The sequence below is a fragment of the Leptodactylus fuscus genome, chromosome 8, assembly GCF_031893055.1.
Source record: "Leptodactylus fuscus isolate aLepFus1 chromosome 8, aLepFus1.hap2, whole genome shotgun sequence".
Lineage (NCBI taxonomy): Eukaryota > Metazoa > Chordata > Amphibia > Anura > Leptodactylidae > Leptodactylus > Leptodactylus fuscus.
In genome coordinates this window covers 21,089,800-21,159,861 of record NC_134272.1, presented here as the reverse complement: position 1 = coordinate 21,159,861, position 70,062 = coordinate 21,089,800, and the positions used below count along the sequence as shown (strand labels likewise).

Genomic DNA, 70,062 nt, shown 5'->3' with positions numbered 1-70,062 from the left:
GCAGAACGGACTCCCGGGCGCAGATGTGAACGAGCCCTTAGACAGATTTGTTTTGGGTGAGATTTGCTTGATTCGGGCCTCAACTTCATCTCAGTGATCCAAATAACCATTGGTTCAGTTTAGTTAAAAACCAAACACAACTTGAGATGAACCAATTCATCTCTACCCACAATGAAAGATTTAGAAATGTATTGATATACAGTGAAGGTAATAAGTATGTGACCCCTCGCTGACTTTGTAAATTTGCCCACTAACAAAGACATGAACAGTCTATAATGTTAAGGGTATGCTCATTTTAACAGTGAGAGACAGAATATCAGAAGTAAAATCCAGAAAATCACATTGTATACATTTATTTACATTGTTCTGAGAGAAATAAGTATTTGTTCCCTCTGGCAAACAAGACTTCATACTTGATGGCAAAACACTTGTTGGCGTACAAAGAAGTCAGACGTTTTTGTAGTTGATGAGGTTTGCGAATGTCAGGAGGAATTTTGGTCCATTCCTCTTTGCAGACTATCTCTAAATCATTAAGATTTTGAGGCTGTCAAAAAGGCAGAGGGAAGGAGGTTGTCACTCAAATTTTGTCTCATCTGACCACAGCACCTTCTCCGAATCACTCTCGGAATCATCCAGATTGGTCAGATGAGACAAAAATTGAGCTCTTTGGCATTAACTCAACTCGCTGTGTTTGGAGGAAGAGAATTGCTGCCTATGACCAAAGAACTCCATCCCCACTGCCAAGCATGGAGGTGGAAACATTATATTTTGGGGGTATTTCTCTGCTAAGGGCACAGAATGAATGGGAGAATGGATGGAGCCAAGTACCATAAAATCCGAGTGATAACCTCTTCACCTCAACCAGGACATTAAAAATGGATCATGGCTGGGTCTTCCAGCAGGACAATGACCCAACATATACAGCCAAGGCAACAAAGGAGCGGCTCAAGAAGAAGCACATAAAGGTCATGGGCCATTCACCAGACCTTAACCCCAAAGAAAACTTATAAAGGGAGCTGAAGCTCTGAGTTGCCAAGCGACAGCCTCAAAATCTTAGGGTGCATTCACACTACTGATACGCTGCCTGATTCTGAATGTTAAAACACGTTCAGAATCAGCGTGTATAAAGCAGTTCCATTCATTTCTATGGGAGCCGGCCTACGAGCACTCCCCATTGAAATGAATGGGCTGCTTCTTTCACTGCGAGCAGTCCCATTGAAGTGAATGGGAAGTGCCGGCGTATACGGCTAGCTCTGCTCATGCCGAGCCGTACACGCGAGTACTTCCCATTCACTTCAATGGGAGCGCTCGTAGTGAAAAAAGCAGCCCATTCATTTCAATGAGGAGCGCTCATATGCCGGCTCCCATAGAAATGAATGGAAACTGCTTTATACGCACTGATTCTGAACGTGTTTTAACATTCAGAATCAGGCAGCGTATCTGTAGTGTGAATGCACCCTTATTGATTAATAGATGATCTGCAAAGAGGAGTGGACCTCCTGACAAATGAAGATCTGGGATATAGTTTTAAATCCACCTTTGGTAGGCTGAAGTGAGTGTTTTTCTGCACCTCCCATGGCCCGTGATTACTATATTCTTAGGGTGCATTCACACGGAGTAACGTGCCGCGTGACCTGGCACGTATACGCCATATAAGATTTTGAGCACCGTATATGCTCCCATTGATTTCAATGGGAGCTTGGATCGTATACACCGCGTTATTTTGTGGCCATGATTTTGCGGCCACAAAATCACGGCCGCAAAATAACGCGGCATATACGAGATGTAGCTGCTACCCCAATAGTTACGCCCCTGTCGAGTATCTTTAGATCTTACCCTACAGGTATACATTTTTAGAAAATTGGGCATTAACAATTCTGGAATTGTTTTAACTGTATTTACAGCTAGAAATTTGTGGCACATATCTTGCAGGATTCAGAGCACCAGAGGGTGCACCATATATACAAGGGACCCCCAAAGGGGTAAGGGGTCTTGCACGTGACTTATCCTGAAGTAAAGCAATGTACATCATGACTGGGATGTTTCTCTGCTATGTGTCCATGGGAGTGACCATGGTTGTTATGAGACGAGGTAACAGAAAGAAATTCCCAACCAGAGAGAAGAATGGGTGTTTATTCTTCACACAGTTTCACCTGGTATTGTTACATGGTGACCTTTAGAGATAAGCAAACAGTGAAATATTCGAGATTCGATATTCGTTTCGAGTAGAGCCTCAATATTCGACTACTCGATCGAATATCGAATCCCATTATAGTCTATGGGAAAAAATGCTCGTTTCAGGGGAAACCACTATTTGACTAAAGGAGAGTCACCAAGTCCACGAATAGCAGGAGGAGAGTGTTTAGGAGGAGCCATTATAGTCTATGGGGACCGTGCGCTTTAACTGCACAGTGCTTGCAGTTGCGCTGATAAAAAAGTCAGCTCCCTCGTAACAGCAAGCTGCCAGCTCTCCCGACTAGCAAGGACGAGCCTGCTGCAGAACCAGCGTTGATTTGCTGCAGGCTCGTCCTTGCTAGTCAGGAGAGCTGGCAGGTTGCTGTTACGAGGGAGCTTACTTTTTCTCATAGGAATGAATAGACCAGCGTTGATTGGCCAGTGTACAGAATTCGGCCAATCAACGCTGGTTCTGCCGGAGGCTCAACTGTGAGGAGGCGGAGTCTAAGATCGGACCACAGCAGTCTCCATTGTGGTCCGATCTTAGACTCCGCCTCCTCATAGATGAGCCTCCGGCAGGACCAGTATTGATTGGCCGAATGCTGTACACTGGCCAATCAACGCTGGTCTATTCATTTCTATGAGAAAAAGTAAGCTCCCTCGTAACAGCAAGCTGCCAGCTCTCCTGACTAGGAAGGACGAGCCTGCTACACTGTATAGCCTTTGGCCAATCAACGCTGGCTCTGAATCGAATATTTACTGCAAATAGCTAGTAGTATTCGATCGAGTACAAATATTTCGAATACCGTAGTATTTGATCGAATATTACTCACTCATCTCTAGTGACCTTCCTTTGTTCTCTATAATCCTCAGTAGGGATCAGATACCATTGTGCATAGATTCTAAATTTTATTTAATTTTATATTTATATTGATATATTGTGCTTTTTGTCCTCCTCTCTTTGCTACTTGATCATTTTGTTTATTTAGCTATGCTTTAATATTAGGTAATAATTTTTATTATTATTGTGTTATTTTATAGCCCCGACATATTCCACTGCACTTGACAAATCACAGGATATATGAACAGACAATCTCAGACATTATAATGTGACAAAGAATTACGTGTCAAACAATAGTAGTGAGGATCCTGCTTGTGCGAGCTCGTAAGGGGGTATTTATCAAGCCTCTTGAACCTATTTTCTTCAGATTTTAAAGTTCTTTTTTGCTGTGTGCTGTGGTAAGCAGCCTGAAGAAGGGACCTTTTTAGTAGTCCCGAAAGCTCGCAATATGTCATCATTTTTAGTTAGCCATTAAAAAAAGGTATCAACTACTGAAGAAATATAAAAAAAAATTATATTTCAATACAATGGTGAAGCAGTGAGCTGTCTGTGAGGAAACTGGGAGGGCAACATTGGTTGTCATGAGACCAGAGAGAAGATTAGGTGTTCATTCTTCACAGTTTCTTTGCACAATTTTTGTAAGTATATTTCTTCGTTCTTCTCTGACATCTTTTGTTAATTTGTTCCATTATACTGTGGTGGCTCCAGGAAATGGATTTTGCACTGGTGGAGTAACTCGCTGAGAACTTTATCCTATAAGGGCATCTGAAGGAGGACATTACAACGTGGGGGCGATTTGGAGTACTTTATACTGTGGGGGCAACTGGATGGGGACATTAAGCTGTAAGGGCAACTGGATCGGTACTTTATGTTGTAGCCCCAACTGGAGGGGATATTAATCTGTAAGGGCAACTGGAAGGGGACATTAAATTGTGGGGATAACTTGAGGGGTAGTTTATGCTGTGGTGGCAACTGAAGGGGTAGATTAAACTGTGGGGGCGACTGGGTTATAGTTTATGCTGTGGTGGCAACTGGAGGGGTACTTTATTTTTGAGGGGGACACTAAATTGTAGGGGCAATGGGTGGGGTATTTTATACTGTGGCAGAAACTGGAGGGGGATATTAAACTGTGGGGGAAACTGGAAGAGAACATTAAAATGTGGGGCACCAGGAGAGGGACTTTATACTGTGAGGGCAACTGTGGGGGAGCATTATAATGTGGGGGCATACCATGTCAGGGCCACTGTAGAGTAGGGTTGAGCCGATCTTGACTTTTCAGGATCGATTTTCAAATCTGATTTCCGATCATTTTTCATTCGAACTCGATCTCGATCCCAATTCTGATCCCAATGCAAGTCAATGGTATTTTTTTATTAATTGGAGATCGGATTTTAAAAGCAATCCTATTCACTATACAGCATGGAATCTAGCAACTGAACGCTTTAATTGATAGAATCCACGCTGTGTAATGAATCACTAAGTAGCCAGAGGATTTTTTTTTAATCCTCTGGCTACTTAGTCCCCCCTGGTGTCCACTTACCTGCAGAGATGGCTGCTCCAGTGCCCGGTGTTCTTCTTCGCCTCGCTGGTGCTCCACACTGCTCTTCTCGACTCGCTGCCCCCGCCTCCCAGGTTAGGAGAGTGCGGGCGGGTTAGGAGAGTGCGGGCGGGTACTGGGAAGGGAGTCGTCACGTCTCCCCACCCTGTACCCGCCCACACTCTCCTAAGCCACAAACCCCGCCTTCCTAGCTCTTCAAACACTAACCAGGGAGGAGGGGGCAGCGAGGCGAGAAGAGCAGCGTGGAGCGGCAGCGAGGCGAAGAAGAACACCAGACACTGCAGACCAGCCATCTCTGGAGGTAAGTAGCTACTAGAGATGTTAGTTTAGTCTCCTATTAGAATGAATGGAGGCAGCCGGCGCGCAGGGGGTTAAGGCTGTGTGCCGGCTGCTTCCATTCATTCCTATGGAACCGCAGCGGAGCCTTCACACTGAGTATACACTCTGCTGAGAATGAGCGGAGCGTATACTCAATGTGAAGGCTAAGCAAAGCATTGTGGGAAATAGTACCGATCTCGATCCCACCTATAAAGATCGTGTTCGGAATTCCGATCGCGATCGTGAAATTTTCTCGATCGCCGATCGGAATCCGATCTTTTCCAAACACGATCGCTCAACCCTACTGTAGAGGCATCATATTTTGTGAAAGCACAAAGAGAAATTAATGGTAATAGGTGAAGTCAAAGTTGAAATACTGTGTAATTACTGTGCAAGCGGCCATTTTTCTTGTGGCCGCGGGCATGCACAGTTGGCTTTGCCCTAGGTCCGAGGCCTAGAAGTTACGAGCCACTGCCGAAGAAGACGCGGTGAAGACCTCGTTCCAGAAGAAGATGGAGGCGGCGCTCCCCAGTGCTGCGAGAGAACTTATTTACATACCGACAAAAAATGGATTTTCAAGCGAACGCTGGCGCGGAGAAGACAACGAAAGGTAGGAGAAGAATAGCTTTTCTTAAGTGTTATGAGGAAAAAATTGTGATTGAATGATAGGATCCCTTTAATTTTCTCCAGGCCTCACTGTATGTAAAACTTGTCCTGAGCATCAGTAAAGCAAAAACATCTGACACACCTTCTGGATTATTGCATATCATGAGACCTACATTCTTCATGTGTGAATCAAGCCCTACCCACTTCCCTTCTTGGATGTATTCTGTAGTTTTTGTGATCATTGTTTACTGTTCAGCAACTATTTCCAAGAGGTCTCCACATTACAAGAAGGTATCTCGAGCATCTGACCTTACAAGACGCACAGGAACAGGAAACGTGCTAGATCTGCAGAGATGAGAATTTTACTTGCACTTACTGAACTTACAAATAAAATTTACTTTCCGGAGAGGAAACAGGAGGTTAAAAAAAAGTCATGACATCATAGAGTACCAAAGGTACCAGTTAGTATAGTCATTCATTTATGACCGCACTCAGCAGCCACCTGCTTGATACCTACTATATACTGTGTCGGACATGGATCCACTAGATAAAATGAGTTTCAGGCACATCCCTAGGAAATAGACCATAGTACCCTTCAAATGCGGGTGTCTTCTGCTGGATCATTATTTTGTTATGTCAGAGGATCCCCTGGTACTCTGGTGGGGGGGGGGGCAGTCCGATACTGACTACATTTATAATATCTGCCAATATTGTGTTAGCAACTCAATGTACAATAACCCAGCCATGGTCGATAGTGTCAGAAGTTCAGACCACCAGAACTGGGAAAAAGCAGATGGCCGTATGGTGCCAACTGATCAAAGGTGAGGTCATTGGTGCAAATGATTGTAAGTTGTGGATGATGAGTCTCCGATGACTTTGATTTTGAGATCTACAGACCTTATAAAAGGTCATCAATTGAAGATCCATGAGGGTCCAACACCTGGCGTAGACGCACGCTGACCTATCATGACCACTCCGCGATCAATGCATCAGTACCCCCCAACTATGTGACTGGAGTAGACGGAGAGCTGCACACTGGAGAGTAGGGTTGAGCGATCGGAATCGGAAAAGATCGGATTCCGATCGGCGATCGAGTAAACTTCACAATCACAATCGGAATTCCGATCCCGATCTTTTCCAGTGGGCTCAACCCTAAAAGTGACTTTTCTCATAGAGAAGCATTGACTAGGGTTGAGCGATCGGGATCGGAAAAGATCGGATTCCAATCGGCGATCGAGCAAATTTCACGATCGGGATCGGCTGGAAAATGATTGGAAATCGGATTTTAAAATTGATCCTGTAATCTCAAGATCGGCTCAACCCTACTGGAGAGGACATTCTGTAAGAAGAGGTGGCGAGGGAATAAAACAGACATGCTATCTACTGCTGGATAAGATGTGGTGCCAATAATTCACCCCACTCCCCAGACATTGTCATTGAAATGATGGGGATTCAATACAGACAATATCAGGTGGAAAATTCTCTAGAGAGTGATCTACATTCATCCCCAAAGTAAGTGAACCCATAATCCAAACCCCCTCCTTCATGTCAGAGAATATTAGACTCACCTCCTTATACTTATTATGATGATGTGTGTGGCGGCTTATTGGAAATACAACTTTTCATGGGCAATTTATGTTCCTTTTGACCACATATGCAATTGAGTTTTCTATTCACCACTGAGCACATTGTAGCCTTCGTAAGAGAACTAGATGTTGCCTAATGCTGAGATTGGTAAAACGTCTTGATAACAGTTATATGTGTGGTATATCACATCTTCAGGTTTGTCACAGGTCTCCTGTCATCGTATCTGCAGTCTATTACAAGCTAGTCCATAGTTGGGTTGCAGTATGTTGTAGAGGAACTTTTCATAAGGAAGAGTTGTCTGGGATTTGTAACAACCTGTATGGCGGCAGGTGGGTGTAAATGGAAAACGAAAATGCTCACCAGTCCCTGGTGCTCCACCGTCCACTGCCGCTGCCCTTTCTGTTGTCCTCACCAGTGACCACTAAGGCTACTCATTGGTCTGAGAAGTCACATGAGCCTCACAGACTCTGGCAATGCAGAGCCAGAACTCCAATCCTTCTGTCTCTTTGTGTAACCCCAGACAGACTGGATGATGTTGAGATCAGGGCTATATATGTGGGGTCATATCATCACTTCCAGGACTCCTCCTCCATAGGGCAAAGGTCACACCAAATAGTGATGAGATTTACATTTCCAAAAGTAAACCATTAACCCCTCCATTTCTGATTCTTACTGTGTAGCCCTTTTTCTCACCTGCCTAAAACCTTTGCACAGTAAAAAAGCATTGGAAAATATAACAGACTTGTAGCAGTGAATGTGGAGGAGCCACTTGCCTCTTATGAAGAACATAGCGAGGAGCACTGACATTGGGGACGTGTCCCCCTTGCTACGCTTCATTATAGCACCCATCACCCTGATGCACATGGCGAGCCCTCCATGCCCTGCAGAGTACCTTGTAAGAGTAAGAATAGTCAGTAGGTAATGGATTCCTCACCATGGTATCTGCTATATACAGAATATTGGGTGTGCTCCTATTATTCTATGTTGGTAATAAGACTGGAAGTTGGACACAAGGCAGAACCTTCAGGTAGACTTCACCACCTACTTTGAAGACCGATGACTGATACTTGGTTTTACTTTTAGGATACTGGGATTGCAACTAGTTTCATCAAAGATATAAAGGGAAATATCAAAAGGACCAGACATGGGGTCTGTCAAGTCAGAGATATCTACAGTTCGGAGACCAGTGCTACCCTTCTCTAGTGTGCCAAGACGGGTCAAGGTAAAGTCTAAGCATGAATGGATTTTCCCATCTGAGTGCAGAATATAAGCTAAAAAATTTAACCAGAGATTTGGCCACTGATGCCACCAGCCTGGGCTGACTGTATACTGGCATCTCTGCCACAAGGACCAACTATCCAATGGACGAAAATGCTCCCCATGAATGTTCCTCTTCCCCATATGGATCAAAATATTATATACACTTAGTCACACTGGGCAATGGAGTGCTATATAAAGGAGACCTTTCTGGCTATTAGGTGGAGACCCAGCTGGACTCTGTTCTGTTCAGACGTCTGACTCCTCCAAGAAGCAGTTGCCGCCTCCTTGAGAATAAGAGGCTTGGTCTGAGTGTGGTAGGGAGAATCGCCTGTAAGACCAAAGTTGTTGGCTAAGCATGCTGTACGTTGTGTGTGCTTAGTCCTAGCCCAGTGTACCGAGAAAAGTAAAGTCTCACTTTAGGGGGATCTGAATTTCTGGTGGTTCTTTTGAGCCCTACATGACTACACTACACCACCAGTCTGTGTGGAGCACGTCCAGCGGAGTCATAGTTGGCATGAGTGTTACATATCCTTTACTTTATAGGATTTTTATGTGATGTGAAATGTAATCAAGTTTTTTGGCATTTAAATACTGACACAAAATATTAGCACATATTTGGAAAATTATTTGACAATTTACATGACATTCGTTCCTATGGGGGGGGGGGGATTTTAGTTACGGTAGAGTTTGTGTCTACAGTTTCCTTCTTACATATGATAGGCCCCAGACCCCAAGTCATTGCAGTTGGTGTTGCTGTTGGTTGTCCAGAGTGGAGGGAGGTTGACACTTTTTATAAAAGTCATGGTGCAAGTGTCAGATGACGCCTGAGAATTTTCTTCTTACACAAACACCAAAATGTTGGGCAACACCACAACCACGACAGCAAGGCTTAATGGTATTTGGAGTCTACTTCCAGCCGAGGTTGCATCTTGATCAGTCTCCTTCGTGGAGTTGAAGACCTGAGATGTTAAATTTGTTTTCTGTGTTGAGAGCGGGCTCGCATTTACCGGAGTTTTTTCAATTTTCTGCTCCTCGACTTTAGGTTGACCAGTATTTTTGTTTATCCAGTCAATAAAGCTGCAGATTTTGGTGTAGACCCCAGGTCTCATTTCACGGGCGCAACCATAACCCCAACTCATAAGTCCACAGAGTTTAGGTTTACCATCATCTAGTTGGCATACTAATGGTCCCCCCGAATCTCCCTGTAGATTACAATATTTTTGATATTAGATTTTATACCAATTTACAGTTTTCGCTATCTACCTCTAAAAGATGAAGGATGCTCACCTGGCAGCCATCTTTTCCGCCTTCTCTTAAGCCAGCACAGATCATGTCGTCTTTTACAAACACATGGGAAGGCGAGGCCTTAATTTTAGCGTGGAACATTTTATTACATTCAGAATTATTGATGAGAGGAATCTGGACCTGCTGTAACGTTTTGGGCTCTTCCAACCTAACTGTAAACAAGGAAAAGAAGTATTAATGCTTCCCTATGAGATGTACGGAGCACAACCTACAAGGGCACGGCCCTTGGGCATTATTACAGTTTTTCTATCAGGGTTAGGGGGATATCGTCACTCCTTGGGGAGTGTGTGGAGAATTATTAAGCCTTTAGCACTCCACTTTGCAAGGGACCATGGGAAGAATATGCAAATCTGTCTTCCATGATGTAATTAGGTAGTCAGGTGCCTCAGTGTTGCAAACCAATAGAGGGCACTCACTGGAATGTGCAAGCCTGGCTTCCCTGATGTAGTCAGGAAGACAGAATCTCAGTGAAATAACCCAATAAAGGCTGCTCCCTTTAACATCATGCTCGACCTTCCAAGAGGCCTTTGTTTTGCAATGATGCTGGGATTATTACCAGGTATAGTCTCTCAACCGAGGGCAGCTGTTTCAATGTTATTGCATCTCGTCAGCCTGGTGTAGAGAAGACTAACCTGGTAGAGGTGAGAGGCTTAGACAGGGTTAGAGGGATATTGTCACTCCTTGGGGTCACTCCATAATTACATAATGGAAGACAGATTTGCATATTCTTCCCATGGTCACTTTTTCTATCATTCATGGAAAATTCCCTCTAGGTTACGTTACATTAATTAAACATGTCTAAAATCCGTCTACTAGAACGCCACCAATCCCCCAAACGGGTGTCCACTACCTGTTGGACATTAAAAATATCTCAGCGAGATGGTTCCCAAGTGTGGTGGCCTCTACGCAAGGAACTAAACAGGACGCCCACGTATTCCAACAGATTGTAAAGATCGGAACAAAGCGTTACTTTGTACTGGAAATCACTGACTTATTTCTGTTACCTTACATCAGTAGGATCCCAAAATCAAAGGGCAGCATTGGCATAGGGTTTTAGGGTTCTTTTCATGTTTTTTTTGTATTTGACTTCCTATAAAACTATCTGGTGCAACCCATTAAGGAAGGAGATGGGTGTGAATGATGACATTTCACATCTTCCTCAGGATTCCCCACAGGTCTGATCATTTCTGGCCCCTATAAAATTCTGCAATAAGGTTACCAGCTGTAGCATTGACTTGCTGCGTTCACTGGTGTGCTATTTTTCACAGCATAAGCAGTTTCCCTCTATTACACACTATGTAGTTCCTGCCTCTCCATATTGCTATGCACTTCCTTCTGTTGCTGATGTAGCTGGGCATGCCCATAGCATGGGTATGCACTTCCTCCCTCTCCCTACAACTTTCAGGGTAAGGGTGCATTCACAAGGAGTAACATGCCGTGTGACCTGGCACGTATACGCCGTGTGAGATTTTGAGCGCCATATACGCTCCCATTGATTTCAATGGGAGTTAGTCTCGTATACGCCGCGTTATTTTGCGGCCGTGATTTTGCGCGGTGTATACGATCCAGGCTCCCATTGAAATCAATGGGAGCATATATGGCGCTCAAAATCTCACACGGCGTATACGTGCCAGGTCACGCGGCACGTTACTCCGTGTGAATGCACCCTAAGGCCCGGTTCACGTCAGCATTTGCGTTTCTCTTCACGGAGTCCCAAGTCCTGTAAGCAGCACATTTCTCTCCGCATGTTTCGTGCAGAAACCGAGCAGAAACCACACGGATGTCATTATAGTCTATGGGGTCCGTGTGGTTTCTTAGGTAATTGCTTTTTTATGCATATAGGTTTCCATTCGGGGGATCCCCAAGTGGACTCCCTGAATGTAAACACAAATGCTAATGTGAACTGGACCTTAGTGTGCACACCTGCCAGTTCCAGGCAGCCCTCACCTATTTGCATCTTCGCAGTCCTCTGCTCGGTGCCTGAGCAATATAGGTTCTCGGCTTAGCTTGTTCCTGTTGGTTTGCCTTGCATACTGCCCATGTATCAAACTTTAGCCGGCATACTTTTTCTGCTCATCCTCATCTTCCCGAGTCCCGTTAATGACCTTGACTTGCCTTTGACTATTAAACACATGATGTCCACCCTGACCATCAGCCTGTCTATGACTCTAAACCAACCTCCCCATAAGCTTTGCCCATATTTGAATATTCTCTTGCTTGTCCCTTGATGCTACTACTGGTGTGTTGCTACCACCTATACTGGGACCAGTTTATGAGGTAGACACCTGGTAGTCTCCCCACAGAGAAGTACAGCTCCCAGTTGAATACTGGGAAGGCTACTTATACAATGCCCTCAGGAGTGGCCGTGATAGCAGCCCTTCACCACTTCTTGATGATTCAGAACTTCCTACGGATTTACGATATCATCTGAACCCTATTATAATTGTGAATTTAAAAGATTTTTGGAAAATTGTTCTCGTCTTTGGTGTTAATATTATGTTTGTCAGTATTAAATTTGGAATGGAAAACTTAAACCTGAAAGGATTATACAAAAAAGTCTTCTTGTTGTTGAGGAGGGTTGGAGGCCTTGCCCGGGTCCTCACACAAAGATCATGTAGTCTATGCATTGTAACTATTAAACAGTGTAGAACCGGCCCACAAGAGTACCAGAGGGTCCTCAAGCGGGCCCACAATAATGGTGCAGCAGAAGACACTCAAATTTATAGGATACTATGGTCTTTTTCCTAAGGTTTCTTGGAAGGTGGGCCCCCAGAATCGTATTATCTGGTGGACCCAATGAACCCCAACCTGCCGCTCACTGTTAGCACATGCTAATAGCAGTGCGGACTGATCATTGCCTTGATTGTTTTTTCAGATTAATAAAATGACCAATTTGTAAAATTGATTCAGAATATTTTGGGTTCTATTGTTTTCTCACCATCTTCATTGACGTCCCCCCAGCCGGTCAGCCAGCACAATGCCCCTTCTGGGTATTCCTGGTCTTGGAATGGCATTGGGATTAACTGGACATTTTCATTAATGGTTGCTGGTATCTCCAGTAGCATTAGTGCCATGTCTGCGCTGGTTCCGTCTCCTTGGTAGTTCTCATGCAGCACGATAGACTGTACTTTGATGTACTGTTTTGTAGGACTCTCACCAGTGATGTTCAGCACCCCCAACAAAACCTGGAAACGACTATGATTTCTGTTCCTGAGATAAAAGTAGGAAAAAGCCACATCAGTGTGTACTACTAAAAAGAGAAACCACAAGTCAACATGCTGGCCATATCTGGTGAACATCTTATATATCCCTCATGTGAATAGGAGACTGTACTCAAGATAAAACAAGTGGGTTGTTCTGCATGTGGCTTACAAACATGTTTTACGCTAGATTCGCACTAGAGTTGGGTCTTCTGTTCCTCTGGTCAGTTTGGGAACCCGAAAAACAGAAATCCAATCTGATTAAAAAGCGTTTACCTGCAGAAACCTGTAGGCCCCATAGACTATAATGGGATCCAACAGGTTTCTGCCCCCAAAATTGGCGAAGAGTAAAGTCCTGCTTGCCTATTTCAAGTGGAATCGGGATTGAGTCCCCGAATGGTCACCCAACACAAATGTGACGGAAGCCTTACATGTTTTTACAGCACTCCATGTGGTCAGGGGGTGCTACTGCAAGTGTAATTTATCAGAAGCATTCATTCAAGAAACTTCATGCCTTCTTAACTACATGTTGACCACCTAATGGAGTTATTTGAAAAAAAATTAAAATTTTAAACACCCCCTAGACCCCAATAGTTTATTATGACTTCATGGGTAAGGGGCACAATAGCCCTGCTTTACTATTGTGGATATGACTAGACAGTGAGATGAACATGGCACATTTTTGGAGCTGTGAGACGCATGTGGAGCATTTTGGTGGGGCTAAAATTTTCCAACATGCTTGAGATGTAGGTGGGGAATCCAAATAAAAAGGAGGCGAAAATTTCACTGAAAATCTGGCACTACTAAGTGTAACCTAGTCAGTCTAAGGATATGCCAGATTTATCATCTAGCGCCAGTCCATAAAACTTTGTGTCATCTACATCAAAATTGACATTATGGAGAGGAAAAACTATTAAAAAAAAATATGTTCGTTATTAAAAAGAAAGGAAACTAGGAAAAAATTTGAGAAACAGGCATATTTCTCCTACTTTATTTTTGTTTGATTTTTTTCCCCCAGATATTAATGGGAATCTGTCAGGGCGATTTGTGATCCTAAACCACCCACAGGTCCTTATGAACCAAGGGTTTGTAACGCTATCCATGACCACTAAGACTCCTCGGGCTCTTCTGTAGGTTCCTCCGCCATCACGTTTTACAGATTTTCTTCTGATGAACCTTATGGGCAATGTTAAGACATCTGAACGTGGACCTGTCTAATCCAAGAAACTACTCCGCGCCAAGTGTGCTAGAAGAGGAAGGAGGTTACAATAAGGAATCTTGTAAGATGGAAGCCAACTCACTTCATACAGTGCGCAGCAGTCACCACCCATTTTGGGAAGATCAGAGCCCCGCTACATACAGAGTAATTGTTAAATAATATAGCAGCCTGGTAGGGCCAGGCCCCCAGCTGAGCATTCTCTCCACCCACGACACGTGTGGAGGGTAAGTCATAGACATAACCTACGAGGAAGAAAATATATAGTGAGTTCTATCTCTAATATCATAGACAAGACATAGAGAAATTGTGATAGATGATACATAGATAGATAGATAGATAGATAGATAGATAGATAGATAGATTTGAGATAGATAGATAGATAGATAGATAGATAGGAGATAGATAGATAGATAGATAGATAGATAGATAGATAGATTTGAGATAGATAGATAGATAGATAGATAGATAGATAGATAGATAGATATTTGAGATAGATAGATAGATAGATAGATAGATAGATAGATAGATAGATAGATAGATATTTGAGATAGATAGATAGATAGATAGATAGATAGATAGATAGGCGATAGATAGATAGATAGATAGATAGATAGATAGATAGATAGATAGATAGATAGAGATTTGAGATAGATAGATAGATAGATAGATATGAGATAGATAGATAGATAGATAGATAGATAGATAGATAGATAGATAGATAGATAGGAGATAGATAGATGATAGATAGATAGATAGATAGATAGATAGATAGATAGATATGAGATAGATAGATAGATAGATAGATAGATAGATAGATAGATAGGAGATAGATAGATAGATAGATAGATGATTGATAGATAGATAGATAGATAGATAGATAGATAGATAGATTTGAGATAGATAGATAGATAGATAGATAGATATGAGATAGATAGATAGATAGATAGATAGATAGATAGATAGGAGATAGATAGATGATAGATAGATAGATAGATAGATAGATAGATAGGAGATAGATAGATAGATAGATAGATAGATAGATTTGAGATAGATAGATGATTGATAGATAGATAGATAGATAGATAGATAGATAGATAGATAGATAGATAGGAGATAGATAGATAGATAGATAGATAGATAGATTTGAGATAGATAGATGATTGATAGATAGATAGATAGATAGATAGATAGATAGATAGATAGATAGATATTATATAGGGATAGATAGATAGATAGATAGATAGATAGATAGATAGATAGATAGATAGATAGATAGATAGAGATGGTCGGACCTGCTATATGTACTGGGACCTACCATCCAGGTCCCAGGAAATGTGGTTATTACCGCAACCTTTTTTGTTTTCCTATCTGGATACTGTCCTAATAACTCTCCTGATGAGCTTTGCGAAACGTGTAGAGAGTGCTTAGTGGGGCTTATAATGCCATGACCATAGTCTACTCCTGTATATTTATCTGCCAACGGTGTAGCGGTAGAGAGTGAAACTGCAGCCTGTCTCATCCGACCTACTAGAGGCAGACTGCGATACTCCGTACTAATACCGCCAAGAGGGTCACCAATCTTGGGACCCAGGGACCGTAGTATTTTTGGACGGTAATTAAATAAGGGGTGACAGGATCATTGACATTAGCCCTTGGAGTCACCTGGGGGGAACTGGCTATACGGGTGGGTGAATACCATACCGCTCTGCCATTATTGCATACTATTGTTAGTGGTGTGGCTGTCCCCGACTCAGACCACCCCCCTCTGTATTATCCATAAAAGGATACAAGTGTGCAATACTAGTTGTTAAGGGTGCATTCACACTGAGTAAACGCTAGCTTATTCTGAACGTAAAACACGTTCAGAATAAGCGGCGTCTAAAGCAGCTCCATTCATTTCTATGGGAGCGGGGATACGAGCGCTCCCCATAGAAATGAATGGGCTGCTTCTTTCACTCCGTGCAGTCCCATTGAAGTGAATGGGGAGTGCCGGCGTATACGGCAAGCTCTGCTCATGCCGGAGCGTACACGCCGGCACTCCCCATTCACTTCAATGGGACTGCACGGAGTGAAAGAAGCAGCCCATTCATTTCTATGGGGAGCGCTCGTATCCCCGCTCCCATAGAAATGAATGGAGCTGCTTTAGACGCCGCTTATTCTGAACGTGTTTTACGTTCAGAATAAGCTAGCGTTTACTCAGTGTGAATGCACCCTAACACTGTAACACAATAGTAGGTACAAGATACAGAAACAGTTCGTTTTTAACTATATTTATTAAAAGCTACGTTTTATTTTTTATTTAAGTATACCCCTGTGCTGAAAGACTAGATATATAGATAGATAGATAGATTTGAGATAGATAGATAGATAGATGATAGATAGATGATAGATAGATAGATAGATAGATAGATAGATAGATAGACAGACAGACAGACAGACAGACAGACAGACAGACAGACAGACAGACAGACAGACAGATAGATAGATAGATAGATAGATAGATAGATAGATAGATAGATAGAAAAAAACCACACTCCTGGAGCTGAGGTAGCGCCACCTAATGGATCCAGGACACAACTGATTTAAAATGACATACGTCTCCCTATAGGAAATGACATGATATAAGGGCAAGTGTGGATATCCTTAGCTTGTATACCCAATATAGCGGGGAATAACATGCTCAGTTAACAAACCTTAGTGTGTGTTGTGGAGAAGGTATTTTGGCAGACCAGACTTACATATCCCCATCCTTCTGCCTCCAGGGCACTTCTATACAAGCCTGGAGAGTAGCAACCAGTCAGACCAGTATACCACTGGCCATTCTGATGTCTGCTGCACCCCCTATTGGCCACTGTCACCACCACATCTTCTACACACAGTGAGACACAGCTCACATAGATCAGATTCTAAAACACATCACACTACATATAAAGGCCGATATTACAGATTAAAAATTAATATGTGACCAAAAGGATGCATAGAATATGGGCATGGATATATAGACAGATAATGAGATAGATAGATAGATAGATAGATAGATAGATAGATAGATAGATAATAGATAGACATGAACTTTCTATTGCTAGATATGAGATTAGATACAGTACATAAGCAAACACAAAAAATGCAACATTATTCGTAATAAAAAGTAGACATAGTCGGATGGACAGACGGACAGGTAGATAGATGATAGATAGATAGATAGATAGATAGATAGATAGATAGATAGATAGATAGATAGGAGATAGATAGATATGAGATAGATAGATAGATAGATAGATAGATATTAGATAGATAGATAGGTAGATAGATAGATAGATAGATAGATAGATAGATAGATAGGAGATAGATAGTTAGATAGATAGATAGATAGATAGATAGATAGATAGATAGATAGATATTAGATAGATAGGAGATAGATAGATAGATAGATAGATAGATAGATATTAGATAGATAGTTAGATAGATAGATAGGAGATAGATAGTTAGATAGATAGATAGATAGATAGATAGATAGATAGATAGATACCTGATGTTGTCTTCACCACAATACCTGGAGAATAAAAGCAGGGAGCGTTTAGTGTCTTTTGGTTGGATATTTCTTACAGATATCCCAGGTAATACAGTGACAGATTTACCAAAGTTTAAGCAGGGCTGTATCTAGACTTTCCTTCACCAGGGGCAATAGCTCTGTTGACTGCCGTTACTCTATGTCTAAATACATACTTCCTTGGTGCCCCCTCTTGTACCTGGAGAAGATATCTTAGGTGCCCCCCCCCCCCCTCAGCTACATCCCTCGTTTATAAATGACAGTGATGGGTTAGTATATAGACACATGGATCCACAGTACTTTACATACAGACCTATATGTCAGGGTCTAGAACAACGTGCTATGAATAAATATTACATTGTGAATATAAGAATACTTGATGCTTCTTTCTCCACCTCTTCATCTTATCTGTTCTCTCTTCTTTTCCCTCCATACTCCCTCCTCCTTTTCCTCTTCTCCTCTGCTCAATGGTGAACTCGCCCCCCACAGGATATAGTTTTCCACTCCATGCCCTGACATGTAGATGCTTCGTCTCATTCCAAATTGGCGCCTTCCTTCATGAAGGGCTCTTAGATCACTCACCCAGTGCCAGAAATAGGACAGCAGTGGTGGTCTTCCAAGACATAGGTTGGCCTCCTCCATGGAGATGTTGGCCATAACTTTTCATCCAAGGGGTCTCCATGGTCATTGTAGATGGTTCAGACTATTCTGGGTTTGTCTAATCTCTTGGTGACTTGGTAGACTCTGCAGTTTTCGGAAACTTATGTGCTAGACCTAAGATATAGATCCTTGGTCACCTTGTCTATCTTCTGGTTAATATAACACGCCGGTGGCCCTCTGATGACTACTATCTGTCTACTTGTCTCGGTCTTCCCTATTTTCTTGGATAGGATCTTTCTGTAGCCCTCCTTTTGATACCTCCTCTGGTCCACCACCACAGCTCTCTCCTCCTCTGACAGGTGACTGTATATCTCACTTTACGTTATGTAACCTCTTGGCTCCCTGAGGCGATGCCAGTCCATAGAACGTTCTGTGTTGTTGCAGATACTGAGCCTCCATTGTCTCCAAGCAGAGTTGGTCCAATTTTTTACATAATAAATGTGATTCATAAATTGTGTTCGGAGACTCAACTATCAGGTCAACCATCAGGAAGGCAAATGAGAAATTAATTGCCTTACGTATAAACAGTTTGCGCCACGTCCAAGTGTAACAATAAAATGCACATGGGGACCCGCGGGTGAATTTCCATTACAAAACACAGAACTTGAACACTTCTCCATCTTGAAATATAATATGGGACCACGGTGGTCAGTGATCAGCAGAAGACAACTCCATGGGACGCCAACCACTTACCACTAGAGGCCCTCACTTATGATCCACAGAATCCTGTTATACTTTATTACTGGGCTGTCTTATATATACTATGAGAGAAACATAGATTGTAAGCTCTTCAGTCCCATTGTGTGAAATTACATTCTTTGTTATGTATCTGTCTGTATTTGAACCCTACAAATTGTACAGCGCTGCGGAATATGTTGGCGCTATATAAATAAAATTTATTATTATTATAAACAAAGATTATGATGTCATCATAGAAAAGCTGTGGAAGAATGTAAAGGGGGGAAATCCCATGTGAATGGGTGACTAATTCTGCTTCCACTATTGACACCAAATTTGAGAACCACACACCAGTGGCGTAACTACCGCCATAGCAGCAGAGGCAACTGCCACAGGGCCTGGGACATTAGGGGCCCGGTGACAGCCGCTACCGCTGCCATCATTATACTCGGGGGTCTTTTCGGACCCCGAGTATAATGATTGGTGGACCGGGAGAGGTAAGAAACATAAAAAACATGTTACTTACCTCTCCACGATCCTGCCAGGCCTCCTTCCTGACGTCCTTTCTGACATCTATGACGTCACATGAACCCGGCCTGCGTCCCGGGTCATGTGACGTCCGACATCATTGAACAAGGATGGCAGCGGAGAAGACAGCGTAGGAGCCAGGGGACAGGTAAGTAACAGTAGTTTTTTATGTTTTTATTCCCCCGGGTCTTCGATTATTATACTCTGGGGTCTGAAAAGACCCCAGAGTATAATAATTGTTTATGGGTGTCCACAGTGGGACATAATACTGTGTGCAGGGGCCACTATGGGGGATAATACTGTGTGCAGGGGTCACTATGGGGGATAATACTGTGTGCAGGGGCCACTATTGGGGATAATACTGTGTGCAGAGGCCACTATGGGGGATAATACTGTGTTAAGGGGCCACTATGGGGCATAATAATGTGTGCAGGGGCCATTATGGGGGATAATACTGTGTGCAGGGGCCACTATGGGGGATAATACTGTGTGCAGGGGCCACTATGGGGGATAATACTGTGTGCAGGGGCCACTATGGGGGATAATATTGTGTGCAGGAGCCACTATGGGGGATAATACTGTGTGGAGGGGCCACTATGGGGGATAATACTGTTTGCAGGGGCCACTAAGGGACATAATACTGTGTGCAGGGGCCACTAAGGGACATAATACTGTGTGCAGGGGCCACTATGGGGGATAATACTATGTTAAGGGGCCACTATGGGGCATAATAGAACATGCAGAAATGCGTAGGAGGGGGTGGGTCGAGGTCTTCGGCATCGGTGTATGTCGGGGGGGGGGGGGGGGCATGTCAAAAGTTCGCCACGGGCCCCATGTCAAAAGTTCGCCACGGGTCCCCGCCATTCCTAGTTACGCCACTGTCACACACCATATACTATAGTCATAACCATTACTGCTGACAAAGAGTCTGTATATCATATCTGGGAGGTTGTCACAGCCCCGCCCCCTGATACTGACATCACTGATTAATTTTATGGCATGTGATCAGACATGAGATCCATACACCGTATGCTGCAGTACAGCTATTCATCTATTATTACTGACAACCAGCCCTGTCTGTGTGTCATGTCTGGGAAGTCGTCACAGCCCTGCCCTTATTAGTAGCGCTGTATTAGTAGTGGTCATGTATTAGAGGTCACCTCTGTCCATGTATTAGTGGTTGTCATGTAATGGAGGTCACCTCTGTCCATGTATTAGTAGTGGTCATGTATTAGAGGTCACCTCTGTCCATGTATTAGTAGTGGTCATGTATTAGAGGTCACCTCTGTCCATGTATTAGTGGTTGTCATGTAACGGAGGTCACCTCTGTCCACGTATTAGTGGTTGTCATGTAATAGAGGTCACCTCTGTCCATGTATTAATGGTGGTCATGTAATGGAGGTCACCTCTGTCCATGTATTAGTGGTGGTCACGTAATGGAGGTGGTCAAGCTGTGCCTCGATGCATTCCTCTTTGTGTAGGGTGTTTTGAATATACACATTGTGGTATAGCGGTGTGGTCACGTTGCAGTGGTATGGTAATATAATTTCACTTGGCAGTCATTATTAGAACTGTTTATTGTGTTTATAGAAGCAGGAAGACACGGGGCTGCACAGGTGTCTGAACTCCATCATGTGAACTGAGAGCTACGAGCACATCTTGTATTCAAGGACAAGACAAACCATTCTCCTAAAGTATGAAGTTAAATCACTGCTAAGTAATGGTGAAAAAAATTGAGCTCATTAACTCAACTCACCGTGTTTGGAGGAAGAGAAATGCTGCCTATGACCCAAAGAACAGCGTCCCCATTGTCAAGCATGGAGGTGGAAACATTATGTTATGGGGGTGTTCTTCTGTTAAGGGCACAGGACTACTTCACCGCATCAATGGGGCAATGGATGGAGCCATGTACCCTAAAATCCTGAGTGACAACCTCCTTCCCTCCACCAGGACATTACAAATGGATCGTGGCTGGGTCTTCCAGCAGGACAATGACCCAAAACATAAAGCCAAGGCAACAAAGGAGCCGCTCAAGAAGAAGCACATGAAGGTCATGGAGTGGCCTAGCCAGTCTCCAGACCCATAGAAAACTTATGGTGGGAGCTGAAGCTCCGAGTTGCCAAACAGCAGCCTCAGAATCTTAATGATTTAGAGATGATCTGCAAAGAGGTGCGGACGAAAATTCCTCCTGACGTAGGCGCAAACCTCATCATCAACTACAAAAACGTCTGACTGCTGTGCGCGCCCACAAGGGTTTTACCACCAAGTATTAAGTCTTGTTTGCCAGAGGGAACAAATACTTATTTCTCTGTGCAAAATGCAATTAAATTATTACTAAAAGGTAACCAGAGACAATATGAGTGCGAGGAACGTTCCTCACTTAGTCGTGAAGTCAGTCAGCAACTGGGGGCCACTGATGATGACAGGACATTGATGGAAGGCCGTAAACAAAGACCATTGGGTGGCCAAATTTTCCGCTTCTTCTTTCACATTTTTTGAGATCTTGGACAACACTTGAAAAATAGCATAGAAGGTAGACTCTGCTTTTCATCATATACAGCACCTCTACTGTCAGTGTCTGGTATTGCAACGCGGAATGATCAAGTGTATGGCGATCCTTCCCGCATCATGATTTACTGCATCACAGATGTAACCCCCTCACAGGAGTTACTAATGGTTATTTGGCCATAGAAGTGCCTTACATGTTATGATAGATTGTATGTGTTGCCATGTTTATTCTGTATTCATTTGTGTAATGTTGTTAAGCTGTTGTTCTCTGGTTTCACTTGTCCTAGTGAGCTTTGGTCTCCATAGCACCATACACTATAGTGAGTGGATCTGTAGCTGGAACAGGAAATAGTCATAGCAGGGAGAGGAAGTAGTATTCTGTGGGCAGCCAGGGAAGGAGAAGGGTGGCAGTGGCCATCTTGTGTTTCAGACACTGTGTTGTGAGGATTGCCATAGCAGCAGTAGCAGGGCAGAGAAGCTGTGTGACAGCGCCCCCATCACTATCAGTAAGAGGACAGGATTACATCAGGCTAAGTAGAGCTATAACCCTGGCAGCCTGCACCGACCTCTACAAGGTAGCTGAACTCCTGCAGTAAACCATAATCTGGATCTGCAGCCATCTTAGACTCTCTGCTAATACATGGGAAGGTGTCAGCCAGCTACAAGCCCCTGTGCCACAGCTCACTGCTACAGGACAAGTGAACCAGTAGATGCCTGTTACAATAAAGCAGTGAGCACTTCTACTGATCCTGGCCTGGACATTGCCTTCCTTGTAGCTAAGCCCTGGGCTAAAGCTCTTTGTTGGAGTAGAGCACTGACACCCACATCACCATCTCAGCCCAGGGACCAGCGGGTGTCTCAATACTCCAACTGGCGTCACATCTAACTGACTCTGCCTATTTCCCTGTGCACCTCTCCTGGGAGTTCTGGTGCCTATAAGGTCACCGTGACAGTCCAGCCTCCTGCACGGTTCTCCCGGGGTGGTCGCACAAATATGATATATTTTAGTGGCCTAAAATACCAAACCAATGACTTTTCACCTGTCCCCCTGGAATCCAGCCCTGCCGCTGCTTCCCCTTCTCTGGTCCCCCTGGAATCCAGCCCTGCTGCTGCTTCCCCTTCTCTGGTCCCCCTGGAATCCAGCCCTGCCGCTGCTTCCCCTTCTCTGGTCCTCCCACTTTCCGTTCATAGGTCATATGATTATTGTATTAAAGTGCCCTACTATTGGCATTGTGGTTATATGAATATGGTAATACCACACATGACTGCTGCGGCCACTGAGTACCTGAATAATCACATGACCTATGCAAGTAAATGAAAACCAGGAGGACTCGAGAAGGGGCAGGGCTGGATTCCTGCGGGTCAAGGTCTGTTTTTGGTATTGTTTCCACATTGCAGGGCTGCAGAGCCTCTAACTCCTGGCATGTGGAAGTCTAGGGGACGAAGATTTTTTGATTTGGTGGTATCACATAACCATTTTTAGCCTTTGATTGTGAATCGCACAGATGTAATGAGGTCGGGTCATAGTCAAGCATCTTACAGAGAGTTTACTAAAATTTTTTATATATAACCACCGTGAATGGGAAGGTTCAATCTGGTGGGAGAACACATTTACTTGAGAACACAAATCCGTTTTGCACTTCTCCATCCAGATTTGCACAAAGCGGTAGAACCAGTTTGGCAGGGTTCAGACTCCGCAGATCAGGATCCTGATGTTCTGTGTCTCAGGATGGAGGAGTCGGTGACAGTGAGGCCTCCGACACTTACACGTCACATTAATAATGATTTTTATACATCTACTCTACATCTTCCCCAGAACACAGAGCCATGAAGAGGATAGAGATCGGACAGAGCGTGAAAATGGCGCCCCCCACCCTCCAGAACATGTCAGATGACCTCATGAAACTTCTCCAGTTAGAACATCTTTGGGGCAGAGAGGCCAAGACCTATATTAGAAACAGATACAATTGTATGAAGTCTAGACAGTGCTCAACACATCAGAACCAGCTGCCCAAATATCCCTGCTAGCTTGCTACAATGTTTCAGTCTAGACGCCTGACTCTTTAGCTCACAGAGCATTGTCTGCACTGGATACATCAGCAGCAGCTGCACAAATATCCCCGGCAGTCTGATACAATGTTTCTGTACGGCTTCAGGCTCTTTAGCTCACAGAGCATTGTCTGCACTGGATACATTTGTATTCACTTCTAAAGCCTGGTTCACATTTGCATTCAGGTTTCGGTTGGGGAACTTTTCTCTCTGCATGTTTTGTGTGGAAAACAAGCAGAAACCACACGGATCTCATTATAGTCTATAGAGCTGCGGGTTTCTTTAGGTAACCGCTTTTCAATACGTATGGGTTTCCATTCGGGGGTCCCCAAATAGACTCACTGAACAGAAACCTGACCGCAGATGTGATCCGGGCCTAAGCTAAGCACAGGTACTGTATGTCTTATACTCTTATACTGATGTCCTTGCCAACTGTTTCAGACACCGTGTTGCCCATCTGATGGTGACAAGGAATATGAACAATGTGTCCTGCATTGTCCCCTGATGGCTCAGTGGTTAAGAGCACAATGATTAATGATAATAATTAAAATAAATATACCATTAGAGCAGAACAGGATTTGGCGCTGAGATCGTAGGATGAACAATGACCCTCTTCATGCTGCAGCGCCACATGAGAAGCCTCATTGATCGAGAACAGGAAGGATTTTGTAGGTAAGGGCTCTGCCAATATAAAGTCCTACTAGAGGTGGAGGACCTCCCCATGTGATACCTGAGGTCTGGCACATACTGAATACATTCCTAGTAATGGAGGAACTATACATACGTTCTCTGACTGTGATTGTTACATAATAGAGGATATACAAACAGTACACGTCCAGTACTATGTATAGACACAGCGGTATTATATGTAACACATAGTACTCCATATAGTATATACACAGGTGATGGTGACTGTGATTGTTACATTATAGCGGATATACAAGGAACATACATCCAGTACTATGTATAGACACAGCGGTAGTATATGTAAACAAATTACTCCCTATAGTGCATATACAGATGATAGCGACTGTGATTTTGCCCTGTGAAGATAAGGGTAGGGCTACTTTCCAAATGGTGAGTCTAGATAACACCACACGGGCCACGTTCTGAAGGACAAGACTAGATAACACCACACTGGCCATGTTCTGAACGACAAGACTAGATGACACCACACTGGCCACATTCTGAAGGACAAGACTAGATAACACCACACTGGCCACGTTCTGAAGGTCAAGACTAGATAACACCACACTGGCCAAGTTCTGAAGGACAAGACTAGATGACACCACACTGGCCATGTTCTGAAGGTCAAGACTAGATAACACCACACTGGCCATGTTCTGAAGGTCAAGACTAGATAACACCACTGGCCACGTTCTGAAAGACAAGACTAGATGACACCACACTGGCCACATTCTGAAGGTCAAGACTAGATGACACCACACTGGCCATGTTCTAAAGGACAAGACTAGATGACACCACACTGGCCACATTCTGAAGGTCAAGACTAGATAACACCACACTGGCCACGTTCTGAAGGACAAGACTAGATGACACCACATTGACCACATTTTGCAGAGTAGGGCTAGTTAACACCATATAGTAAGGGTCAGTAATGTGGTGTTGGAAATGCACCATTTTAGATCTCTGCCTGATTGACTGCTCATCCAAGCGTATTCCTACGTTAATATTAGGAAAATTTCTGGTATATATACTGTATACACAATAGCATATACTAGGGACTTTACTGAGGTGAAGGAATATTCCTTCAAGAACAATCTTGTGATTGCCAAGAAACCTTACTGTCCTTGAGGGAAGGTTTCTTCTCCTCGGTAATGTCTTCGTCTGGTCTTGGAGAATGTAGTCACTCAGATCAGGTTTCTAAATAAGTTGAGATTTGACTTTATTTTTCTCGATATCTCAAGATCTTCATGAATGATGCAGACTGGTGGATTGTCAACCTGACATTACAGTAGTCACAGCTTTTTAGTAATTTCTTACATAATGTCCAGAGCCCTGAGGAGGAGCATGAGAAACAGCAAATATGTGGCTGCCATGTGAGGCCTCTGCCCGGCTTGGTTGTAGTTACGGATGTCTATGGATAAGGAGAAGCTTTGTGTGGTTGGTGTTGGCTTTTTGCCGAGTGTATTGGTGGTTGTTCCAACAAGACCAGAGTTTTGCTGTATCCAGGCTGAAAAGTTGGAGACTTTAGTGTAGACTCCTGGTTCTCCTGGCCGGCCACAACCAACGCCCCAGCTCACAATTCCAACAAGAAACCAGGAATTACCCAATTGACAAGCCAACGGACCCCCCGAGTCTCCCTGAAACAGAAAAGAGATTTTATGGTTTCATAGTACACTGATATAAGTTATACGTCTTGTATATAGTGATATGGAGCATGCTGGTATAACCTGGGTATCTCCTGTATATAATTATATATGTACAGCTGGTATACATTATACATCTTCTTGTATATAGTGATATGGACCATGCTGGTATAACCTGGGTATCTCCTGTATATAATTTTATATTTACAGCTGGTATAACCTGGGGATCTCCTGTATATAATTATATATGTACAGCTGGTATACATTATACAGCTTCCATCATAATATATATAATTATACTCATATAGTATATAAAATGAGTTACTACTTCTCACCTGGCAGCCATCTTTATTTCCTTCACTGTATCCAGCACAGATCATATCATCCTGCACAATGGTAATGGTAGAGGTGATGTTGTTGGCCGCTTTGAGCATGCTGTCACATGTGGTGGAGTTGATAAGAGGAAGCTTCACCTCCTGCAGGGTGTATGGGGAGGCCAATTGAACTGGGAAGGAAAAACATATATGACCCTCCAACCATCATACTATTTTCCGTAGAAGAGACAATAGCTGCTGCATTGTATAAACCAAACTGTAACAGGGTCTACAAGATCTGCGCAGAGCCCTGATATTGTGTAGGAAGGAAGAAGAATCGAAACTCAGAGAAGACTTGCCATGAGAACAGTTCATCTTCTCGATGTCTATCTAGCCTTCCTGATCACTTGTCAATGAGTTGGCCAGTCAAAGAACTTACCACCTTCTGCCGTATCCCCCCATCCGGTCAGCCAGCACATCATTCCATCTGGGAACACCTGGTTGATGGAGGGAAGACATATTGGCTGGATATTGTTATTAAAAGTCACCGGATTCGCTAGTTCCAGTAACGCCAGATCTCCGCTGGTCCCATCTCCATTGTATATTGGGTTGATGATGATATTTGTCACTGGTACAAGAATCGTTGTGCTGCTGCCACCCGTCAGGCTGAGCATGCCCATCACCACGTGGAAGTCTCCATTCCTGGGAATCACAATGAGTAGAATGAATAAAATAGTTCCTACTCGGTATAGCACCAACATGTTCTATAGTGTCCGACCAAGAGGAGAACGGCCATCGGCAGGTCAGATTTAAGACCGTAACAGTCCAACAGAAAATGTGAACTTGAACGAACAAGACAATGTTTTAAGAAAATACAACTAAGTTATAATTTTTTAAAATAAATATTTCAGAAATTAATATTCTCAATTTCTCAATTCCGGCCAATGGTCTCCATAACGTACAGATATCCTTCATGTGACCAGCGTTCTTCTTACTTCTTGAGGTCTAGTCACCTGTTTATCGGTAACGTTTCCTTATAACCATTACACATAAAATCTCAATATATATACCATAAGGGAGTATTATATAGAGACTATGTGATAGGGTGCCCACCATGAGAGTACTCACAATAGTCGCTTCTGACGGCGTCTTCTACCAGTGGAGCCTTGGTGGTTGTCGCTGTTCATTCTACGTTTCCTAACCATACTGGTTGGTAAGTTCTCTGAACTGAGAAGACAAAATGACAGATAGTAGTGTCAGGCTGAGCTCTGCTACGTCTCTACACCTTATGGATGAAGTGTATAGACCATGTGATCACCCTAAAATGAGGCCATATCATTCTCTTACCTCATACAATGTGCGGCAGTGACCACCCATCTTCTGGATATCAGAGACCCTCCACATATATAGATGTTTCCATACATTACACTGACCTGCCAGGGCCACTTCCCCAGAAGAGAGTTACTTCCACCCACAACACGCTGGGAGAAGGTCGGGTGACCACAAACTGCAGGAAGGAGAAGGAGAAACAGTGGAAGATTCAGGTCCAACAGCTGCACTATTTAGCAATTCAAGACTGGAGACAATCATCAAGTCGGAAGCCGGTCACATGGTGAAAAGAGCAAACTTACTGGTTATTGACAAAGATTGACAAGAAAATCCAAGAGAGGTGATAACCGACAGCAGCAGGAATGACTGCATGAGAAGAGTGTCATCCTCTCCTCCAGATGTGATGGATGGATGGATGGATGGATGGATGGATGGATGGATGGATGGGTGGATGGATGGATGGATGGATAGATAGATAGATAGATAGATAGATAGATAGATAGATAGATAGATAGATAGATAGGAGATAGATAGATAGATAGATAGATAGATAGGAGATAGATAGATAGATATTGTAGATACCTGCAGCTGTTCTTTTCACGAGTCCTGTATTAAAAAGAAGTGCCAGTTAAATTCACATTTCATATATTCATATTCATAGGTAGTAGAGACCCTTAGCTAAAGGTTATACCTTTTCCCCTGTTTAGCTATTTGCAGTGATATGGGATGAGGCTCTTCTTCTCCTCCATGCTTGATATTTAGATCCTTACTGTCTAAGGAACAAGCCTAAATGTGTAGAAGAGGAGCCTTAGTATGGGAAGGGGCCTCGATATGGATTGTAGAAGCCTAATTGTGTATAAGAGCAACCTCAATATAGAAGAGAGGAGCCTGAATATGGAATAGACCAGCCTTAATATGGAGGGGCTTAATGGTTCATTGTTTGAGGTTCCTATCCAGCAAAATCTCATTATTCTATAGTACAAAGCTTTGGACTTGGTTGGAAATTCTGAGGTTTACCTAGTAAATCCCAGCAGACAATTGCTTTTTCCCTTAGGTCACTATCTCCATGTAGAAGAAGACAATGGACAGCAGCCGCTCACCTATCACCTAATGGATGCTGAGCTGTTTTTAGAAGTTGCGCTCACGGACGTCATATTATTTATGTGGGACATCTCGGACATCTGCTCTATTCTCCAGACTTGTCATACATGACGGCTTTCTACTGAAAAGATTGGTAACCAGAGACAATGTGAGTGCGGAGAACATTCTACCTCCAGATAATGAGCCTTAGTCTTTGTATTATTCTATAGAACAAGTCATCTGTGGATAGAAGCTTCTATGGAGCCAATAGACAGATCCGAGTGCAAATAGTCTCGAATAAAGGAAGAGTCAACACAAGTGTCTACACCAAGATGACAGAGAGAAGATGGGAATAATATTCAGATAATTCCATAATGACTGGTTATCTCGCTTCTCCTGGGTCCAGTGACCAATATTCATGAATACAACCGCAGTAATGGATATTACATGTACTGTACATAGTCCTAAAATAGTCAGGTCCATATTATTACTGACTTATATACCACACATTATCCACCCTCTCCCAACTTGCACTAGACAGATGTCCCATCAGGATCAGGACTTAGGTCTTAGCACCGCATATACTGTACGTGTAAGGGTTGTTCTTTGATCATGAGTATAAGACTCTTCTCCCATCACTGCTCTCCCTACAATGGCCATTACTCCTGATAACAGACATACAGTAAGTCGTGATCTCAATGGATCTATAATCAGGACTATAATATAAATTATAATATAATTGTTATCACATCCATCCTAAGTTCTTGATCAATGGGTCAAAAAACAACCTGGCCCACCCAAATATCTAACTCCAATTGTGTCCACTCACCTATGACCAGGGTAGACATTATCATGTAGACCTGCAACAATCGAGGCTTCATGCTGTCCCAAATGCCAAGGAAGAGATATAATGTGACTTCCTAGACACCTGTGTACAAAGAACAATGTCAAACACACAAGTCTAGTTCATTCTATTGACCTGTTGATCCAGAAGAAGAAAACAAGGCTCATGAAACTGACATCGAATGTAGAAAAAAAGTTTAGTTTGTTGTTATTGTAGAGATACAGCAGAAAGATGTGGTCTGATGTTTGGTGAGTAGTAAAGAGATGGACATATAAAAACTGCAAGAATCGGAGATATTTATATGGGATATATATGTGTGAAAAGTATCTGAGATACATTATTGGCATATTCACCAGTCTCACAAATTTGCTACCTTGGGGTAACCTTGAATTCTGCCTTTAAAGCCACTCATCCAAGCCCTAACTAGTTTTTTCCAACTCCATCTCAAAAGCAACTCACAAATCCACTTTTTCCTTATCCATGAGTCTACACAAATGCTAGTCCAGTCTCTTATCATCTCTTACCTAGACTACTACAACAAACTTCCATGTGACCTCCGAACTCTCTTTTACCCCTCCATTTCACCATTAGTTTACTCCCCCTTGTTTCTCCTCTGCCGTAAATCCTTTCATTGGGTACCAATCGCCCAACAAGTCCAGTTCGAAATATTAACAATGACACACAAGTCTGATCATGTCTTGTTCCCTCCAAACATCTCTGACCTAATCTATCATGACCTCATCACTCCCAAAAAACTGAGATATGGACCATAAACAATACAAATCAGATACATGTATTGAGGATATATGAGTGATAGTAACATGACAACATGGTATGGATGTAGAGATAAGTGATGAAGTGGACATACCTATGTGTACAGATCAGTCATGTGGTGGACATAACCATTATAGAAGGTCTGAAGATAACCATACGGGATATAGACACAATGTCAGACTGGGGCACCATGGGCTCACAAGATTCTGGATGCCCACCCACCAGAAACCCAAGGAGGTAGACCATAGTGCCCTTTAAATGTAGGTGTCTTCTTCTGGATCATTATTGAATTTAGATCATGGGCCTACCTGAAGATATGTTGGTAGTCTGCTGGGCCAGTCTAACACTGTTTGGAGATGTAGCAGACACACATATGAAAGAAGATGTTTTGATGATATATGTTTATGAGGAGTAGAGTGATGTAATGGTGGTACCAGTGAGCAGTAGAAGATGGACTGGATACACCATAAATGTATGGGTTGAAATTATATTCTGACGTGAAGAATGTATAGCTGTAGATACTTGAGACCTCATCATTGTCTATGGAGATGGAGTGGAAACGTCTTACCTGTGTCCTGTTGCAGAGTCTTCCCAGTGCAGATAAGGTAATCCTGTCTATTAGGGACACTTGTAGAGGAGCAGACATGTAGGCTGAACACTTCTAGATCCTCAGTTATTAAGAGCAGGATGATGTGTCCTCCATGCCCTAAACACTGCTCTCCCCACCTAGATGTGTGGCCACTATGCTAATGGTGGATTATGTTACCTGCGGAGCATATAACCAGAACTACATCACTGCCAGGAGGAGGAGGGAGGGGATCAGGTAAATTCTGAGACTTAGCTTTTGAGGAATTAGGATTTTGATCCAATGAGGTTAAAATTCCTATAGAGAGTCCTATCAAAGTTCAGAGATGGAGCGCCTGGAGCCTTCTGCCTGGTGGCAGTGGAGAGAACGTACTTTCTTCCCTTCACTACTGCTTCGTAACGCTTATCTGTCCTTCAGAATTTGGTGAATCATATCCACACATGCCAACTGTCCAGAAGGGTCCCTAAACCATGGGTTACCTCCTGGACTCACAGAAGAGTGGGCAGATTTCCCAGGCCTGGCTGTATGCTGACACATACAAGAGGATCCATCTTGTTTTACATGTCACACAGGCACTTTATTTACTGGTCATGGCCCCCAAAAAGTGGCATGACAACCACCTGTTTTGCCCACATCACAAAGTGGAATTGTGGTATTGCACAAAAGGGGGGTCTGGGCTGTGACAATAGGGGCATGGACTTGCAGAGTGTAATGTTCTACCAGAAGCTTTCCAAATGTCGGCAAGTATGACCTTAGCTCTGCATCTTTCGGGCACAGCTATGACCAGGGACCAAGTTTTATGGGCATACAAGGGCCTAGTTATAGGGGGTACTGATGAGGAGGGAGAAAGTACGCTAGAATAATACTTGATATCCTTATGATATTAAAGGGGTTTCCAGGACTTATATTGATGTTATATCTTTAGGTTAGGTTATCAATATGTGATCAGAGGGACCCCTGCCGATCAGCTCTTTGAAGGGGCTGTGGATCTCACTAGTGCTGCAGTCTCTTCCGTGTGGTGATGGCGTCATCAATCACATAGTACAGCAGCAGCTCAATCCAGTTCAAAGGACTGGGGTTGACCTGCAATACCAAGTACATCCACTATACAATGTTCAGCGCTGTGGTCAATATTCAGTTCACCTGAACACCGCAGTCCCTTCAACCAGCTGATCGGTGAGATTAACTACAATCTCATTCACTTTTGCTGTGACTATAAAACACACTTTTGTCTTTTATCCCACTGCATTGCCATGATGTACACGTTCTTAAAGGGAGGACCACTGAGGCCCACATGTCCCCTCACCACACCAAGCCCGCATAAACCTCTTTGATCTCATTTGTGGATCTCCTTTGATGGCCGGCAGTCTGAGCATAGTAAATACATTTCTCCTGCCCTTAAGTCCACTGGAGTGAGAAGATTTATGATACACAGCCTTCCACTGTCAGAAAGGATAACATTAACCCTTTGGGGGTAAAATAGCAATTGGTCAGTCACATATAACTAAGAACGGGGGAGGCAGTGGCACAAAAGCGGGCATGATTGCTATGTGAGGGAATTTGATAAGGAATGGGAATGATGGGAAGCTTGTTTGTATAGACATGTTCTGGAGAAGTCTTCATGGTGGTCTGGGCCCAGATAGAGAAGAAAAGGAAACAAGATGACCACACCTCTTTTGGTGACATAAAAGCACTTTAATGTTCCCCTTATATAAATTATATTCCTTTATAACAACATTCCCTACCAATATCCCTGTTTCTTAATGTTCCACCTAACGTTCCTATTGCATTAATTTTCCTTCAAGGACTCCTGATATCCTTTATGTTTCACTTACCTCCAATCCCCCAATGGGTCAAGCAACAGCTTCTTCTTCCAGGCAACAAACCATTTTAGGCCTGCTTGGAGCTGCACCCCTGTTAGGACATGATGGCGGTGCGATGCAGTGACATTATTTTGTCATCTGCACTGGATTGAAGGGATCTTCTACTGTGTTCACAGCACCTTGTGGTCCACAGGTCTAAAGCAACGTGTAAGTGTTGCAACCTACAAGTCAGAGAGTGGAACGCAAGAAGCATATGGTTTCCTGCTCTACCTAGGATTCAGGACCAATTCGGGGCACCTCCTTTCCCTGACTCTGTAACCCAATGAGATTGTTTTAATAACCAAGGAGAGCCATCTGCATCCTAGTCCAAATCGGTGCGGTTATAGGATTTGTCCAGAATCACCGTTTTTTGCAAGGAGGCTGGGGAAGGTAAAAAAAACAAACAAACCCAAAACATATACTCACCTATCCCTGGTTACCAGTGTATCCCACCATAGTCCAGTCCTGGCGCTCCAGGGTCCTGTTTTGGCAGAAGTCCCTGCCTAACATTACCGTTGAGGCCAATCATGTGACGTAGGCAAGTGCTGTCCCATTTCCTTTATTTAGGAAGGACCAGACCAAAGTGGAACCAAAGGAGCACCAGGGACAGGCGAGTATGGGTTGTTTGGTTTTTTCACTTTCCCTGGCCGCCTTGCAGAAAAACATTTACCCTGGACAACTCCTTTAATGCTGTTCCCTAGTGTCAATTTTCCCACAGTACCTTTTGCTTGTGGCCATCAAGGTGTTTATGATGTTCAGTAGCAATGGGTTATGTTATGTCTTCTGCAGTCATATATCTATCCTTCCATTCCCCTGCTAGTCCTCCTCCAGTTCCTCTGTCATGTCCTATGTGCTTTCCTATTTACCGAACCTTTCAACAAACTTTGCAGAAATTAATAGTCCAATGTTTGTATATGAGGAATAACACGTTTTCTGGACATTAAATCACTTATATTCCACGTTTTCTCTTCCCGTGGCTCTAATCTTCAGTTCTCCCTGATCTGTAGGTGGAGACCAGTTGTTATGATGTCTCCTATATACTGCTCACAATAAGTAGGAGCAGGGGTGTAACTTGAGGGGGTGCGAGCGCAACGGACGACTTCAGGATTTTTTTTTTTTTTTCATATCAGTAAGTCTTTTGTAAAATGGGAGGAAATCCACGCAAACATGGGGAGAACATACAAACTCCTTGCAGATGTTGTTCCTGGCGGGATTCGAACCCAGGACTCCAGCGCTGCAAGGCTGCAGTGCTAACCAATGAGCCACCATGTTGCCCCAGGATCGGTAATCTGTATCCACAGAGACAAAACCGGGGTTTGAAGAAAAAACTGCAAAACTTCTATTTCATTTTTTATTTTAGTTGCTTTGGAGCAATACAAAAATGAAGACATAATGGATAAAAAGATCAGACAAGCAAGACTAGTGCAAAAAATTATTACCAGGACTGACTCTTATAAAACGTGGGCGTAAGCTCAGCCAAGGAGCCGAAATAAAACATGACCACACATGCCCCTGAGGTAGCTCTAGGATCCTGGACATGTCCTTTCTGTAAATGCTATAGACACAGGGGTGGGAGATACACCAGAATTTATAATTCAGGACTTAGGGCGCCTCCATTGACACTTACCACCCCAGTATGTGAGTATGAGTGTACCCACTATTTCACTTCTATTAGAGAACATTAAATAAGTTATATTTTAAGACGATCCAATAAATAATCAAAAAGAATAGTTCAGGCCAACTGGGGACATGTGATCTTCTTAGACCATTGCTGGTAGAAGGGTCTTCACGCCTTGACTCTTGTATCACATACCATTGACCTTCTCTTTAATGAAATATTAAGTAACAGTGTCCTCGTTGTAACATGATAGACATGACATTGACTGGTGTGGTTCACCCACCAAGTGTCCAGGAGTAGCGGGATCCTCCAAATATCCGGCATAACCAGTAGAGAGCCATGGACTGGCTTTGCTATGTGACAAACAAAGCCATGATAGACAAGACTATTACCACATAGGATAAGCTTGTAGACTTGATGGCAAGGCTACGGGACAGGTAAGCGTCTCTGTCAACTGCTTTTGTGAATGTGACATTCAGAATATCCTCTTCCAGCTGTGGAATGTTCGTCTTAATCCAGTCCACATAAGAAATCACTTTGGTGTAGACCCCAGGACGGTTCACCTTGCCGCATCCTTCGCCCCAACTTACCACCCCAGCCAAGAACCATTGTCCATTCTCAGAACACGTCAAGGGGCCTCCAGAGTCACCCTGGAGAGAGAAGAAACAGAATACGGATTGTAGCATTGGGTCTCCTAAAATTTCTGGTATCAATGTGACAGGATCTAGGAATCACAGAGGACTGGGGCACGAGAGGCTGTTGGGTGTAACTAGGCCTGTGCTCATAGTTTGTTATAGCTTTATATGTTATCTTGTCATATTAGTGACACGGAGGAAAGTTAAGCCTTGGCAAAGTCATGTGAAGGGTCCACTAAATGGGCCACCAACCTCAGTAAACCTTCCCCATTGACTGAGTCCCATTTTCTTCTCAATTTGCAATGATTAGAAGGACAAACCTAGTATAATATTATAACTTGTTCCTATGTATGTGCACGTTATGTAGGCTCGATCAATTTGCCAAGCTCCCCGAGTGCCATGGCCTCTTCATTCTGTAGGTAACCTGGTCCCAGATTTTACACACTTACAGTAAACCTCTTCCACCTGTGTCTCATTGCTTTAAACCCTCACCCGCCTCATTCAGCCATGACCTCCTACGAAGGTGCCGGCCCTATACCTATAGAGACAGATCTTATTTCATCATATATTGGAGAGCGCTGTTGTGGTAACACCTACCTGGCAGGAGTCGATTCCCCCTGCTTGATATCCAGCACACATCATGTCCTTCAGGATAACTTCAGTGGAGTCAGTGACGGTAGACTTAAGGTGATAGAGTCCATCGCAAGTCTCGCTATCGATCAGAGGCACCTGGGCTTCCTGTAGCGTCTGGGGGCTCATAAGACTCACTGTAGGAAAAAAAGTTGTCTCACATCCTGACTCGTCACTTGATCTTAGAACCGGTCACCTCTCGCAAAAAGACCATGGGGACATTGGGATAAATACCATAGTGTGTTGGTAAGATCTATAGAATAATCTACACACTGGGGCACATTGATCATTATTGTCAGATTAAGGCCCGGTATTCCGTTCGGGGAGTCTGCTTGGGGCACATTTTGTCAAATTGGCGAGCCGCTCTTATTTTTCTGTTCTTTCTGGTGCACACGGTTGATAGATATATTATATATACTGTGGACCCTAAATGTAGACAGAAACGCGTCGCCATGTATTGAGTAACATATCCCACCATGTACAGCATGACGAGACCACCTCTGCGAGGATTCAGTGACCCATCGTTAGATCTAAAGGGGGCGTCGTGTATTTACAATTGTAGATGTTGGCATAGAGCCAACACCGATAGGCGCTCATCTGAATTGGTCTATTTATACCGGACACCATGATGGTTTCTCTGCTATTCGGCTGAATTGGTTATTAGTAACAGATCCCTGATCTCATCAGAAGATGGGTGGCCGATAATTTGCGTAAAAGATGCAATCGGCTGATCGAGAGCGCAAATCGGACAATTATTGGGAACGGGCGTATTCATTCAGATTCATTGGTTCATTCATATTCCTAGTTTGAGATCTTTGGAGGTGAATCACATTTTGTAGTTATTCTCAGACCGTTGGGCAGATGTGAGATGATTCACAGATGGGATGTCCAGGAGATCTTCATAGAGGACAATGGTCTGTGAATACTTACCACCATACTGAAGGTTTCCCCAGCCAGTGATCCAACACATGAGGCCCATGGGGAACACCACGTTGGCTGTAGGTAGGCAGATGGGGAGGATGTAAGGTGTGAAGGTCACGTTGTTCACCATCTCGATGAGACTGATGTCACCCATCGATCCTACAGCCACGTACTTGGGATTTTTAATGATCCTCTTCACATTCACAGAGATTTCTTGAGAAGAATTTGGCAGAGATATTTGATAGCAACCAAGATGGACGGTGAGCGTGGAGGGCGTCACATCACTACAATAAGTAAGGTAACGTGGTTATGAGGAGCGGAGACGCCACCACCAGAAGCAGGCGGGAATGACAAGGTGCAGAAAATACAGAGGAGCCGCTCTAACCTTGTGATACAGTGAGCTGCCGACACCACCCAAGTGTCACTGATGAGAGATCCACCACAAAAGTGACGGCCACGGAGGCGTAAACTGACTTGCCACGGCCACTGACCAGCCCGAGTATTTTGGCCCCCCATGATCCGATTGGAGATCTGAGGTTTCCCACATTCTACAGAGAGAAAAACATTAAGGATTGTGAGTTATTCCATGGAGGTCATAGACAGCAGCAGAAGGAGGAAAGAAGATCATTCCGGAATGGTCCCCTGACCCCTCAGTTCTGTAGGAAAGAAAAGTGAGGAGAAGTAGCGAGAAAAAGGAGGAAGAACAACAAACAAGGAGGAAGGACTAAGGGAAAATATTATACAGTATATCTCCTATAGAGAATCAAAAAGTCAACGGTCTACAACATATTATATCACACGTAGAAAACTGATGGGTATATAAGAGGAATCTAAAATTATTACCTAAAGAGTTTTAATAAATGCTACCCCCCAACCCCCACCCATTATATAAACTGAGGACAAGGACGTGGACAACACTGACATCTAGTGGTCATCTGTCATAAGCACAGGTACTTGAGATCTGCAGTGGGGATCTAGCAACGGGAGATTGGTACCAGTTATATTCTTGTACATAGGAGTAGTATAATAGTAGTTATATTCTTGTACATAGGAGCAGTATTATAGTAGTTATATTCTTGTACATAGGAGCAGTATTATAGTAGTTATATTCTTGTACATAGGAGTAGTATAATAGTAGTTATATTCTTGTACATAGGAGTAGTATTATAGTAGTTATATTCTTGTACATAGGAGTAGTATTATAGTAGTTATATTCTTGTACATAGAAAGCAGTATTATAGTAGTTATATTCTTTTACATAGGAGGTAGTATTATAGTAGTTATATACTTGTACATAGGAGTAGTATTATAGTAGTTATATTATTGTACATAGGAGGTAGTATTATAGTAGTTATATTCCTGTACATAGGAGTAGTATTATAGTAGTTATATTCTTGTACATAGGGGGCAGTATTATAGTAGTTATAGTCTTGTACATAGGAGCAGTATTATAGTAGTTATATTCTTGTACATAGGGGGCAGTATTATAGTAGTTATAGTCTTGTACATAGGAGCAGTATTATAGTAGTTATATTCTTGTACATAGAAGGTAGTATTATAGTAGTTATATTCTTGTACATAGAAGGTAGTATTATAGTAGTTATATTCTTGTACATAGAAGGTAGTATTATAGTAGTTATATTCTTGTACATAGGGGGCAGTATTATAGTAGTTATAGTCTTGTACATAGGAGCAGTATTATAGTAGTTATATTCTTGTACATAGAAGGCAGTATTATAGTAGTTATATTCTTGTACATAGGAGGTAGTATTATAGTAGTTATATACTTGTACATAGGAGTAGTATTATAGTAGTTATAGTCTTGTACATAGGAGGTAGTATTATAGTAGTTATATTCTTGTACATAGGAGCAGTATTATAGTAGTTATATTCTTGTACATAGGAGCAGTATTATAGTAGTTATATTCTTGTACATAGGAGTAGTATTATAGTAGTTATATTCTTGTACATAGGAGTAGTATAATAGTAGTTATATTCTTGTACATAGGAGCAGTATTATAGTAGTTATATTCTTGTACATAGGAGCAGTATTATAGTAGTTATATTCTTGTACATAGGAGTAGTATAATAGTAGTTATATTCTTGTACATAGGAGTAGTATTATAGTAGTTATATTCTTGTACATAGGAGTAGTATTATAGTAGTTATATTCTTGTACATAGAAAGCAGTATTATAGTAGTTATATTCTTTTACATAGGAGGTAGTATTATAGTAGTTATATACTTGTACATAGGAGTAGTATTATAGTAGTTATATTATTGTACATAGGAGGTAGTATTATAGTAGTTATATTCCTGTACATAGGAGTAGTATTATAGTAGTTATATTCTTGTACATAGGGGGCAGTATTATAGTAGTTATAGTCTTGTACATAGGAGCAGTATTATAGTAGTTATATTCTTGTACATAGGGGGCAGTATTATAGTAGTTATAGTCTTGTACATAGGAGCAGTATTATAGTAGTTATATTCTTGTACATAGAAGGTAGTATTATAGTAGTTATATTCTTGTACATAGAAGGTAGTATTATAGTAGTTATATTCTTGTACATAGAAGGTAGTATTGTAGTAGTTATAGTCTTGTACATAGGAGCAGTATTATAGTAGTTATATTCTTGTACATAGAAGGCAGTATTATAGTAGTTATATTCTTGTACATAGGAGGTAGTATTATAGTAGTTATATACTTGTACATAGGAGTAGTATTATAGTAGTTATAGTCTTGTACATAGGAGGTAGTATTATAGTAGTTATATTCTTGTACATAGGAGCAGTATTATAGTAGTTATATTCTTGTACATAGGAGCAGTATTATAGTAGTTATATTCTTGTACATAGGAGCAGTATTATAGTAGTTATATTCTTGTATATAGGAACAGTTTTATAGTAGTTATATTCTTGTACATAGGAGCAGTATTATAGTAGTTATATTCGTGTACATAGGAGGTAGTATTATAGTAGTTATATACTTGTACATAGGAGTAGTATTATAGTAGTTATATACTTGTACATAGGAGTAGTATTATAGTAGTTATATTATTGTACATAGGGGCAGTATTATAGTAGTTATATTCCTGTACATAGGAGTAGTATTATAGTAGTTATATTCTTGTACATAGGGGGCAGTATTATAGTAGTTATAGTCTTGTACATAGGAGCAGTATTATAGTAGTTATATTCTTGTACATAGGGGGCAGTATTATAGTAGTTATAGTCTTGTACATAGGAGCAGTATTATAGTAGTTATATTCTTGTACATAGGGGGCAGTATTATAGTAGTTATATTCTTGTACATAGAAGGTAGTATTATAGTAGTTATAGTCTTGTACATAGGAGCAGTATTATAGTAGTTATATTCTTGTACATAGAAGGCAGTACTATAGTAGTTATATTCTTGTACATAGGAGGTAGTATTATAGTAGTTATATACTTGTACATAGGAGTAGTATTATAGTAGTTATAGTCTTGTACATAGGAGGTAGTATTATAGTAGTTATATTCTTGTACATAGGAGCAGTATTATAGTAGTTATATTCTTGTACATAGGAGCAGTATTATAGTAGTTATATTCTTGTACATAGGAGCAGTATTATAGTAATTATATTCTTGTACACAGGAGGTAGTATTATAGTAGTTATATTCTTGTACATAGGAGCAGTATTATAGTAGTTATATTCTTGTACATAGGAGCAGTATTATAGTAGTTATATTCTTGTACATAGGAGTATTATTATAGTAGTTATATTCTTGTACATAGGAGCAGTATTATAGTAGTTATATTCTTGTACATAGGAGCAGTATTATAGTAGTTATATTCTTGTACATACAGGGCAGTATTATAGTAGTTATATTCTTGTACATACAGGGCAGTGTTATAGTAATTATTATCTTGTACATAGGAGGCAGTATTTTAGTATATAATATTTTTTTTATAAGGGTTTGTGACATTTGTACAGAATACAAGTCACGTTAGGTCACTCCTATTCCTTCAGGTACAGTGATGTTTATGTACACTAGTGACTCGGCAGAATTCTTGTGATGAAGTCATCTCCTCATTCCTCCCGTGTCTTGCGAGTCGTGTATTGTTTATCACCATAACATGGGTAGGACACAATAACTTCCAGTAGGCCCTGCAGCATCAGTCAGTCATAGGATGATAAGTAGATGTAGTTCTCGCCCTCATGAGTCATCCTTCCTAGTATACGGGTTATCTTCTTCACATCAGCTCTATTATTGGTTACATATTTAGGTAAAGATTCAATAAAGGGCAAATCTTGTCTCATTTTTAAATGGTGGAAATGTAGCATAGACAGTCTTATACCTCACCAGGTTTATCACAGTGACTGATGCTGGATGGTAACTCTACTACACCTTTACACCATGTAGCATACGTTTGTACCACTTAATAGCGGGTATATTATGTGCCAGAATTTTGCATCAAGGTTTGGCAAAGTTTTACCGTTGTCTTCCATCTTAGGGCAAGTTCAGTAAGTACAGCCACAAAATCCTGACCAAAATACTCTGTGTGAACTTACCCTTATGCCACACCTTATTTTTCCAAGCCAGGTTTTTATGTCGGGCAAAGTGAACAGTATTAGAAGACAATTATCAAACTGTTGAAGAGAAAACCCCATTTTTTGGCAGTATTGCCCAATCACAGTAAACAGCAAGGATGATAGATTTTAGGAGCAAGTAAAGCCAAAATTGTAAAAAGGACATGATGTTATGGTAGGACCTCTACAGAGAACATACTGTTCTGGGGGAGGGGGCAATCTGTGGAGGACACACTGTTATGGGGGTGGGGGAATCAGTGGAGGAAATACCATTAGGAACTATCTAGACGTATCGGGAATCTGCGGAGGACAGACGGTTTTCTAAATTGCCTGATATTTTTGTATTTCTCATTTGTATATATTGTAATAGTCGTGTACTTACCTTGTGTGGTCTGGTGGACGCCAAAGGTCCCTGTAGATAAAACATAAAGTGTTAATGTGAAAATAAGCCCCCGTCCCAACTGTGTTAGAGAAATCAGTTATTCAGGGCTGACAATTAATGACGTATCCATAACATAGGTGATGAATCTGAGAATGATGGAGACCAACTTCCGTACCAAGCGCATTCAGGTTACCATTTGGGGGGTCCACTTGGGTCCCCCTGAATGGAAACCTAATCCGCTTACAACAAAAAAAGCAGTTACCTGTGGAAACAAACCAGACCCCATAGAGTATAATGGGGTCCATGTGGTTTTTTGCCCAAAATGTGGAGAGTGGAACGGAATCCCCGAATGTAGTACATGCACATGTTGTAGATCCTGATCTCAGGTTACAGTAGCCGACTTGTCTGACAACTACTGTGCTGACCATCATTATCTGCTCAAAAAACAATGGACGCTGCCTTTCCATCTGGAAGAGTCAAAACCCCCTTGATGACCAAGTAATAAAGGACATAGACTTTAGCCCCAGGGGGTTTCTGCCAGATCTGAGGAGAGTCAAGGATTTGCATAACCTGCCTGGTTTGAAGTTGACTATAAGGCTGGTCTTACACGGCCATAATGCAAGTCCGCAATTGGTCTGCAATTGAGGGTTTTCAATTGCGGACCATTTGCAGACACATTATACTCAATGCGGCCTCTTCCACCACCGGATATTTTATCCATGGTGTGGCCGGGCCACAACCGTGGTCCGCAATGTATAGAACATGTCCGTAATGGCCGTGAATTGCCGTGGCCGTGAATTGTGGCACTGCACGGACTCGCCCATAGAACTCTATGGGCGAGTGCGGCAGGACACAGATGTCTGCAGAGTCTATGTTGCCCATCAGCAATTAGTGTTGCTGATCAGCAACTTGCGGACCGTACATTCAATACAGTCATGTAAGACCAGCCTTAGGATATCTCTGGACTTAAAGCTACCTAATAATAAGAAGAACAACAACAACCATCCTCATCATCTTTAGTTATATAGCGCTAACATATTCCGAAACTCAGAGGACACATGAACAGACAATAAGAGACATGCCAGGGCCGAGCCTTTAGAGGTGTCCAGTGATGGGAAGTGAATCTAATATAAGACTGTGTGTATATGGCTGATATATAGGACCGCACACAGAGTTATATAGACACTTATGTCCTCACCCCACATCTGTACAGATTCCCGAGCGCCTGTCCCTTATTCAGGTATAATCTTATTTATATGTCCCCTTCTAAATATCCAGGAGCTATAGTTAGTATATTAGTAACTGGCACAAAACTCAGCAGAATCTACAAGAGATAGATTAGATAGATAGATAGATAGATAGATAGATAGATAGATAGATAGATAGATAGATAGATAGATAGATAGATAGATAGGAGATAGATAGATAGGAGATAGATAGATAGATAGATAGATAGATAGGAGATAGATAGATTAGATAGATAGATAGATAGATAGATAGATAGATAGATAGATAGATAGATAGATAGATAGATAATCACAGAAATATGGATGCTACTCTCACTGGTTGACTGGCAGATGATCCACAAGAATTGAAAAAAAAAAAAAAAGCAGGTTGTTCCCAATTGTTGGACCCTCACTTATCTCTAATGAGCAATCCAAAGGATAGGCCAATAATGGTCAGCCTCGGATAACTGCTTTAACATGTATCGGACACAGATAGAGAATGGACAAGATAGATAGATGGATAGATACAATAGATACGAGGGATGGGTGGCCATGAGGGATGGATGGATATGAGAAGATAGATAGATAGATAGATAGATAGATAGATAGATAGATAGATAGACCTTATCTGTGGGGTCACTTACCTATTAGGAGTAGGGTCCAGGCCACTCTTGCGGAGGACATGGTCTGCTCTTGTGCTGCTCTCGGTGACCACTTCCCCAGTCTGATCTTTGTTTGGGGAATGTGGGTTAACCAGTTCCTGATCTGAATGAACATTTTTAGGACAAATAAAGCAGCACCTCACCCTCTCCATTTCTATAGATCGCTGATCATGTGATCATCACCTGACAACCTGAAGAGCCGGTTCCAGATGTTCTTAGCGGTGACACCAACAGAGGTGACAATCAGATCAGCTCAGGGTAACAATGTGACCTGGGAGTCTATAGGGCTGTATGTATATAGTCCTGTGCATGGTGGCACTCTGAGGTTCTTTGGTTCCACCAGATAAAATAATTCAGGGGCCCAAACTCATAGAGGCCCTAGGAATTAGTAATCTTGAAATTTGGGAGCTGACCCATCATGGTTACTTTCTTCCAAAAACAGCGCCACCTCTGTCCACAGGTTGTCTGTGGTATTGCAGTTCAACCACAGTCATTCCAATATTGCTGAGCTGCAATACCAGACAAAAACCATGGACAGGAGTGGCGCTGTTTGTAAAATAAATCAACCCCTTTAAAAGAGCCAGTTTCTGCAGGTCAGGGCCCCAATTTACTTCTAGAAATTAGTTCTTAAGTCGTGAGTCAAGTCTGACTACTGAGGGAAAGGTCACAATTATTGTCCGCCATATTGGGGTTGTCTGAGATTAGAAAAACATAGCCGGTTCCTTTTAGAAATAGCCCCTCACCTGTCCATAGATTGTACATGGTTTTGCAGTTCAATCAAAACTGAAGTGAATGGGGCTAGATTGCAATACTATCTAGAACCTGTGGACAGGAGTGGCGCTGTTTCTGAAAGGAAACCTTTATGTTTAGGTAGTGCCATTCAACATTATTAAGGCTAGGACTTCACTGCCACTTAATCTTGTGGCGTCTTATGGTGTGATCTCACATGTCAGCACAAATTTTTTTAGGATGAGGCTACACCACTGCACTGCACTCACACCACTAATGGGTGGGACTGCACCCCCTATCTTGGGCCGTGGACACAAGATGTGCCAGCCATGTCCCTTTTATTGATGTACCTAGAACATATTTGCCTGCTCTTTCAGGAGGTCAACCCATTTTTCGTGTGAGATCCCGACTTATAGGGATTATAAAACATGGCTGCTTTAGTGTAGAACAGCGTCACGCCAGTCCACAGGTTGTGTGCGGTATTACAACCCATTCACTTCAATTGAGCTGAGCTGCAATACCAGAAACAACCCAAAGACAAGTGGGGCGCTATTTCGGGAAGAATGTCACCCGTGTTTCCTGGAGTTGGCCCTTCATGTGGTGGCGCCCCCAGTAAACTGACCTGGTAACTGTTTTCTTCCTGGATAACTCAGCTCAGAGGTAGAGGTGTGATTTATTAGGAGCTCAATTACCTAGAGATGTAAGAAACCTGGAGCCCGTTCCGCAGGAGGAGCGAACCTCATTGTGAGAGGTGGATGGAGCGGACGGTGACCAAATTCTATGGAGCCTACCGGGATTCCTACTAGCCACGGCATACCAGGTACTATCTGATTTTACCATCACTGATGGCGGCGTCTTCTGATATCATAGATGTCAATATGGGGTCAGTGTCTACAGCGTGTAATAGGATTAGATTAGCCGCCAGGGTCACTGCTGCTGCGGCACCTCTTGTAAATTAATTGATATTTGATATTAAAAATTAGATTTAACACAAAGATGAGAAAAACGGATCTAAGGGGAAGGGTACGATGGCTCGAGCTCCTAAATTATGGCCTATAGGGGGAGTCGGTGCTGAGATCTTCTCTAGGGCTGTGTTTACATGCTGCAGATTTCTCTCTGCAATTGAACTCTGTTGTGTTCGTCTGTAGGATTGTATCGGCCGGAGTCAATGGATATCTACAATCTATATATATATATATATATATATATATATATATATATATATATATATACACAAATCTGATGCGAAGAACGGTTGTCAGGAAGGTGCTGAGATCTCCCCCCTGTCCCCCTCCCATCACACGGCAGGAAATGTCTCCGAAATGAACCGCACGTGTTCCAGTTTTAAGGGTTAAACCTCTGAGTTCATGTCGTGTTTTTGATCCTGCGGTTAAGGAAGGGTTAAGCCGAGGCACAAACAGAAGAGTAGCCATGGAAACCAAGTATGAGGATTACACGAAATGCTGCTCCACCTCACCGGGAGCAACCAATAGCAACAGGTGGGCGGAGTCACAAGGGAAGTTTCACTTTCCATTCCGGCTTCCTGTCAACAGACGGCTAAGCAAGAAACCGGTGTGTTTACAAATATACTGGGAATAGTAGGGGCGTACGGGGTCTGGATATACGGGGAATACTGGGAGCGTACGGGGTCTGGATATACGGGGAATACTGGGAGTGTATGGGGTCTGGATATACGGGGAATACTGGGAGCGTACGGGGTCTGGATATACGGGGAATACTGGGAGCGTACGGGGTCTGGATATACAGGGAATACTGGGAGCGTACGGGGTCTGGATATACGGGGAATACTGGGAGCGTACGGGGTCTGGATATACGGGGAATACTGGGAGCGTACGGGGTCTGGATATACGGGGAATACTGGGAGTGTATGGGGTCTGGATATACAGGGAATACTGGGAGCGTACGGGGTCTGGATATACGGGGAATACTGGGAGCGTACGGGGTCTGGATATACGGGGAATACTGGGAGCGTACGGGGTCTGGATATACGGGGAATACTGGGAGCGTACGGGGTCTGGATATACGGGGAATACTGGGAGCGTACGGGGTCTGGATATACGGGGAATACTGGGAGCGTACGGGGTCTGGATATACGGGGAATACTGGGAGTGTACGGGGTCTGGATATACAGGGAATACTGGGAGTGTACGGGGTCTGGATATACAGGGAATACTGGGAGTGTACGGGGTCTGGATATACGGGGAATACTAGGAGCGTACGGGGTCTGGATATACGGGGAATACTGGGAGTGTACGGGGTCTGGATATACGGGGAATACTGGGAGTGTACGGGGTCTGGATATACGGGGAATACTGGGAGCGTACGGGGTCTGGATATACAGGGAATACTGGGAGTGTACGGGGTCTGGATATACAGGGAATACTGGGAGTGTACGGGGTCTGGATATACGGGGAATACTGGGAGTGTACGGGGTCTGGATATACGGGGAATACTGGGAGTGTACGGGGTCTGGATATACGGGGAATACTGGGAGTGTACGGGGTCTGGATATACGGGGAATACTGGGAGTGTACGGGGTCTGGATATACGGGGAATACTGGGAGTGTACGGGGTCTGGATATACGGGGAATACTGGGAGTGTACGGGGTCTGGATATACGGGGAATACTGGGAGTGTACGGGGTCTGGATATACGGGGAATACTGGGAGTGTACGGGGTCTGGATATACTGGGAATACTGGGAGCGTACGGGGTCTGGATATACGGGGAATACTGGCAGCGTACGAGGTCTGGATATACGGGGAATACTGGGAGTGTATGGGGTCTGGATATACGGGGAATACTGGGAGTGTACGGGGTCTGGATATATGGGGAATACTGGGAGTGTACGGGGTCTGGATATACGGGGAATACTGGGAGTGTATGGGGTCTGGATATACGGGGAATACTGGGAGTGTACGAGGTCTGGATATACAGGGAATACTGGGAGTGTAGGGGGTATGGTTATACGGGGAATACTGGGAGTGTACGGGGTCTGGATATACGGGGAATACTGGGAGTGTATGGTGTCTGGATATACAGGGAATACTGGGAGTGTAGGGGGTATGGTTATACGGGGAATACTGGGAGTGTATGGTGTCTGGATATACAGGGAATACTGGGAGCCTACAGGGTCTGCATATACAGAGAATACTGGGAGTGTACGGGGTCTGGATATACGGGGAATACTGGGAGTGTAGGGGGTCTGGTTATACGGGGAATACTGGGAGTGTACGGGGTCTGGTTATACGGGGAATACTGGGAGTGTACGGGATCTGGATATACGGGGAATACTGGGAGTGTAGGGGGTCTGAATATACGGGGAATACTGGGAGTGTAGGGGGTCTGGATATACGGGGAATACTGGGAGTGTAGGGGCTCTGGATATAAGGGGAATACTGGGAGTGTACAGGGTCTGGATATACGGGGAATACTGGGAGTGTACGGGGTCTGGATATACGGGGAATACTGCGAGTGTAGGGGGTCTGGTTATACGGGGAAAACTGGGAGTATATGGGGTCTGGTTATACGGGGAATACTGGGAGCCTACAGGGTCTGCATATACAGAGAATACTGGGAGTGTACGGGGTCTGGATATACAGAGAATACTGGGAGTGTACGGGGTCTGGATATACGGGGAATACTGGGAATGTAGGGGGTCTGGATATACAGGGAATACTGGGAGTGTACGGGGTCTGGATATACGGGGAATACTGGGAGCATACAGGGTCTGGATATACAGGGAATACTGGGATCACACGGGGTCTTGATATACAGGGAATACTGGGAGTGAACTGTGTCTGGATATACAGGGAATACAGAAAGTGTATGGTGTCTGAATTTACGGGGAATACTAGAAGTGTATGGTGTCTGGATATACTGGGAGTGTACATTGTATGGATATGCTGGGAATATTGGAAGTGTACGGGATCTGGATATACGGGGAATATAGGAAGTGTATGGGGTCTGGTTATACGGGGAATACTGGGAGTGTATGGGGTCTGGTTATAAGGGGAATACTGGGAGTGTATGGGGTCTGGTTATACGGGGAATACTGGAAGTGTATGGGGTCTGGTTATTCGGGGAATACTGGGAGTGTACATTGTATGATTATACTGCGAATATTGGAAGTGTACGGAATTTGTTTGTTTTTGATTGACACTATTTTGTTGCTCGGGGCTTATCTTGGTCAGGGTGTCACCTTTTCGTCTTTTATCAGTTTCCTCTCTCACTTCCTTCTCGTTTCAGTCTCATCTGCGGCCCCAAAACAATCGGGGCAAACTGGACTCTCACATGGGGGGCAACCGCTCAAAGCCGTAAGTGTGATTGTGGTGTTTATTACACACAATGTCTAATCCTTGTATTCCAGCACAGGTCAGGTTTATGTTTCTCCGCAGCTTGTGATCTCACGTATGTGTTCATGCAGATGTAGCAGAGCTGGTTGTGTTACATAACTTTTCTAGCGTCCATTGCTTGTGTACTGTGAGAACACATGATGCAGTAGATGTTTCCTTTGTGAAACCACAGATAACTTATCATGATGAGACTTTGAGATTTTACAGAACTGAGTTTGTCATCTGATACGCCTATTTCAATGTCACACCACTTAAGTTCCTTTTTCTCTCCCCCCTGATGTATCATTGTAAAGGGCTGCCATGTCAAGAGAGGGGTCGGCTCACTTCTACAAACTAGAAGAAGATATCACATGTTCCATCTGTCTACATGAGCTAAGTGACCCAGTTTCTATAACCTGCGGACACAGCTTTTGCAAACCCTGCATCTCTTCCTACTGGGCCCCCCCACAACCCCTGGGTCATCGCTGTCCGGAATGCAGGAGAGTCTGCCCTAAAGACCAGCTCATACCTGCCTACCGCCTGCAGCACATGGTGTCCAAGGTTCAGTTGGCTTTCAAAGAAGAACGCTCCAGACTGGTAAGTGAAAGTGATTTTCTAGTGCATAGTACGAGAGTTCACACTCTATGCCAGGTGTGCCCATGTAGACCCTATTCTCAATACTCTGTGCTTAGTAATATTTGGTTATATCCGGTGCAAAGTCATATGAGATATAGAGCACAGATCTGTGATAGTTTATCATGTCCAAGTTGTATTATGTGAGTTATAGCAAGGACCGCCATGGGCACTTCAACCACCCCAGTGATGTTACTTAGTTGTAGATCAGTGATCCAATGATGATACCGGCCAACCAGAAACAAATTCATCCGCTCCATGAATTTTTCATGTTGGTACACTGACTTATTGGAGATGTAAGGAAAATGTTGGGGTCTTCTCAGCTGCCAGGTCATAAGATAATCCTTTAATAGTCCAACAGTGGGGAAATTTCAGTATGTTACAGCAGCCTAGTAATACAGGTACAGGATAATACATAGTAATATATTACGGACGCAGACACACATATGCTGAGAAGAGAAGATATACTAGGAGTCCATAGCAGCTAAGGGACAGAAGAAAGAAAGAAGGAAGACTTCAGGATCATTTAGTTCTCTGTGCGGAGTGATCTCCACTTGGTCTGATGTAGATTATACAGCCTGATCACGGTTGGAGGGAAGGACTTGTGATAGCGCTCCTTCTCACATTTAGGGTGGAGCAGACGGTCACTTACAGTGCTGCCAAGTGCCATCAAGGTCTCATACATGGGGTGGGATTTGTTCTCCCGCATGGAGCTCACCACGGACAGTATCCTTCTGTCACACATCACCTGTACTGGGTCCATGGGGCTCCCCAGGACAGAGGTATTGCCAGAATTACCACCTACTTAATTATAATGGAATCTGTTTCACCTCCTGTATCCTGAGATTCATGTTGAAATGTAACATTCTTGTAGCAAAAGTAAGGAACCCAAAAAGTTTACATGACCTTTGTCCTCTTAGGCTGCAGGTGCTGCCCAGTTGGTCTACACCGATGAACATGCAAGGCTGTGGCTGGATGAATCCATTGTGGATAGATGCTTTTTGGACAGTGAGATCTCAGGTTACCCCCTGTGCCTCATCTGTGTGATCGGAGAGAAGAGAAGAGGAAAGTCCACCCTGCTGAATTATATCCTGAGAGCTCTTCACAACCTGGTGAGTAGTCTTAATCTGCAGGACAGACTTCAACACTGTACCATTCCTCCCCCAAGTCCAGGGTCATATCTGATGTTTGTATCTTCCCTAGCCTGAAGCTACAATTGTTTTGTTTGTATAGGGAAGATCCTGCACATGTTCCCATTGCCCTCGTGAACATGGATGGTTTCTTTGTTTTAGGCCATATAAAGAGCTTCAATGGCTGGTGGCTGTCAAAGACACGTCCCACCGGTGAAGGAATGTTGTCCTGGGGTAAAACTAAGCTCATATTTACTCATACTAACATACTTTACATGACTGGAAACCGCCTTGCACTCATGGGTGAAAGGTTTGTGTTATGGTACAGGTCACCCTCTAGGTATCTCACAATCACTGAATAACCCATTAGGTGAGACTCCATGACTCTTTGGATGCCTCTGTCTTGTGGTCAAAGGTGTTATCACTATAGTCCAGGTGTACACTGGTTATGTCAGCAGATTTTGGTGGGACTGGTCAACTGTCTAATATGTATTGAGGTCTCCCGACTCTTGTCTGCAGTTGTTTTGTTCTCATGGTGGTAAGCCACCACCATACTTTCTACTTCATTATGAATTTATTGGAAAATGGGTCTTTCTGTTCACAGGAACAGGGGCTGCCGTTCAGCATGGGCGGAGAGGACGAGCCCCTCAAGGGATTTGAATGGAGAGCTGGGTCAGACAGTCTCACGAAGGGGATCTGGGTCTGGAATCAACCTTTTATCCTGGAGAGGAATGGAGAAAAGGTAAGAAGCACCACATGTCTCTATCCTCCAGTCTCTTCTCGGGTCTCTAGGCCCCAGTGCAAAACATATAATGGGGCCCATATCCCTACCTTCTGCCATTTAGAAGGGTGGTTTATTTTATGCGGCAGAGGGACCTTTGGAGCCCCTTCATGGTTTATGGACTGGTAGCGACTGCTACCTCTGTACCTCATATAGCTATGACCCTGTTGATGGCGCAAGTCAAGTGTTTATATATTATCTATACATGGATCAGTGGAAAGAGGAAGCTGCAGTATCGGTGACCAGCCGGACACTCCCATCTTTGTAATGGCTGACTAGAGGCTTAACGTCCCCTACTGCATCGATAAATTGTCCATCAACTCTGTAAGCAGGATGAAGTCTGCACACATTTCCAGTCCCGGGAAATACTAATTTACTAACCAATGGTGAAGATTGAAGTGAAATTGAGATTTATGTGATCTGAACTGTTCTTTCCCCCCCCATCATAGATGGCCGTGTTTGTTCTGGACACAGAGGGGTCAATGGACATTGAAAGTAATCGGGAAGCCTGTATGAAGCTCTCAGGCCTGTCCATGCTCCTTAGCTCCTACCTGGTATGTATTTGACCTTGGTTCAGAAGAAATGCTATGTCCTCAGAACAAGACTTTTGCCTTGTCAGGCCACCTCACAGCGTATTGGGACTTATAGCCCATACATGTCCTGCTAAAGATTTTAGGACAACAATATTTCCTTGGTGGAAAAAGGAGAACTTGCTCTAGTACCACCTTCTGGAAGGTAGCTCGCTATAGATCAATGCCTGGTTTTCCTCAAACCTACTACTACTATTGTCTATTATGCTGCGACCAGGGCTGATGAGAAAAAAACAAAATAGTCAAGGATGGACTGAAGCTTGACGGCATCTGTCCCGGTACACTGTGCACCACACATATCTAATCCTCTCTCTTCAGTAATAGGATGATATGATTTCACTTTAGGCATACGGCATCCATCTTCTCTTATGGGTTCTCCATGGACATCTTCCCATGTAACGCTCTTGTTTTCCTCAGATTTTCAATGTGAACGCAAACCTCAAAACAACCGAGCTGGATTATCTGGAGGTAAGGAAGTCATATAAATCTCTATAAATATCCATCTTTGGTGTCCCATTTCTGAGCATCAGCTACAGTATCTTGGACCATCACCACATCTATGGTTTGGAGTCCATGTCTAGAGGATTGGTGTTTTTGTGTTGTTACAATGTAGAATTAGATGGGATGAAGGCAGCTCTGCCCGTGTGATCTTGCTGTATGTCTATGAGATGGTCTAGACTGTTGATTCTGTTCTGTGTCCTTTCAGATGTATCTCCACGTCTCGGAGCTCATTGGGGAGTCTTTTTCTCTGCAGTATCTACAGGTGAGGAGAATTTGTAGAGTCCATTTTGCAAGAGTTCATCAAACATTGCGCCACATTGAAGGATCTTTAAGCCTAACACTTCTGTTCTCAGATGTTCATCCGGTTTTTACGCTACACCATACTGGAGTGAGATTGAGATTTTTTTCAATTTTTTTTTTTTTTTTTAAAAAGTTGCATTTTATAAACACTATTTTGCAACTTTTTGATGTTAGAATTCCAGAGTACAACTTTCCCCATTGATACTTTAGGCCTATGTCTTTCTTACTGCAGGGGTCACTGTCTTTTAGACCCACAGGCCAAAATCGTCCCACCTACTCTTATCCCTGGTTTCCCCCTCCCCATGATGTCCCACCAGCGAGAGAACAATTCGTCTTTGACGTTTTATATTTCAGCACCTGAATTTTCTGGTTCGTGACTGGCATGACTCGGACAACTGTGGTCGAGAAGCTGCTAGGTCCTACATAGCACATGAGACTGAGGTATGACTACGGATGCGGACAACCAAATGTTGATGACTTGATAATAGTCACATCCAACCGGCCAATCCGAATCCATGAATGTTGGGGCATCACAACAGTTTAGCAATTACTAGGGTTCACCTACAAAACTGGGGCCCTGGCTTTGAATCTAACCAAGGGCCACGTCTATATTGTGCAATCTATATGTTCCACACCATATTTTGAGATTAGTTTGTGAGCTCCTACGGTCAAGGATAATGGGAATGATACTCTCTGAGATGAGTCGATCCCAGATGATGGTTCAATGTCTCATTTCTGTAGAAAGTACGGAGAAGTGGGAGAAACCGCCGTGTGCTGGGGACCTTGTGCAGTCCTTGTGTGAGCGGCTTCCTCCTGCCTCACCCGGGGAAGAATTTCCTAAAATCGAATCAGGGGAGATTATCAGGTAAGATGGTGGCTCAGAGTGAGTGTCGTTCTGTTGGACACTTATAAAGGACAATGTTACAAATCACTGATGGAACAAGAACCAAAAATGAGTCCATGCTATTGCAGTGGATGTGACTGGGTAGTACGTGCCTTGTAATGGGCCCACTATGATATGACATAGGTTATCTCCAGTTTATGGTCCAATAACTTAAAATAATACACTTCTCCACTCACAGACATGGACGAAGACTTCAGGACTTTCTTGACAACCTACGTCTCAGACCTCGTAGGAGGACTTTGGACCTACCATAAAACCAATGTCTATGAACAGAAGATCACATGTGGCCAATTGGGTCAAACACTGAAGGTAAGATGAATAATAGTAATCATGAGCCAAAAAACAAAGCGGTGAATAACACTGAATGATTCCCCACCAATCCCTATTACAGGAGCAGCCTAGTTCTGGAGGGACATACAATTTTGTGTCTGTTTTACATTTATGTGCTCGGGCCATATTGAGTTTAAACGTGGGATTCATGATACTGTGAAGCTAAACACCCATTCCTATTCACGACTGAACCCGGCCCATGACGAATATCCACATTTAAAATAGGTTCAGAATGGGTTAAAACCTAAAAATAATCAGGGCATACCTCTGAATCCCCACTGCTCTTATATTGATCTATCTCAGTTCCCCCATGGTCATTAGACTATAATGGGGTCTGTGTGCTTTCCACTCAGTTTCCGCACGAGTGCAAGCAGCACTTTTATCTCCACATATTTAGTGCGGAAACCACACGGACCCCATTATAGTCTATGGGGTCTGCTTTTTAATGCCTATAAGTTTCCGATCCAGGGGTCCCTGAGTGGATACTCCGAACGCGGATGTGAACCGAGCCTAATAGCTACCATATTAGAGGGCAGGACAAGAGAGATATTTTTACTGCTGCTGTGTCTAAGACAGTCACAATGTGTCAGTGCAGACTATCAGCTGTGTGAGCAGGACTAGGGTCAGGACAGCGGTTTTTAGGCTCTGAATATTTTCCATTAATTCTTCTTCTCTCGTTTTGATTATTTTTTTAGGATTTTGTCAGCATACTGCAGAGAGAACACTTCGGCTTTGATTCTCCAGTAGAGGTAATGATGTAATGCCACTAAGTAGCCACTAGAGGCAGTGTGTTATTGTTCCCGTAGTCCACATGAATCATAGAAAGCTCTATCAGGTCCATAGTCCAGGTCAATGGAGGAATTTGAGACATTTGGTGTGGGATATTTCAGAAAATGTCTCAAAGAGAAGTTGGGATACAAGTAGTCAAGTGCTTTGTATTTCCTTCCTTCATTGTTCCTCATGTTTTTTGTTCCAATATTTTTTTATCCTTAGTTACATCACTATGTTTCTTCGTTTCCTTCATTGGCCGCCCCCGCTGGACATTGTCGATCTCCTCCTTCCCCGTATGCCCTATACTCCTATTTATGGGATTGTGATGAGACTCCTCGTCTTACTTCGCCAACATTAACTCTTCATTTTCTTCCTCCAGATGTTTTATTTAATCGAAAACCAGAAAAACATGACTAAAACGGTTCAGAAATTTCGGGATTTTGTGGAAGGACAGGTACCAAATTTTATCCATGAATATGTTCTTCTGTTCATCGGGCACTATGTTCCTTCTGTTTAAGAGGTTCTCCAGGATTAAAAGAACATGGCTTCCTTTTCCAGTAACCGTGCTACGCCTGTCCTCAGGTTGTGTCTCGCCCTGCAGTTCGGCTAATGGACACGGAAGGCGCTGTTTTAAAAGAAAGCCAACATGGTTTTCTAATCCTGGTCATGCCCATTAAACATATGAATCACATACGAAGGACTTTTTCTCTGGTTCTGCCTGTTTAGTAGCTGATTGTTAGATCCACCATGATCCTGTATCCATTACAATTGGCCTCGTTATGTCTTACATGATGTAGCAAATAAGTCTAGTTTTTGTCTGTTGTCATCGTGTACTGATGATGTCATCATATGTGCAGGTTGGAAAGTGATGACCATCCATATGTACTGGTCTTGGCCAATGCAATCTAATCTGGTCTTTGTGTCCTCCTTAGGCTCCGACCACATCTTCTCCTTTCAAGATCTTGGGGGTTACACCCTCCAAGATGAGGACCAAAGTCAGTGAGGAAGTCTCTCGTTTTATACTGGAGTATGAGCAGAGTCTGAAAGGCAGCAATGAGGAAGAGAAGCAGAAGCTTGCGGACGACATGAAGATACTCTTGGAACAAGAAGTGGAAAAATTCTGTGCCGAATACTCCAATCGGTTCACAAAGTGTGCGGTAGGGATTGGATGTGCAGTGGGTGGTGGGGTCCTCAGCTTGGCCGGAGGCATCGCTGGGGCAGCGGTGGCCACAACAGTCCTAGCTGCAGAGGCTGTAGCCATAATGGGTAGCACCACTGCTGCCATGATCACTGGTGCAGTTGGGGGGTCGATCACAATGGGGACCATCGGAACTGGAGTCGGAGCCGGTGTAGGGGTTGCTATTGGACATAAGGAGAAGAAAAAGGATCAGAGCACTGATAATGGATGTGATGATAGTCAGTCTGGATCACAAGACACCCAACAGCTGGTGCAGAAGCAAGAGTGAACAATAACACCCATCAGTATATCTGTAGACACCATGCAAGGGCGCCTATAGAAGACCAGAACCTCGATGAGGCCCCATTCACATCAATATTGTTCCTGGATGTCTTCGTAGATTTTGTGCCCATTGTGGCTCTTCCATTTTCTTCTTCCAAGGAGTGAATTGTCCTACAAATCTTCTGGCTACAATGCATAGGTGGTGGTTTTTTTCTAATCTAGGGGGCGCCATACAGAACTTATTCTCTATGTGAAATTCACAATTTAGTGAGAAGGAGAAAAATGGGACAAATCCTGCTGTGACCAAAAGGGAGTTCAATACAGAGCTTATATTGACTACCTATGTGATGGGTCAGGGGTGGAGGGGCAGCTGAGTGCTTCCATTGACTTTAAAGGAGTGTGACCGGATGTGGCGACTTCTCCAGCATAGAAAGTGGGGCCTGGTGACCTGGTTTACAAGGTTTGTGGGGTCTCCAGGAATACGACCCCCATAATTTACTCAATTCCAGCTTATTGTCTGCACTGTCAGTTCATGCACTGTGTAAAGTGTGTCGAGTCCTGAGGCCTGCGATGCCTCGCCGAATGTCTGACATAATTTATGTTTTCTATAAATTAAATTAATGATAAAAACTACAAAAATGTGAACATTTTAGAATGTTTCAATAAATTTAATGTAATAATAAGCCAAAATGCCTGCCCTCTGATTTCTAGATGGGAGTTGGTGCCCTCATGTTTCTCTTTTTTTGTAAAGGAGTTATCTCGCGAAGAGAAAATGAGAGTACCCTTCCCCCGCTGCATATTCGGCCTGACCACAGCGAAACTGAATTCAGAAGTGACTGGTTGTGGCCGGTGCTCCAATTAGGTGGGAGTGCCAGAGATCGACAAGTGCTTTACTTTACCCGTTGAAGTAATTGGGAACGCCATCCACCACAAATCATGCCAACAGTCAACTTGGCTGCAGGCAAAGGCCCTGGCGTTCTGTCCTCATTGGAGAACCCCTTTGAGTGAGCCTGGTGTTGTACCAAGTCAGCACCCTGTCAATTTGGGGATCAACCTGAGTAGGCTCCCAATCTAAAAGGGCCCTGTGGTATCTGCAATGGTGACAATGACAATGGTGGTGTCATTGGTAACTGGTAACTGGTTTAGCTTAAATAAAAATAAAATCCCCCTCCCTCCTCCTGCAGCTGTTATGATGGGTAGTCCTCTATACTGTGTTATCTATTGTTTGGGTCAGTTACTATGATCTGATATCTGAGTCATCAGTGGAGCAGCTGATCACGGTACTCGGCCTGTTCGGGAGGAGATCCCGGCTCTTCTCTGTAATTGAGTACAGTCATTTTCCACCTTGTCGGCTTTACTTCTACAGTGAGGGCAGTTCTTGTATCTGTTTTGTCTTTCTTCTTAGGTAGGGTTTACCCTAACATCGGTGTCCGCTCAGAAGGTGTCTGTTTAAAAAAAAAAAAAAAAAAAAACGGACACCATTCATAATGAACACAAACAGATGGCTGATAACTGATGGCTATGTCCGTTGCACATAGACCTCAATGTTAAAAAAAAAAAATAAAAAAAAAAATAAAAATGATGCATGTAGGATATTTTTGTCCGCTTGAAAAAACAAACATGGTTGTATACAGACACTGAAGGACACAAGATAAAATCCCATTGAAATAAATGAAAATTGGAAACGGACTAGCTAGTGACCGTTGCTAAAATCTTATACGGACAATAACCGCGGACACCAACGGTGCTTATGAGTAAGTTTTCACTTCCTTGTCTCGCCTGAGGCGTTGATCCATACTTCATAGTATTGTTCTTGCTGTTATACCATGTAGCACTACTGTAAGTCCTGGGGCTCTCTAAGTACTTGAATACCATGTTAGTATGCAAGTATGGAGGTGATGGAGGGGCTAGGTGAGAAAGAAGCTCAAGCTGCTGCAGCCAATAGTAAGTATTCTATCTCACTCCAAGTGCTTTATTCACACCATTACTGCTCAGTACCTCTCTGTAACCTCCTACATGGAGCTTCTGATTGAGAGAGAGTGGTAGCAGAATCTCCTGCTTTCTCCCTATGTCTGTGGGTGGCATCATAGGAGGCGCAGCTAGTCTTGACCTTCTACCTCATAGACCAGTAAGAATTAGAGATACAAGTCATATATGCAAGTATATAAAAGCATAATACAAGTCATATACTGGGCAAACATAGCTTTACAGCACATGTACTAACAGACAGCTGCTTATCCTGAAAGGTCATCCTAAATATTGGGACACTTTACTAAGAAAAGATGCATTGTGGGAGATTTATTAGAATTTGTGCAAGGGGAAAGAGAAGCAGATTGTCCATAGTCGTCATTTTGTAGTAAAATTGTCCGTAGATCGGTGCATTTTCTTTGTTAAATAACGCGTCAATACTCAGCAAGACCAGCAGGTGGCAGCACTTCATCCTGTGAACTATTACTTATCACTCCGATCATTGATCAATGAGCAAGCAAGCAGAGATCCCGAAATTGGTAGGGACTTAGAACACAATGGAGGTGACTTACTATTTGCCAAATAAGCTTTTAAAAGGGGGTGTGGCCAAGATCAGTACACCAAGTAACCTGACTAATTCTGGCAGGTTATTTGCCATGACTCCTGTACTCACTAGTATTACAACGCTACTCCCCCAAGGTCTACTAAACACATAGGCCTGGTTCACATCTGCATTTGGTATTCCGTTCAGGGAGTCCACTTGGGGACCCCCTCCCAAACAGAATACCGAGCGCATTAAAAAGCGGCAAAAAATGAAACCACATGAACCCCATTGACTATAATGGGGTCCATGTGTTTACCATGCTGTGTCCACACGAATCATGCGGAGAGGAAAGTAGTTCATGAAGTACTTTTCTTACGAACCCCATTATAGTCTATGGGGTCCATGTGCTTTCATTGCTCACCGCTTGTCAGTGCGTTCGGTACTTCGTTTGGGGGTCCCCAAGCGGACTCTCGAAACGGAATACCGAACGCAGATGTGAACCAGGCCATACACGACCAACTAGTTTCTAAGAGCTGAGTGTTTGTTACAGTGTGTCAGTGTAAGCAGTGACTCCACACTGCTACATGTGACCTGCACTGATACATTGTAACAAACTCAACAAAGTTTTTCATTTAAAGGGATACCCTAATTATTGTGTTTTCAGCTATTACATTAGTTCTCATGTTGCACAAAGAGTTAAAGGGCAAACTCAGCTCTGCTGCACCAGAGGGGCGGGGTGTCCAGCGGGGGAACAGGAAGGACTGCTGCTCCGTAATAGCTGGAGAGGGGAGGGGCGCTGTCAGGACGCAGGCAGATAAACATGGAGGCCAGGAGGTACAGGGAGGCCGATAGGCCTGGACCTCACACCTCACTGAGGCCTGAACAGCCCCAGAGGAAGAGAGCGAAGAGGAGGCCAAGGAGGGAGCAAGCGAGACCCAGCGAGAGTGCCGAGCCCGTGAGGTGAGAGGCCTGCACTGTCAGTGTACACAAGGGGCTAATAATCCGAAACACCCAGCACTGCCTCTGGATTAGCAGATATTCTAGTGCTGAGAAAGAAGGAATAAGATCCTGTAACTTGTAGGGTGATGTACAGACCGTGTTTAAGTGAAGTGCAGCCAGCAATAACACTGGCAGAGCCGCGCTGTCCTGATCCATACCGCCAACACAACATAGCCGCGCTGTCCTGATCCATACCGCCAACACAACATAGCCGCGCTGTCCTGATCCACACCGCCAACACAACATAGCCGCGCTGTCCTGATCCACACCGCCAACACAACAGAGCCGCGCTGTCCTGATCCACACCGCCAACACAACAGAGCCGCGCTGTCCTGATCCACACCGCCAACACAACATAGCCGCGCTGTCCTGATCCACACCGCCAACACAACAGAGCCGCGCTGTCCTGATCCACACCGCCAACACAACATAGCCGCGCTGTCCTGATCCACACCGCCAACACAACAGAGCCGCGCTGTCCTGATCCACACCGCCAACACAACAGAGCCGCGCTGTCCTGATCCATACCGCCAACACAACATAGCTGCACTGTCCTGATCCACACCGCCAACACAACAGAGCCATGCTGTCCTGATCCACACTGCCAAGGCAACAAAGCCGCTCTGTCCTGATCCACACCGCCAACACAACATAGCCGCGCTGTCCTGATCCACACCGCCAACACAACATAGCCGCGCTGTCCTGATCCACACCGCCAACACAACATAGCCGCGCTGTCCTGATCCACACCGCCAACACAACATAGCTGCACTGTCCTGATCCACACCGCCAACAAAACAGAGCCATGCTGTCCTGATCCACAGCACCAACACAACATAGCTGCGCTGTCCTGATCCACACCGCCAACACAACATAGCCGCGCTGTCCTGATCCACACTGCCAAGGCAACAAAGCCGCTCTGTCCTGATCCACACCGCCTACACAACATAAACGCTCTGTCCTGATCCACACCGCCGACGCAACATAGCTGCGCTGTCCTGATCCTTACCGCCAACACAACATAGCCGCTCTGTCCTGATCCACACCGCCAACACAACATAGCTGCGCTGTCCTGATCCACACCGCCAACACAACATAGCTGCGCTGTCCTGATCCTTACCGCCAACACAACATAGCCGCTCTGTCCTGATCCACAGCACCAACGCAACATAGCCGTACTATACTGATCCACACCGCCAACACAACATAGCCGCGCTGTCCTGATCCACACCGCCGACGCAACATAGCCGTACTATACTGATCCACACCGCCAATGCAACATAGCCACGCTGCCTTACTATACACTGTCAACACAACATAACTGTGCCATCCTATTATACACCGGCAGAACAACATGGCTGTGCTGTGCTACTATACAACACCAACACAAAGGTTCTGCTCCACACCAACAACAAGAGTATGGTCCCACTGTGGCCTTTATCAATAATGTCTAAGACATTGAAGCACTCCATATATCACTACAAACAACAACTCCCATCATGCCGCATCTGCACATCCTCCTGTACCTTATAGCCTTCAAGTGCTAAAACCATTGCTCATGTTATCAATGAGAGGTCTATACAGCAACACTAATGTAAAGTTCTCTTGGTCATAACTACTACCTTTCATATATACGGTAGGGTGTACTCTATAGGGCAAACAATTTCAAATACAGATTTCAGTTGAGTTTTATTTCTCTGTATTTTTTCAGCAATAATACTGTCCTGCCTCAGGAGGGCGCTCTTAGCTTCCAGACACTAGTGGAGGACATCACCTGCTCAGTTTGCCTTGACGACTTGCAGAATCCAGTGTCTATCGCCTGTGGACATACCTTCTGTCGAAACTGCATAACCACACACTGGAGCAACCCCCACCCAGAGGGTTACCTGTGCCCCGAGTGCAGGACGCCTTGCCCTGGACACCAAATTATACCTGACTATCGCCTCATGAATCTTATCACCAAAATACAAAAGGGAATCCAGGAGAAAAACAGTGAGAAGGTAATAACGGGTGCAGCAGGATAAAATAAAAATAAGCAGAAAATTGACCATGATCCATTGTGTCCACAGGAAGGTCCACCATGTTCAGAGCAGGGTTACCCAGTGCAACTGGTGTGGACAGATGGGAATGGCCACTTACACTTGGATGAGTCGGTGGTCTACGATTGCTTCATGAACAGTTATGTGTCCAGTTATCCAGTCTACCTGCTCTGTGTCATCGGGGAGAAACGGCGGGGGAAGTCATTCCTGATGAATTACATCATGAGGGCCTTAAGTAGTCAGGTGAGAGGAGACAAGAGGGCACCAACTTCGGAAGGTGGCCATACAGGACATACAAAGAGCAAGGGCATTAAATAACTATGTAGACTTCAACCACCTTTGAAAACTTCTTACAGGAGAAGGGCAATGAGTTCAGTCTTGGAGAACTTGATGAACCCCTCCAAGGCTTTGAATGGAGAAGCGGTATTGACAGCACTACAAAAGGCATCTGGATTTGGAATAGACCCTTCATCTTGGGCCAGGATGGAGAGAAAGTGAGTCCACCAGTCACATTGTAGTCCCAGATTCATTCCTGGGCAGGGCTATAGCCATATCGAGTACTGCAAGAACATCGAAAGGCCAAGTGGTCCGTGCTCCTTAGATTGGCTGGACATGATCATTTCATGGTCCTGTTCCTCATTAATCTTGTATTATTTCCTTTTAGGTCGCAGTCTACATTTTGGACACAGAGGGCTCACTGGATATTGAGGGTGATCGGGAAAGCTGCATTAAACTGTCTGCGTTGTCCATGCTCCTCAGTTCCCATTTGGTGAGGGATTTCCTAATTCGTTCTTAATCTAGTTACACAATGATCAGTTGTAGGTCTTGTTGTGTGTTAGCCAAAAGATAAGGAATTCACTGGACAATCTTGTATCTTCTAGGTTTTCAATGTGGCTGGAAGCTTGAAGGAGACAGAACTGGACTACATGGAGGTGAGTGTGGTGTGATTCATTGTAGTAGGTTCTTGGATGGTTCCTATCATATAATAAACAAAGATAAGGCTTTAGACTAAGAGACTACAAGGAGATTGGAATGAGGTTCTTAGATTTGTGAATCTGGAGAATTTCTACTCATCAGGTGGAAATTTGCTATAAATTTCTAGTTCTTGAAGGAGAATTATTTTTTTGAGGCTTCATGGACAGCAAACTAGAGGGGTGTAAAGACTTCTTGTTCACACTTGGAAGACAGATTTGATGTTGTGACCACATGGATGATCTGTAAAGAAATAGATGTAACTGCTCAGAAGAAGTTCATGATATACAATTACTTCGAGAATATATTGAAGCCAAATGTGAGCCTCAAGAGTAATACATTAAGTTTGGGGAGATCTTTGAGGAGTAAGCATTACCTTGGGTTGCTGAGGAACATGATCAAACAAGAACATGGACATGGGAAAAGATGTGACATTACTGATTTGAGATTGATATGATAGATATATTGGACTTTTCCCTGATGGACTGTATTGTCTTTGAAGTGTCTCTGTCCTGTATTTGTCTGATATTGGTTGTATTATGAGGTCCATTGGGTTGGGTTGTGAGTGTGTCCTGATCATAAATGAAGACTAACACAAGCCATGTCCTTCCAGATGTATCTCCACATGGGAGAAGAGTTTGGCTTTCAGAGATTACAGGTAGGTCGTTGTGTCTTATCCTCGTGAGTAGATGACATTGTAGCTCGGGGAGGTCTATGTATGTTATTCTCCTATGTTGTTTCAGTACCTGGACATCTTAATCAGAGACTGGCACGACTCCAGCAATTGTGGCCGAGATGCAGCTCGCTTTTATATTAGCCGGGAAATTGAGGTAGGAAAATGCATGGGCCTTTTCTGGCCATCTCTGTTCACTTGGTCAGAGTCCTACTACTATTTGGGACATAGGTACCATAGCAGCAGCCCATGCTACCTGGGCCATGAGAAGAGAGCCATATTAACAGAATATAACCCCATAGTTGTTATTGGTAAGGTGGATCTCCACATGGTTGTCCTGTCTAAATGTGACATCATCAAATGGGCATGGGAGAAGGTCCTACCACCACTGGCACCTTCAAAGGAAGGAAAGGAGTAATGACGGAGGAATATAGGCATCTATCAGCCCCAACCAGGGTCTCCTTTTCTCCATGTTCACCTATTCATGGTATACCATATATTTACCAGTAACTTCTCAGTCCAGTTGTCATATCTAAAGACTTTTATATTTTTTTTTGTCTTTTTCCTCTATATTGTTAAAATCTGACATTTCATTTATCTCTGTTTACTGTGTCCATGTTAGAAACTCCAGAAGGGCTCTAGTTACCCCAAAGTGCTGTGGGGTCTGAAGAGCAGTCACACCCGCTGCTTCCTACTTCCACATCCAGGCAAAGGCATCACCGGAGAGAGCCAAGGAAGACTTGAAGGTGAGGTCTTCAACCATGTAAGGGAGTCTTTATTGGGAGAAAAGTTGGGGGTATGGGTCTGGTTGGTTCTTCCGACATAATGGAAGGAGTTTGGTGATGGTAACAAATACTCAGATCAACTTTCGGACCAGGATGCTTTGCTAAGGGAAACTATTTAGATCTTAGGATATCTCCATTCTGCTGTGTATGGGATGGTAGATGACCACCACTAGTGGCTATGAGTGTCACATTTTTAGCCACTGAAGTCAACTTTCATTACTTCTCCAGACGTCTGTTCTTCTGTTCTTAAAGTAAATTTGTAGCTTTGTTCACTGTAAGATCGTCCTCTCCTACTAAGTGTAATGTCCTTTACTGGCAGATATGGATGAGGATTTCCAGGAGAATCTGAGGTTGTACGTGGCAGATGTGGTGAGGGGAGTATGGCACCGGTTTAAGACCAATATTACCGGACAAGTGCTGACGCCTGGTCACATTCCGTCCATGTTGCAGGTAAAGTTGGTCGTGTAATATGATTTTTAAATAAACACCATGCATTCATTATTAGAGATGAGCGAACACTGTTCGGATCAGCCGTTCCAAACAGTACGCTCCCATAGAAATGAATGGAAGCACCTGTGACGCTGACTTTGCCGGCGGCCGGTCGCCGTGCCAGGTGCTTCCATTCATTTCTATGGGAGCGTGCTGTTCGGAACGGCTGATCCGAACAGTGTTTGTTCATCTCTATTCATTATATTACCATTGCAGGGTGGGGCTGTGACTACAAAGGTACCACGGGGGGAGGGGCTGTGCCAATGAGGTGGGGACAGGACTACAGATACATCAAGAAGAGTTGGGTCTGTGACCGGAGACAATTACTAGGTTGTGACTACACAGAGGCCACCACGTGACAACACGTGAAATAGAAGTTGGTCTGAGCAAAGGGGCGGGGCTGTGACAACTGATATATCCTGCAGGGGTGGGATTGTGACAACTTGTATATAATGATACTGTATGTTCTGAATATTATTGACCATAACTAATCCTGGGGTGACCGTTCTTTCCCCAGGTTTTTATTGAAGTTCTGGAACACCAGAAATATGGCTTCTCAACCCCAATGGAGGTGAGTGATGTCATCCTATTAGAGAGAGCCATGTCTTCAAACCTAAATATAAAGATCAAATATAACAAAATCTACACCAGGGACCCCATCTACAGAATTTCTGAAATCCTCGGAAACCACCATAAGACCCAGACGACTCTGAATAACTAAAAGGCGACCCGGGGGCTTCTTACTACATACATGAGCTATAGATTTTCTGTACGGTGCACCCCGAGATGGAAGTAATATATACAGTGCAAGGCCAGGACCCGTGTAGTCAGTCTTAAGAGAAGGGGACACGAAGAAAAGAGGGGGGATATGGGGGAGGGGAGGCCACTGAGGAAAGGTGTTTGGAGGATATGACAAAAACGAGGACTCACAGATTGAAGAGGTGGAAGGAGACACACAAATGGGGATAAGTTGGAGGAATCCTGGTTCCCCCCTCTTTTCATATTGGATGTCTTTTAGTGCTTAAGGGTTTGGGATGAGCAGATGTATCAAGGTGTTGGCGAGATGTTAGTCTATGACCATGTAGTCTCCGTCCATGTACAGCCTCCCACCCTTGCTACATCTCACGATGTCATTGTCTTCACTCCACAGATGTTTTATGCTATCAAGAACCAGAAGATCCTTGAAAGCACCAAAGAAGAGCTCCAGGAATTCCTGAAGAAACAGGTCAGTCAAGTTTGTCATCTTATTGACTTGGGCAAATTTTGAATAGATCTTGTTCTCTGCTTTACATTTGTCCATAGATTTAATAAAGTGTAGAAACAATAATACAATAATCCCCATTCTTGGGGAATTCTTGGGGGATCCATGTCTCATGCTTGGCTGGAGGGAAGGAATCTTATGAGACATGTTTCACCTGGAATAGTCATGATGTAGATCCATACACTGGATGAGCTGCAGTCTTGAATGTGGAAGGTTGACCTCGTGTGGCCAAGGAGTTTCATTGCGTTTCTCTTCTTACTTCTTTAGCCAAGTCACCTCCTCCCATCCACAATGAGGACCCTGGTCTCAGAGAAAGCAACAGAACTCTCTGCAAAGTTCAAAGACTCCCTCCTGGGCCCCAACACTTCCCACCACTCCGAGCTGCAGAAAGAACTGAAGGCTCATCTCTTGGAGGAGCAAGAAAAGTTTTGCTCCAGTTATACCACGCGTTTCACATGCAGCGCTGTCACGCTGGGAGTCACCGCAGGTCTTGGGATATACGGGGTGGTCGGGGCTGCTGCAGCCAGGGGGACTGTAGTGCTCGCAACCCAACCAGCTGTGGCTGCTGTAGCAGAAAGAACGGTGACTATGGAGGTAGCGAGCAGCACGGTGGCCCTACTGAAGACTGGGTTCTCTGCACTCGTGGGGAGATTTTTTCGGGGTGGCCTTTGATTCGGGTTGCTGGGTGAGACTTTCCTCAAACAAATCATAGGAAGGATCTAAAGAAAAATCTCAATATTGTAATTTCTTCCAGCTGTAGTTGCTGGTGGGAGGCGGGTCCCAGGATGGTGGGGCCCCAACGGGTGCTGAGGACTTCGGGACACTTTGAAGCCGGGCTTGTCTGCTGTGCAACAGCAGAAATGTAGTGATTGGCCCTGTGTGTTGTGTATTACTCAATAAATAACACCACTGCTCAATCACCTATAGACATGTATGATAGCGCAGTATGTGTGTATTGTCTTATAGGGTTAATGGAGAAAGTCTCCTACGTCCTCCTCCTCTTTGTTCAGGATCTGCATCCTACAGTCCATCATAAATTGTCCATTCTTTACTGCCCGGGTGCCAATCCTAACTTACATCATGTCTTCTACTCCAGTAACATCCAAAGCTGCACCAAGCTCTTATAGATTCTGAACAGTTTAAAGGTTATTCCTTAGGCTTTATTCACACATATATAATGTGGTTACGAGACCCGGACCCCTAGAGGTTAAAAGAAACAGTATAGGTCTGTGGTGATATAAGAGGAGGGGGAGTAGGGTTATCTGAAGCATGTGGCTGTAATACAATTGCTGACATGTGGCCTTCTACTCTAGTTACACCCAAAGCTGTAATCACAATACTGCTGGTCCAAAATCTACAGATCTATAGGGGTGGTATAACAGACAATGGGAGAAAACAGCAGTTTGAATGCAGCTCTGGATGTGATTGGAGTGTAAAATCTGATCCAACTAAGGAGAGAGGTTACAAATGTATGTTATTAAGATGTAGGGGAGCTTTGGAAGTATTTCCCTGTGAAATACATTACAAAAAAAAAAAACCTCCAAGGGGATGATTCTGTGTATATTTTGCCCTCCCCCTCCTCGTATACTTATCACATGTTGGAACATTTCCAAGGCTGGAGGCAAAACATCGCGGGGTCTAATGTGTAAGATCTGCAATTACATAACCGAGGAGCTGAGATATGATCAGTGATCGTCGCTCCCCCACCATTCCTCTCCCTTCAGATAACTTATTCTTCACATACAGCATTTTGGTTCCAAGTCATGATTTTGGCAAGAAAGAGATTACACTATGCCCCACCCTGCAATGTACCCCAGCAGATGTCTGCAGCCTGGCAAGGATCTCATCTTTGTCAATACTGGTATGTAGAGGTGGACATGGGATAGAAGCAGCACTGCCAAAACAGAGATGACGTCATATAGTGCTGTAAATCACCATATAAAGTCCTCCATCCTGGCCCACCACACCAGGGAAAGGTGTGCAAAATCACAATACAATAGTACATATGTATTATACTCCAGAGCTGCACTCACTGTGTACATGCATTACATTACTTGTCTTGTACTGATCCTGAGTTACATCCTGTATTATACTCCAGAGCTGCACTCACTATTCTGCTGGTACAGTCACTGTGTACATACATTACATTACTTATCCTGTACTGATCCTGAGTTACATCCTGTATTATACTTCAGAGCTGCGCTCACTATTCTGCTGGTGCAGTCACTGTGTACATACATTACATTACTTATCCTGTACTGATCCTGAGTTACATCCTGTATTATACTCCAGAGCTGCGCTCACTATTCTGCTGGTGCAGTCACTGTGTACATACATTACTTATCCTGTACTGATCCTGAGTTACATCCTGTATTATACTCCAGAGCTGCGCTCACTATTCTGCTGGTACAGTCACTGTGTACATACATTACATTACTTATCCTGTACTGATCCTGAGTTACATCCTGTATTATACTCCAGAGCTGCGCTCACTATTCTGCTGGTGCAGTCACTGTGTACAAAAATTACATTACTATCCTGTATTATACTCCAGAGCTGCGCTCACTATTCTGCTGGTGCAGTCACTGTGTACATACATTACATTACTTATCCTGTACTGATCCTGAGTTACATCCTATATTATACTCCAGAGCTGCACTCACCATTCTGCTGGTGCAGTCACTGTGTACAAAAATTACATTACTATCCTGTATTATACTCCAGAGCTGTGCTCACTATTCTGCTGGTACAGTCACTGTGTACATACATTACATTACTTATCCTGTACTGTTCCTGAGTTACATCCTGTATTATACTCCAGAGCTGCGCTCACTATTCTGCTGGTACAGTCACTGTGTACATACATTACATTACTTATCCTGTATTATACTCCAGAGCTGTGCTCACTATTCTGCTGGTACAGTCACTGTGTACATACATTACATTACTTATCCTGTACTGATCCTGAGTTACATCCTGTATTATACTCCAGAGCTGCGCTCACTATTCTGCTGGTGCAGTCACTGTGTACATACATTACATTACTTATCCTGTACTGATCCTGAGTTACATCCTATATTATACTCCAGAGCTGCACTCACCATTCTGCTGGTGCAGTCACTGTGTACAAAAATTACATTACTATCCTGTATTATACTCCAGAGCTGTGCTCACTATTCTGCTGGTACAGTCACTGTGTACATACATTACATTACTTATCCTGTACTGTTCCTGAGTTACATCCTGTATTATACTCCAGAGCTGCGCTCACTATTCTGCTGGTACAGTCACTGTGTACATACATTACATTACTTATCCTGTATTATACTCCAGAGCTGTTCTCACTATTCTGCTGGTACAGTCACTGTGTACATACATTACATTACTTATCCTGTACTGATCCTGAGTTACATCCTGTATTATACTTCAGAGCTGCGCTCACTATTCTGCTGGTGCAGTGACAAGATCATTCAGGGTGGTTGTCAGGGGTTATTTTTTTCAGAGAGATTGTCAGGGATAATGTGGGGTTTTTTTTGCATTGTGTCTATTTTGGGTCACACCTACACCATTTCATGTCCTATTCCATCAGGTGCAGGGTGTATAGCATACTGCCCCCTAATGGGAGGAAGTGGGTATCAGGATGTTGTGATGTCCACATGCCCAAATGATAACCCAAGACAGCGCTGTGCACTGCCATAATAGCTCTCACAGCTCTGTCCCCAGTGGGGGATGCTGGGGGTTGTAGTTTCACAGTTGTTGGCCCCCCTGCTGTGTGGTGGGTGGGCTGTGTTGAGTTGCAGCAGTGCGGGGTGCTGTGTCAGTGTCTGCGCTGTCACTTTGTTAGTCTCAGACTTGGCCCCAATGTTTAGTCTGTGGATGTCGGGCCGAGTTCCCAGACGCTTGGACACAAAACTCTCATTACATCATATTCTGCAGAACATTCCCCCAGCGCTCCCAGGCCTGCACAGCATTATCTATTTAACTCCGCATGTGCCAAAGTACCCTCAACCCTTCGTAACCTGTTTACCTGCACGGCTACAC

At 43.6% G+C, this 70,062-nt stretch overlaps 3 protein-coding genes and 1 pseudogene across 3 annotated transcripts; 2 read left to right on the top strand and 2 right to left on the bottom strand.

Moving 5' to 3' along the window:
* Window positions 1-9,184: 9,184 nt before the first annotated feature.
* Window positions 9,185-25,382, bottom strand: LOC142217174 (prostasin-like). The gene is made up of 5 exons (XM_075285363.1): window positions 25,110-25,382; window positions 24,164-24,252; window positions 12,589-12,860; window positions 9,633-9,802; window positions 9,185-9,547 (listed from the first exon to the last, which is right to left on the bottom strand). The coding sequence occupies exons 1-5, from the start codon at window positions 25,380-25,382 to the stop codon at window positions 9,185-9,187; spliced, it is 1,167 nt and encodes a 388-aa protein (XP_075141464.1).
* A 9,701-nt stretch (window positions 25,383-35,083) lies between these two features.
* Window positions 35,084-37,553, bottom strand: LOC142217597 (serine protease 33-like; annotated as a pseudogene).
* Window positions 37,554-46,064: 8,511 nt separating this feature from the next.
* LOC142217560 (RING finger protein 112-like) lies at window positions 46,065-56,925 on the top strand. The gene is made up of 14 exons (XM_075285849.1): window positions 46,065-46,110; window positions 48,807-48,874; window positions 49,207-49,489; window positions 50,446-50,637; window positions 51,260-51,397; window positions 51,886-51,990; window positions 52,444-52,494; window positions 52,733-52,789; window positions 53,182-53,268; window positions 53,569-53,692; window positions 53,910-54,040; window positions 54,757-54,810; window positions 55,212-55,286; window positions 55,765-56,925. Exons 2-14 carry the CDS (start codon window positions 48,852-48,854, stop codon window positions 56,296-56,298), a joined length of 1,854 nt encoding a protein of 617 aa, XP_075141950.1. The 5' UTR covers window positions 46,065-46,110; window positions 48,807-48,851; the 3' UTR covers window positions 56,299-56,925.
* Window positions 56,926-59,572: 2,647 nt separating this feature from the next.
* LOC142217559 (RING finger protein 112-like) lies at window positions 59,573-66,937 on the top strand. The gene is made up of 13 exons (XM_075285848.1): window positions 59,573-59,763; window positions 61,514-61,802; window positions 61,872-62,084; window positions 62,198-62,335; window positions 62,506-62,610; window positions 62,723-62,773; window positions 63,427-63,471; window positions 63,557-63,643; window positions 64,109-64,232; window positions 64,591-64,721; window positions 65,278-65,331; window positions 65,911-65,985; window positions 66,289-66,937. Exons 1-13 carry the CDS (start codon window positions 59,624-59,626, stop codon window positions 66,691-66,693), a joined length of 1,857 nt encoding a protein of 618 aa, XP_075141949.1. The 5' UTR covers window positions 59,573-59,623; the 3' UTR covers window positions 66,694-66,937.
* Window positions 66,938-70,062: the final 3,125 nt, after the last annotated feature.

Excerpts from the sequence above, each read along its gene's own strand:
- LOC142217174 (XM_075285363.1), bottom strand. The coding sequence starts at position 25,382 with ATGGCCAGTGTGGTGTTATCTAGTCTTGACCTTCAGAACATGGCCAGT. Across the intron at positions 24,253-25,109 it reads CTAGACTCACCATTTGGAAA|AGAGAAAAGTTCCCCAACCG; the intron begins GTAGCCCTACCC and ends CAAAACATGCAG. Across the intron at positions 9,803-12,588 it reads GGGGGACGTCAATGAAGATG|TTAGGTTGGAAGAGCCCAAA; the intron begins GTGAGAAAACAA and ends CCTTGTTTACAG.
- LOC142217560 (XM_075285849.1), top strand. The coding sequence starts at position 48,852 with ATGGGGGGCAACCGCTCAAAGCC. Across the intron at positions 48,875-49,206 it reads GGGGGCAACCGCTCAAAGCC|GGCTGCCATGTCAAGAGAGG; the intron begins GTAAGTGTGATT and ends ATCATTGTAAAG. Across the intron at positions 52,790-53,181 it reads TTTCTCTGCAGTATCTACAG|CACCTGAATTTTCTGGTTCG; the intron begins GTGAGGAGAATT and ends TTTATATTTCAG.
- LOC142217559 (XM_075285848.1), top strand. The coding sequence starts at position 59,624 with ATGGAGGCCAGGAGGTACAGGGAGGCCGATAGGCCTGGACCTCACACC. Across the intron at positions 62,336-62,505 it reads TGGGCCAGGATGGAGAGAAA|GTCGCAGTCTACATTTTGGA; the intron begins GTGAGTCCACCA and ends ATTTCCTTTTAG. Across the intron at positions 65,986-66,288 it reads AGGAATTCCTGAAGAAACAG|CCAAGTCACCTCCTCCCATC; the intron begins GTCAGTCAAGTT and ends TTACTTCTTTAG.